This window comes from Physcomitrium patens, chromosome 13, assembly GCF_059467195.1.
Source record: "Physcomitrium patens ecotype Gransden chromosome 13, ASM5946719v1, whole genome shotgun sequence".
Lineage (NCBI taxonomy): Eukaryota > Viridiplantae > Streptophyta > Bryopsida > Funariales > Funariaceae > Physcomitrium > Physcomitrium patens.
Window position 1 is genome coordinate 8,212,151 of NC_143422.1, and position 72,089 is coordinate 8,284,239.

At 33.6% G+C, this 72,089-nt stretch overlaps 1 protein-coding gene across 2 annotated transcripts; it reads left to right on the forward strand.

Annotated features, from left to right (window-relative positions):
- Positions 1-9,197: 9,197 nt before the first annotated feature.
- Positions 9,198-14,076, forward strand: LOC112290154 (rab GTPase-activating protein 22). 2 transcript variants are annotated; one of them, XM_024536150.3, is made up of 12 exons: positions 9,198-9,646; positions 10,611-10,706; positions 10,840-10,943; positions 11,159-11,322; positions 11,446-11,541; positions 11,790-11,912; positions 12,138-12,226; positions 12,385-12,490; positions 12,852-12,949; positions 13,114-13,353; positions 13,503-13,586; positions 13,801-14,076. In XM_024536150.3, the coding sequence occupies exons 1-12, from the start codon at positions 9,560-9,562 to the stop codon at positions 13,819-13,821; spliced, it is 1,308 nt and encodes a 435-aa protein (XP_024391918.1). In that variant the 5' UTR covers positions 9,198-9,559; the 3' UTR covers positions 13,822-14,076. The 2 variants fall into 2 exon arrangements, 1 of the variants encoding a protein (XP_024391918.1); XR_002972068.3 differs by having other exon boundaries at positions 9,215-9,646; positions 13,114-13,190.
- The last annotated feature ends 58,013 nt before the right edge of the window (positions 14,077-72,089 follow it).

The following is a 72,089-nucleotide window of genomic DNA, read 5'->3' on the forward strand; positions in this document are numbered from 1 at the left end:
TGTTGCTTATCAATCATATCTATCAAAGTCAATGAAGATCCACTTCATATTTTACGTGTCTCTTCTTGAACTATATAAGACAATGAATATCTCGGGAAGAAGACAAATACCACCTCCTTCTATAGAAATAGAAAATAATCAAGAGTTGAAGATGGAAGAAGTCTTAAATTCAAGGCAACACCAACATAAGTTGGAATATCTTATTCATTGGCATAGATATAATATTAGTAAAAGCACATGAGAACCAACAAAGAATCTTGCAAATACAGAAAAGAAAGTTGAAGCTTTTCATTGATGACATCCATCAAAATCAAGACAAAGAATATCAAATCTTTGCTAAAAAAGAAACAAGATTAAATAAAAATAACATTCTATCTTCTATACTTCTTTGTAGCTTCTTTGTATTTGTGACACTAAGGAATTAGAGAATCTACAATCAATAGATTCAATTCAAGAACTTTCATATACAAACTTACTAAAAGAGACATTATAATTGTTACAACCTTCAAGATGACAAAATCAAGATAAAGAACCTTAAGGACAATACGTCTTTCCTTAAATAGATGGCAAAGTATAATGTATTTGATATCATGACCTTGGAAGAGACTCTCCATATTTGGTGATTTTATTAGAAGTAAGAATAACTTCTAACAGTGTTTCAAATGTTTTATTTGAAGGAAGCTACAAAGGCCTCAACAATGACAAAATAAGATGGTGGTCTTCTTATTCTAGTGTAGAACACTATTGAGGGCTAAGAGGGCCTATCAACCATCTTCAAAGATAACAAAGATCAAAGTATGTAGCAAATATAATTTGTCGCATCTTAGATTTCTTTAACATATGAAGATCGCTCTTCATGAAACTCATTACTTAAAAAGAAGGTAATATCATGGATATATATAAGTACTCTAATAAATACCTATATGAATAGATAAAAGTACATAAAAATAGATTAATTATATAATATTTTTAAAAAAAGCTTTTTAGAAGCTTCATAGATGTTGCTTTGATTTTACATGTGTTTGTAGTTGATTGGTAGGTTAGAAACTTCGTCAATAAGTTAACCATGTGTTATTAAGTTATAGAACAAGCTAACTATGTGGTGCTCATATAGAAAACTTACCATGCATGTTAAGATACATATCTTACAAAGTCAATACGTTTTGGAAGTCCTATAAGACATCACCATGTAGTTCCTAGTTAAGAATATATATAGAGGTAAGAATAAAGTCTTCTTCACTCTTGCTAACACCTTTCTAGTCATTAGTCTTGTTTCAAGTTTTTTTAGTCTTCTTGTTTTTAGTAATAGCCATTCTAGTTCAATATTATATCATCTTTGAGTAAATTTTTAGTTCTTTTCAGTGATATAAGAGTGTATTGAGGATTTTTTTTCTCCAAGATTCATATCCTTGACATCTTATGTTTAAAGAGATCATGTATTTTTAAGTTTCTTTCTTTAAAAACTTAAAAAAATTTAATTAAAGCTTAAATCAATATGTGGCACTTCATTGGATGAGAGAGGATTTATTGCCAATAAACTTATAAGTACTAATTTTTAAGTTTTGTATACTTTAAATCTTTTACTACTTGAAGCTGAGATTTAGAAAGTTGGTACATCTTCAAATTATGTTTTTAATAAGAATTATAAAACTTCATTTAAAGCTTAGACTTTCTTGAAGCCCTTTATTAGATAAAAAGAGGTCTATTTTTGTCACAAATATATACATTTATTCTAATAGTTACTTATATGATTAGGTAGAAGTAAGTAAATATAGATTAATTTCATAAAGTCTTCTAATAAAGCTTTCTAAAAACTTCATAGATGCGGTTTTGACTTTAGATGTATTTGTAGAATAGAAACTTGGCCAACAAGTTAATCACGTGTTTGTAGCTTATAGAATAAGTGAATTCTTTATAGTAGCTTGTGGAACAAGCTAACTATGTAGTGCATACATAGAAATCTTGCCTTGCAAGTTAAGACATGTGGCTAAAAAAGTCAATATATGTTAGAGGTCTTATAGAATATCAACACATAGCTCTTAATTAGAAAGTATATACGGAGACAAGAGTGAAGCCTTCTTCACTCTTGTCAATGCCTTTCTAATCCTTGGTCTTGTTTCAAGACTTTCTAGTCTTTTTGTTTTTGGCAATAGCCATTTTAGTTCAATGTTATATCATCTTTCAGTGACTTTTTAGTTCTTTTCAATGACATAAGAGTGTATTGAGGATATTCTTTTTGAGATTCATATCCTTGACAATTTGACAAGTTTTTTTATATAAATTTTTTTTCTTGTTTTAGAAATGAGTAGATTATGTCACTTCTATTGTAATATTTTTAAGATTGTAGACTATCTATTTTTAAATAAAAAATCTTATTCTTTAATATTGATTTTTTTTCTTAAAGAGAATAGATTATCTTTCTTTGTGGAAATTTTTATTAGAGGTTGTAGATTACCATCCACTAATTTAATTTTTTGAATTTATTTGAATTGTCTATGGAAGAAAAAATTATGGATGCTATTATCAATGGAAGTGAAAATAGATTTGCAACTATTGTAAATCTTCATGAGCTTATCAATATTCTAAGAGTAAAAATCTCATGTATTTCTAACATGAATCATAGATATCCTATATTGTGTCTAAGAAAGAAGTTCAAAGTGTACGACCAGAAGTGCTGCAGTTAAAGAAAGCAAGTTGATTGACCTCACCACCAAATTCAGGGAATTTTACTTCTTCAAGCATGATAAGAACAAGTATTAATGTGCGTGAGAAGTTTTATGGAAGAAGATCAAAATTTCAAGGATTTTTGTAATAAATCAAGCTCTATCTAAAATTATATCATTTCCAATATCTTTAAGGATTTAATCAAATTACATTAATAGGTACACTTCTATCAAGAAGTGCTCTCTCTTGGTTTGTATCTTAAATAGAAAAAAACTTGCAACTCCTTAATGATTTGAATTCATTTTCAAAAGTATTTATGACCACATTCACAAAAAGCGATCAAGAAAGAGTACTATACACCAAATTCTTATCTTTACAACAAGGATCACAATCCCTATTATAGCTGAGGCAACTTGTTTTCTGACATATTGTCTTTTTTGGCAATCGTTCTTTTCATTTTGTAATTGCATTTTTTCTTTGGACAATATTGAACAGTATGCTTAGCTTCTCTACAATATAAGTATAAGCCTTTTTGATGTCATGAATTCTTTTCTTGCTTTATAAGGGATTTAAAACGAATTGTATCAACTTGCATTGATTTTGGCTTTGATAAATAAGATTTTGAAAACTTAGGAGCTATTATCATTATTTGATTTGTTCCTCTCCAGCCATATCTTTGTTTTGACATCTTTCAAATAATCAATTGTCACATGCAATGGCTTTAAAGATGAAGACTTTGTCAAAAAACAAAATATATCTTTAGTTAAGAATATCAAACCTGTGCATGTAGAAGTAATAGAAAGACGTTTATTATCTTCTAGGGATATTACACATGAAATTATTCCTATAGAAGTAGCAACTAGTGGTCACAATAGTTTAGTAATATTTAATATGATTAAATCTCCTTTAATTATAATCATTTTAGGATCATCATGGTTAGAAAGATATAATTCTTAAATAGATTAGATTTTTTTCAATCTTGATTTCTCCCATAGTTTAATCAAAGATCCTACTAAGCAAGTTGAAATCTATAAGTCTAGTAAATCCTAATCCTTATTGGAAGGTGCGAGAGCTTTCATACATGCTACAAATCAAAGGCCATTTTTTGCTATATATGCCACACCTATTATTGATGGTGACAAGCTATCAAGTAGTATTCCTAGCTAATATTAAGATTTCTAAGATATTTTTTTTAAAAAAAATGCAATTAATCTTCTAGAGTATCGTCATTATGATTGTACCATCGATCTTCAAGAAGGAACTCAACCATCATTTGGACCAATCTGTAGCCTATCACAAAATAAATTGGCTATTTTCAAAGAATACATTGATGAAAACTTGGCTAAGAACTTTATATGCTAATCTAAATGTCTAGCCAGTCCTCGTATCTTATTTGTGAAGAAATATGATCGAACTTTGCAGATGTGTGTGGATTATGGAGGATTTAACAAAATTACCATTAAGAATAGGTATCCTCTACTTTTGATTTCAAAAATTCTTGAACAAAAAAATCAAACAAAGATCTATACAAAAATAGATCTACGAGGAGAATATAATCTTGTCTGCACGTAAGAAGGAGATGAATTGAAGACTACTTTCTAAACTAGATATGGAAATTTTGAATATAATGTCATGCCTTTTGGACTCATAAATGCACCAACTACTTTTTAACATCAATAAATAATATCTTTAATGAGTTTCTTGATGACTTTGTTGTTTGTTATTTGGACAATATTTGAATCTATTCTAAGAACACAAAAGAACATGAAGTTTATATTAGTTGTGTATTACAAAAACTAAGAGATGCATGATTATATGCAAAGATGAAAAAGTGCATATTCTACACTACTCAAGTTGACTTTTTGGGATATATCATTTCTAATGAAGGCCTTATGATGGATCCAAAGAAGGTCCAAACTATCATAGATTAAAAGATTCTAAGAACAATAAAAGATGTGCAATGCTTTTTGAGCTTTGCGAATTATTACCAAATCTTTATCAAGAAATTTTGACAAGTTACAACTCTACATACACATTTGACTTATAAAAATAAACTTGAGTGGAATAAAGAAGTCGAAGCATTATTAATTGCTTCAAAGAAAGAATTTACTTTTGCACCAACTTTGTATTGTGTCAACTTTTTTAAGGCGTTCTTTATGGATACAAATGCATCAAAATTTGACTTGGATACAATATTATTACAAATGGGAATAGATAACAAACTCCATTATATAGATTTTTATTCTAAAAAATTTTTAGTAGCCAAGTTTAATTATGAGATCCACCACAAAGAATTTCTTACAATTACGGATTCATTTTAAGAATGGTATTATTATCTAGAAGGTGCTTCAAGTCTAGTTACAATATATAAAAATCACAAGAACCTTTAATATTTCATGTTGGCACATGTTTTGAATCATTGTAAAGGCCGTTGGAATATTTTATTATCAAGATTTGATTTCAAGATCATATATCAACTTGGAAAACAGCAAGGTTTATCAGATGCTCTTTCTAAATACTCTTATCTTACACCAAAAGAAGGAGCCGTATCTTTTGATCAACAATAAAAAAATCTTCTTAAAGCTAGAGCATTTTTATCTTTGAGCAATGAAATCAACATTTATTGTTGATTTGACTTTTGTTAAACAATTTCAATCATGTATGTTCTTTGAACCTCTTATTCATAATATCAAGAATTGTATTCAAAATATTCATAATATCAAGAATTCTATTCAAGTGAAGAAACAGCTAAGCTTTTCATTGACAATATCTATTGCTATCATGGATTGTCAAAGGATATTATATTAGATATGAGAACTCAATTTGTATCAAAATTTTAGAAAATCCTATTTAAGATTCTAAAGGTGGATATAAAACTCTCTTTGGCTTTTTATCCTTAAAATGATGGATAAACAAAATGGGTGAATCAAGTTCTTGAGCAGTATTTGAGGTATATCATGAATTATCATTAAGATGATTGTACAAATTTTTTGCCATTACCAGAGTTTGTATACAATAATTCAATATATTCTTCTACTCAACATATATCTTTCTTTGCCAATCATGGTTGTGATCTATAACTTCATACTTTTGACTTTTCAAAAGTCAATAATCTTATGGCAAAAGATTTAGCAAATTATTTGTCAAAGCTACATGTAACAATGAAAACACAATTAAAAGAAGCTCAAGAACGACAAAAGACCTACACAGATGCCTATTGCAAGGAGAAACTCCAATTCAATGTAGGCAACAAGGTATGGTTACTTCATCACAATATCAAGACTACTTGTCCTTGTGATAAGTTGGACTATTGTAGGCTGGGAATTTTTTTTATTTGTGAAGAAATCAATCTTAATGCTTATTGATTATATCTATCAGAATCTATGAAGATCCACCTTATATTTTACATGTTCTATCTTGAGCTATATAAGTTAGTAAATATCTTGGAAAGAAGATAATTGTCATTTCTTCTTATAGAAGTGGATAATAATCAAGAGTTTTAGGTAGAAGAAGTCTTAGATTCAAGGCGGCACCAAAATAGATTAAAATATCTTGTTCATTAGTATAGATATGATATTAATAAATATACAAGGAAACCAACAGAGAATCTCGCAAATGCAACAAAGAAGGTTGAAGCCTTTTATCAACAACATCTATGAAAATCAAGATAAAAAATTGTAAAGATCTATAAAAGATAATAATCGCTCCTTGTAGAATTTGTCCCTAAAAAGGAAGTTAATATCATGAACATATACATTTACTCCAATAGTTACTTATATGATTAAGTAGAAATAGAGAAATATAGATTAATTTCATAAAGTCTTATAGAGAAGCTTCATAGAAGCTTTATAGATGTATTTTTGACTTAAAATGTATTTGTAGGATAGAAACTTGGCTAACAAGTTAATCACATGTTTGTAGCTTATGGAATAAGTTAACTCCAAGTAATAGCTTATAGAACCAGCTAACTATGTAGTGCATACATAGATAACTTGCCTTGCAAGTTAAGACATGTGGCTAGCAAAGTCAATATATGTTGGAGGTCTTATAGAATATTGCGACGTAGCTCTTAGTTAGAGAGTATATATGGAGGTAAGAGTGAAGCCTTCTTCTCTCTTATCAATACCTTTCATGTCCTTAGTCTTATTTCAAGACTTTCTAGTCTTCTTGATTTTGGCAATAGCTATTCTAGTTCAATGTTATATCATCTTTGAGTGACTTTCTAATTCTTTTTAGTGACACAAGAGTGTATTGAGGATTTTCATTCTTCGACATTCATATCCTTGATAATTTTATGATTGAAGGAATTAAATAGATCTATTTCTTTTATACTTTATTTGAATGAATTTAAATATTATTATTTAAATTTTAGATGAGAAACAAGAAATGATTTAAAAAATATAATAAATTATTTTATAACCATTTTCAGAATTTTATGGTTTTTTTAAAGTAATAAGGTGTTCAATTTTTTATATTTAAATAATTATTAACTATAATCACTTAAGTATAAAAAATATTGATAAAAATAAATATAATTATATTTTTATTATAATTTTTAATATTCTTTTCTTATAAATATTTTTTATGTATATTTATTTTTTATATTTACTTCAAAAATATTAATTTTTTTTAAATAATTAATAATATTTAATTACATAATTTATGTATTTTTAATTTATAATTTAATTTTTAATTTATAATTGATAATTTATGTATTTATAATTTATTTATTACAATTAAAGTATCATATATACATATAAATTTATATACAAAAGATATCTCAGTTAAAAATGATTACACTCACTGGAAGATTTTTAATAATAGTCAAGATACTTTTTGAGGTATTAATGTGATTATAATCTTCATTTAAAAAAAATTGTTATTTTTGTTATATTTATTAATATACATTAAATACAATTGAATTTTTTTCTATTAAAAGATATTATACATGTATTTGATTTTCATGTGTACTTTGTCAAGTAACATCTCTAATTCAAAGAAGACATACATAACTCTACAATGATATTTAAGACTTGTAAAAAAACAAAAATTTCAAAAAATATACTACCTAACTTGGTCCATAATGTAATCTTGTATTTATTCAAAGTGTACGAATGCAATAGACATTACTTAAGAAAATGATTGATCTTTAAATAAAAAAACCAGTGATGTTGCAATAATTCTAACACAATTATCTATTTTCTTAAATAAAATATTTATATTTATATATAGAATAAAAAATCCCATTTTAATATTTAAAAATATGTTCTATATTTTATGGTTAATATGTATTTTTTAAATTCATATTGGATTACGATCTTTAAATCATTTAAAATTTAAAATATCGTTGTAAAACTATAAATATAAAAGTAAATTACATGATAGAATTTGAAATTAAATTGGTTATTGGAATAAAGAAGAAAAAGAAGGAAAAAAAGTAAAAAGTAACATTTTCACATTGCAAAGAATGTATGAAAAATTTATTGGCTACTATGTAATCATAAAACGTATTTATGTATTTTATAGGAAAATAAAATCTTAAAAAACGATTATAACACGAAATTTTTCATTCAACAAGACCAACATAAAACTGACTTTCTGATATAAATATGTTATGGATTCTTTTGATTATTATCATTTTAAAATAATATTATAAAATCTATTGTATGATTGCAGAATTGAAGTACAAGCACAAAGTAATTTTTATTTGTTCTAGTTCATTACTCATTACAATATAAAAATAAAATCCAAGAAAAAATTATCAAAAAAATAATAATTTAAAGAAAAATATTTATTCATATTATCATCTAACTCATTTTTAAAAGTCAATAACCCTCACACAATCCCCCCTTGCCAAACAAATCTGTCAAAACGCTAACACACGTCGGCACCCGGCTAGAAACGCTAGCGCGTGGCGAAGGTTTACGAGGAGCAGGGCGGGGGGCGATGACATGAGAAGGGAGGAAGGAAGGGAAGGAAGGAAGGGAGGACGGAAGGAAGGAAGGAAGGGAGGACGGAAGGAAGGGAGGACGGAAGGAAGGAAGGGAGGACGGAAGGAAGGGAGGACGGAAGGAAGGGAGGACGGAAGGAAGGGAGGACGGAAGGAAGGGAGGACGGAAGGAAGGAAGGGAGGACGGAAGGAAGGGAGGACGGAAGGAAGGGAGGACGGAAGGAAGGAAGGAAGGAAGGAAGGAAGGAAGGGAGGACGGAAGGAAGGAAGGAAGGAAGGAAGGGAGGAAGGACGGAAGGAAGGAAGGAAGGAAGGGAGGAAGGAAGGAAGGGAGGAAGGAAGGAAGGGAGGAAGGAAGGGAGGACGGAAGGAAGGGAGGACGGAAGGAAGGGAGGACGGAAGGAAGGAAGGAAGGAAGGAAGGGAGGACGGAAGGAAGGAAGGGAGGACGGAAGGAAGGGAGGACGGAAGGAAGGAAGGAAGGGTGCCTAGAGAGAGAGAGAGCGCGCAGGGGCGTCGCGGGTGATGGTAGTGGTGCAGTGGTGAGAGGCAGGGAGGGAGGGAAGGAGGGAGCGGGGGGGTTGGGGTTGGGCTAGGGCGAGGGCGATGGTGCAGCTGTGCCGTGCCTTATTTGGGCGGAGTGGCCCCACAGGGCGTGAGCGAGGCCTGCGAAAGGAAATCATGGCGTTGGGCTCGTCCGGAGCCACTTGACGGATCCGAAACGGTCTTTTGGGGGCAGTGGAACTAACCCATCTCTGGTTCCGTGGTTGGGTCTCAGCAGATTATCTGGGTTGTCTACATGGGTTGATGCGTGCTCCCCACTCGGCTGTGAGTGCTGTTGCGTGAGCGAGAGAGAGAGAGAGAGAGAGCAGGTGGGTTCGTAAGGACTTCGGAAGAGGTGTTGCAGATTGATGCTGCTGCATCAAGGTTACGACGCATTTTTCCAATGGCAGCCCAGCTGACACAGGGCGAAGACCCGTATGCTCTGCGCCCGGATTGCACCGATTCAGCACCGCCTCGCTTTCGTATCAAGGTATGTGTGGACGTGTGTGATTGGCGTGGCTTGGACCTGCAGTCGCGCTGGCTGAATCAACTTTCATTTGTATCGAGGGGAGGGCGTGGATTGTCGTCGCAAGTTCGTCATTCATTTTTTTTTCCCTTCTGTTTTACAGCTTCATGTGTGCATTCTGTGTTGAGTTCGGAAAGTTGGCCGTCACATTTGATTCAGATTGAAGTTTTTGGATTTTTTTGTCTTGTTCTGTCCAATACTTGCTCAGAAGTCTCTGATTTTGATTTCTCCTAAGGCTCAAGCGCATTCTGGTCTCGATCGTGTTCTCTTGGGTTTTTCTTTTCAACACAACCTGTTGTTAAAGCGTTTGACAAGCTTTGAGAGGAATTCTATCCTCGTCGGTAAGTGCCTGCATCAAGTAGCACTGGAGGGATAAAATTCATCAAGTTGTCTACATTTTCGATTATTGGTTCTCTTGAGATCAGGGTGGTCAAACGATTGTATTCCTCTCCCGTTCTATATTATCTGCAATGATGAATACGTAGCTCTTCGCAATATATAATTCACGTCAGTGCAACACAATCTCCAGATCGGTTATTCTTGACTTCACGCTCTCGCACTTCACCAAATTCTGCTAGAAGGTGATATCTAGATGTTTTTAAAATGCTTTGGAGCTATTCAACTGGTGGTTCGTTTCGAAAGCCATAGTTTGTCAATCCATGGCTTCTTTCGCTTTTGTTCCCTCTATGTTTGTGAAAAAAATGAGTGGCCGAGATCGAAGTCTGTCACTTCCATATCTCTACCTCGCGTATGATTTGGAGCGTTTCTAGAAAGATTTTCCGTGTGCAACATCATCATGCTTTCTCCTTTCACTTTTACAGCAGAACGTGTTCAACTGTCTTAGATTGAACGTGAACTCCTTGAAACATGTCAGAGACTTCTCGGCATAGTGTTTATGTAATGTTTCATCTTCTGCATTTTGTGACAGCCGGGAAAGACGCTAAGTTCGAGGGCATGGTACGGAGCTTTTAACGAGCAGGGCCAGCTGAACCTGGACAAGGTTCTGAAACGCATACGCAGAGGGGTGAGAATATTCACCTCTTGAAAGGCTATGGTTTCGATTTAGCTGTGTTTACCTGTTCTGATTTTCCATCTTCAGCTTGAATGAGAATCCTTACGTGGTTTCAGGGTTGAATTTTATGTAATCTTGTTCCCAGGGTGTTGATCCAGCAATTAGGGCAGAAGTCTGGGAGTTTCTATTGGGGTGCTTTGGTCCCAGCAGCACAGCACCAGAACGAGATGCGCTTCGAGCATCTCGCAGGTATTGGACTGTTTATTCTCTTTAGTAAATAGACACAACGTTCTTTCAGGGAATAGACATGCTTTATTAACTGATTCCTTATTTTCGTTTTATTTCAACTTACAGGATGGATGTAACCTAATACCGTAATTCCTGTAGCTACATGCACTAATTATTGCGTGCTGTGTTCCATTTTAGCTTTTCCCATTGTTGATTGGAGTATAGTACTTGTGCAGAGAGCAATATGCAAAACTCAAAGCCGAATGTCAAGTAATGGACAATTTGGTTGGAAGTGGGCAAATTGCAACTTCACCACGTATAAATGAAGATGGTAGTCCAGTGGAGGAATATAATAGTGGAGAAATTTCTGTTGCAGATGAAATCAGTCACCATCAAATTGGTAACATCCGATTCTTCAGAATTCAACTTTTGGCATATTTTTCCTAGGTTTATGTTACCCTCTATCCATGGTCATTAACTCACAATGAAGGATACTCATAATTGAACTGTGATGCATCTACAGAAGACATGAACAGAGGTTATCAACAAACTTCAAAGGCCTCTTCCGAAAAGCAGGATGCGAAGACAATACAGTGGAGATTAAATCTTCACCAGATTGGTTTGTGCAATCTTTCTCCTTTATAAGTTCAATCGTTTGCGCTTGGTTTCTGCAGAAGTCACAATCTGAAGTGTACACTGCCTGTACTGTCCTTCAGCGGTCCTCTTCTTGAGTATACTGCTTTCTATATAATTCCCTCCTCATCAGACCACATTGGAACCCAATTACACTTAAGATTTGTGCTGAATTCTCCTGGTTGCCTTTCACTGGATAGCCTTCTGAGCTTTAGAAGTTCTGCATCTGTCTAGGGTTGGATGTGGTCCGCACCGACAGGATGCTGCAATTTTATGCAAGTCAAGAGCACATGTCAAAGCTTTGGGACATCTTGGCTGTATACTGTTGGTTGGATCCTGCTATTGGTTACTGCCAAGGTGAAGTATGATCTCTGTACATATTTACGGAAGATTGAATATCGAAGTTTGACTAATGGCACACCGCTTCGTGTTTTTCTCCTCGACGGAGGTCATGATGCAGTGGGTCGCAGCATGACTTTTTTAATGTGGAATCCGTCATCTTCTTTGTCTATGACACTCTAGATTATTGGGAATGTCTACAATGTCTGCTTTCATCACGAAGTGTTTTGTCGATGCATGCAGGCATGAGCGATTTCTGTTCTCCCCTTGCTTTGATGTTCCAAGACGAAGCTGATGCATTCTGGTGCTTTGAGCGCATTGTGAGCCGTGTGGTATATCACCTTCGCCAAGCCTTTCAAAGTTTTCTTCTTCAATTACTACAGATTTTATTGCTACCCTCTTATGCTGACATGTTCTAATTCTCGAAGTAGACCGTGTATGAACACATGCGATTCGAGTACAACTAACTTGTGTGATGTTGGGTACAAAGCGCGACAATTTCAGTTGTACAGATAAAGAAGTTGGTGTTCAGAAACAACTAGGAGTGTTGGCAACATTATTGAAGGTTTTAGATCCCAAGCTTCACGAGCACATAGGTACATCACACCTCGTTTTTTTTTCTTTTTCTTTAGATTGGAGTTCGAATATTTGGTCGGTTCTGAGCCTGCTTCATGAAAGGTTTATCTACTTGTGAAAATTCCTGAGGTAACTTCAGATCTGTTTTTGAAAATGCTTTTACTAATGTACTAGAGTATCTAATATCGAATTGAATTGTAGTAGTGTCCTCGGGATTCTAGTGAATGTCAAAATTTCTATGATACATTTACATTGGTTGATGTCCTGGAAAGGAGTTTTTCCCAGTGACTTTGTTGTAGTATGTACTAGGATAAGTTGAATTATCCAGTTATGAGCTTACGTAGCTTAATCCGGTATCCTGTACTGTGTTCTTTGTGGCAGACTCAATAGGAGGAGGAAATTATATTTTTGCGTTTCGCATGATCATGGTGCTTTTTAGGCGAGAATTTTCTTTTGTCGACACCCTTTACCTTTGGGAGGTTGCTACAATACTTTCTTATACTAGTATATTTGTCTATTAGTGTACTAGTTCTTCTGTGTAGTTATTAACATGATAAGGGGCGTTGTCCTGGTCCTTCCTTTCTTCTTGGTATGAAAGTTCCCATGCCCTATAGTTAATCACGATCTTTCTTCTTAATTGCAGATGATGTGGGCCTTGGAGTATTCCCCCTCATCTATACAGGATGTGAGCGTGACAAGAACCTGGAGTCTCAGGCGCAGGTACAAAGGTCGAGGGAAGTACGAAGCACAAAACGAGAAATATGGGGCGTCCAGGATGCCTGGGGGAAAAGCGCCCTTATCTCTGTTCTGTGCAATTGCTATATTTGAAATGCAACGTAATCGACTTCTGAATGAGGCCCAAGGGCTAGACGAAGTCTTGAAAGTAACGTAGCAGAACCAGTCTTTTGTCAGGGCAGTACTTCTTGATTTCATAAGTATATGTTTTCATCCGTAGTCTACACCCTAGTTGTCCACAAACAGTTCCCGAATACCACCTGAGATTGCTGCTTTTCTTTGTTTCTGCTTGTGCAGTTGCTGAATGACGTCACTGGAAAGATAGACCCCAAGGAGGCTTGCAGATTGGCCTTGGATCTTCACAGTAAATATTTACGCACGGTTAGTGTGATTTGTTTAGTTTTTTCCTTGAATTTATCAAAAGGTAGTGTTTTTTTTTTGGTCTTTGTATTTACGGTCGGTATGCCTTTTCCTTCAATTGTGCCGTACCATCTGCTAAATCATTACCCACTGCATTTCCTGCTCCGTTATTATTGAAGTAGCTGCTGAGGATTAATGCTTCTTATTGATTATAGTTTGTGGCATGTTGATTCAGGTGCGAAGACAGTCAACTTGATTGGTTCTTTACGATGTGATGTGATCACGTCTTCATTTTAACATCATTCTTTGGTAGTAGGATAATCCAGTTGTAAACCAGGTTGCTACACTCGTAATGGGTTGTCATGTTTTGGCTCACTGCTATTTTGATAGTTTACTTGCAAGTTTGGAAATTTTAGGCTGTTATGTTTTCTATTTAGATGATTAGAAACGACAATTTGATGTACATTAGAATTTGGAATTCAAGCTGTCAGAATGGTTTTGATAGGCTCAACTGCAAGGATTTCACGCTTCTGAAGTTGTTAAGAGTCTTTTACTTGACAGGATTTGTTTTTTTAAAACTTGTTTTGGTTTAAATTTATAAGTCGTTACAAGTTGAGGTCCATTTCTGAACCTTTTTTGTGCACCATATCCATTTTTATCCGCCTCTTTATACGTTGATTTGCAGATTTTGTTTCAATGATTGAATGGAAGGCTGTTTGGTGAGCATGTCAGTATTTGAATTTGAGTTCTTTAAGTATTGTAAATAACCTCGGATAAAAAATGAGCTCAACTAATGTTTGGTGTTATTTGCAAAATTGATTTGCATGATAATTTATATGTTCAGCAATTGTGAATGGTGTAAGCAGTAAAAATTCTTGGTCTTTAGAGTTAGGAATTGCTACCATCTTGTTAAGAATCAAGGTGTGTAATTGAGATATTTTTTCAAAAGGTAAAAAAGAAGACAAAGTTGTAATCTAAGTTGAGAATTTTATAACATGCATGGTGTCATCTGACCTCCATAGTTTATTTATCGTAGTAAATAATCAATTACAATATTCATAATTAGTACTTTGACAAAAACCCTTCGCAAACTTTGCCCTTGTTTGTTGCACTGTACTTAAGGAATTGTATAAACAAATAATATATTTTTTTAATCATCTAGTTTAAATTTTTAAGAGAGTATAAATGAGAAATGTTGTGCCAATCGTAAGTAATATTATTGTGGGAACAATTTTTAAAAATTTGATTCTTGCTATCTACAATAATTAATTTGCTTCGTTTTTTATTTAGAAACTGTGTCTAAACCATAGCTAATAAACGTAAGTTGTTACCATTATTAGTAGATTATAGATTAAATAAGAAATTAGCAAGTAGACAAACTTAAATTTGGATCTCTCTAAATTGTCAAGTTAGATCAATATCTAATAAATATTTAGAAAGCAATATAAAGTGATAATTACATATTAAAATAAAGGGAAAATATCATACAAATCCCTGAAATATGTTGAAATATCAAGAAGAATACCCCTGTATTCTCGATAATAGCAATTCTATCCCTTTTGTGAGAATATCAAATCTACCCTTCAATCTGATAAGCTTTCAAAAACATTTCTTTTTAAAGTGAAACTAGGCCCAACCTTCTTGCCACGGAGAACTAGGTGGGCCCTCTTCCACACTTTTTGGCACAAACACATTTTTGGCAACTGAATGAATTCACGTGGGGTTGAAATGTTTTGCGTTGGCTCAGTTGTTAGAGGTGAGTCGCGGCTGACACTGCCCTCGTGCGACTGGATCAAAGTTAAAAACGAGTTAGATATGTCATTATCTGTTCAAAAGTTAGCCGATTAATATTCTCAGGGTCGATTCTTATCCACATTTAATCAATGTCCATTACTGAATAGATTGACCTCGCAAGTGATGGAGGAATCGAAGGAAGAGCAATGTTGCGGGGATCTCCGTCTAGAAATCAGTATCAGGTGAGTGTTGTATCCTTTAATCGAGTGATCGCCGTAAGCAAAAAGAAAAAAACGAAAAAGACGAAAAAGAGGGGGACTCATGAGAATCTTCGATTGTGTAATTTGTGTTGGACGTTACTCTCTTCTCCCATTCCTCGAACTCCAACTAACGACAATTGTTCGGTAGATGATACCTTTGGGAACCCGTTTCCTGATTATAACGTAAGAGTATATAATTCTCTTCCGTGCACCTTAATGATCGAACAATATGTTCCATTTCATCTCCTCTTTTAGTATCGTACATGGTATCAAAGCACTTATCTTGTAGTACACGTTTGTAGAGCAGATTAACTATCAGCAATGCTCCATCTTGTAGTGGTCTGTCCTCATTAGTTTCAGAAACAACTAATAGAGAGACCAGAGAGCCAGCACTAAGAACAATGAGCCACCAAGCTACTCCATCGCTCACAACCAACACAGTAGGCAATGTCTCGGTCAACCACGTAACGAGCCAAACCACGATATTAGGGGACAAGTCAATTTTTTCATCATTAAAACCAAGTAAGGGTACCAGAGTCACCTCCGCTGGAGAACAAGGGCACAATGTGTTGGGCATGGCAATGTTCAATTAAACTCCCTACCGAAGAAATTCACTAGATTTGTCATGTTTTCTACTTCCCTCGCATACAAAAAAAATTTGTTGTCCGTTGGCTATCTCACAGATAGGGATTTTTTATTTGAGTTTCGCAACCTCCAATGTTGCATCAAGGACTCCTTAGGGAACACCGTTGCTACAGCAACACGAGAGAAGCGGAACGATTTATATAGGCTCATCGGAGAAACCATCTCATGATGAAGCACTTAGCTGCTTGGCTGATACGTCACCTCTAGCCACACTCTGGCATAAGCGGCCAGGTCACTGCAATTACCAAGGGATGCGCAGAATGATTGAATCCAAAGCAATAAAAGGATTACCAAGCTTCCATGTGCCGAACTTCCCTTGCATTAGCTGTCTCACAGGAAAGCAGACCAAAAAAAAGATTCCAAAAATCTGCACAACCGCATCTACCAGGCCTCTTCAACTCGTCCACACTGACGTCACAGGCCCGTTTAGAATCAGATCTCTCGGTGGGGCCCAATATTTCCTTACTTTTATTGATGATTATTTGCAAAAAACTTGGATCTACTTCCTCCTATCCAAAGACATGTGCTTTGAAAAGTTCAGATTCTTTCACAGATTGGTTGAAAACAATGCCCAAAACCGCCTGAAATCGCTCAGATCCGACAATGGTAGGAAATTCAATTTCCACCGTTTCACCATCTATTGCCTGAGTCATGGAATCCGGCGGCTGTTGACCCAACCACACACCTCCTATCATAATGGAGTGGCGAAAAGGCGCAACCACAGCATCCTTGATATCGTCCGATGTATACTACATCATGTTGACATGCCTTCCACACTTTGGGCAGAAGCAGCAAAGGCGGCCTGCCTTCTGCTCAACATTTTCTCAACAAAGTCATGACCGAACAAGATACCTGACATTTACAAACTTCGAATCTTCAGGTCAACCGCCTATGTGCACAATACGGTGCCAGGCAGCAGTAAACTCGGTGACCGCTCTTGGCCTTGCCTCCACTTAAGCTTTGATGCACATGTCAAAGGTTACCAGTGCTACGACCCGGCTACAAACACGGTTCTCATGTCGAAGGACGTCCAGTTTTTAGAAAACCACAGACTGCACATCCCCGATCTCGTCTCGCAAACTACTTCTGTAGATAATAATGATATTACAGTCCAGACCAGCGGACCTCAACTTCATCCGACTCACCAGCCCACACTGCCCTCGTCATCAACGCCAAGTCTACTGTCGCCCTCTATTTCCGCTCTTCGAGATCGTACCCAGTCACCACTACCGCCATCATATCTACCCGAGCTTTCTTCACCTCCAAAGCCATCGGTTTCGGTAACTACCCCTACCGCTCCATCCTTTGTACACAGTTCAAGCCGGATCCGCGTCCTTCCACACTCCCACGATAGCTACATTTGCATCGATCTAGTTGACTCATTTATTGGTGTAATAGAAGAAGCTGGCGAACAACTTACTTACGCTCAAGCTCGGACCGATCCACGATGGATCTCGACCATGCAATTCGAACTACACTCTATCCAAAAAAATCACACATGGGATCTCATTCCTCTACCTCCGGGCATTCATTCGTCTTGTAACTAGGTCAGCCGCACGAAATGCTTGGCCAAGTTTCATGTGGACGTGGCTATCGCATTCTTAAACGACACCCTACACGTCGATGTCTTCATGACCCAGCCTCCTGGACGCGCAACTCCTGCCACTAACCACCTCGTATGCAAGCTGAACCGCTCACTCTACGGGCAAAAACAGTCCCCCTAGAGCGTGGTACAGCCGCATAGACTCCTACCTCCGAACGCATGGCATGTCTAGAACCACGGCCGACCCGAACGTGTATTACACCCGCACGAACACCTCCGCTGTCCTCCTCATCATCTACGTTGACAACCTCCTTATCACAGGTTCGAATCTTGCAATTATTTCTTCACTCAAGAAATTGCTTCATTCTTAATTCGAAATGGTCGACTTAGGCCTAATGCACAAATTTTTGGCAGTGCAATTCCTTCAGACCACCACCGAGATCTTTCTCCATCAAGCCGAGTATGCACAGTCTATCATCGATGACTACTCTCTTCCTCATATAACGGCCCATGTTCCGACCCCCAAACTTACCCGCCTTCAGAAGGATACAGCCACCCCCCTTCAGAAGGATACAGCAACCCGCCTTCAGAAGGATACGGCAAATTACACTACTTGACCAAGGTCCCTCCTGATATTACTCCTGAAGGTGTATTACACTACTTGACCAAGGTCCCTCCTGATATTACTCCTGAAGGTGTATTACACTACTTGACCAAGATCCCTCCTGATATTACTCCTGAAGGTGTATTACACTACTTGACCAAGGTCCCTCCTGATATTACTCCTGAAGGTGTATTACACTACTTGACCAAGGTCCCTCCTGATATTACTCCTGAAGGTGTATTACACTACTTGACCAAGATCCCTCTTGATATTACTCCTGAAGGTGTATTACACTACTTGACCAAGGTCCCTCCTGATAAAACTAGCACCACTATATCCCTTCACTACTGGTTCACAAGCATCCCAAGAAGTGAAGATCCCCCGGAAGACACCACTTTGCACAACATAGAACTTTGAATCAGTAGTGCGACCTTCCACAGTTGGAACACTATCCTCAGCAAACCTCGTCATTTTTCCACCTAGTAAACCCTCCATATGCTCCTGTGACACTGCCTCGAAACATCGCTCCAAGCAAGATCAAAGCCAAGCAAGAACATACTGGAGTAAGAAAAGAAAAGACCAAAAAATCAACAGCAACACCTAAAACTGCACCAACCACAGAAACAGTCAAATCCAAATCATTCCGAAAAACACGAGATAGCAAAAGAGTCAAAAGCCCCACTCACCGGGCTCAACTCTTTAATTCTCTGAAGCAAAACCATCGCAGGAAAACTGTAGGTGACTGGTAGAATGGTAATGAGAGTAGAACGGAGTGTTGGACGTTACTCTCTTCTCCCATTCATCGAACTTTAACTAACGACAACTGTTCAGTAGATGATACCCTTGTGAACCCGTTCCCTGATTGTAATGTAAGTGTATACAATATTCTTCCGTGCACCTTCAAGATCAATCAGTATGTACCATTTCATCTCCCCATTGGTATCGTATAGTTTGCCCCATCGACTTCCTCGTGCAGAATTTCACCGCCGTGACTACAGTTTGCAAATCCATCAATCTTAACCTGACGCAATGCTGTGACGCATTCGCGACTTTCACAACAATGCTGTGGAGAGCACATTTGAAAAGAAAAATTTGGGTTGGATGAAGTTGTACAAGAACTCCAAAGCTTCCAGATTTAGCTTCAGAATTGTGAACACAACTTGAAAGCCGCCTAGGCTGACAATAATCAGTACGCAGGATGTCGATAATAAAACTGAGGTTCCAAAAGATCTGGACGCGTCTGCCGCGAAGGCGGAGAGCACCCTTGGAAACATGGATCTACATAAGTAAAAAACACGACTGTGTTTGAGCTCAAAGAGTTGGATTCTCAGCTTGTGGCAACGAGGGTTGAGAAGGCTCAAAATCCAACGTCCAATTGAAGAATCAGAAAACGTAATACTCCGCCAACGACAATGTCTCCGTCGTCCAAAACAACAGCTTCAGCGGCCGTTACACTGTTCAGCTATTGAGAGCCGAAATCTTTATCGACTGGGATAACGACCAGGAGGACTAATGAAAACGATAGAAGGCGCATTGATGTCTCAAAAGAGTGTTTGAAGGTAGCACCGTGCACAAGATTATGACGGCAGATGCCACTGCAACGTTGTCATTTTTTTTGTCCCGTCGCATTTTTTTTCATAGAGCAGAGACTTGAAGAAGGTCGAGGAGTTAATCTGCATATTGCTCGAATTGGGGGTGACGTGTGATTGTTCCTGACGAATTTTACAAGCTTCTGTCTTGCCAGCTTGCAGGAATCAAGAGGCACACGTAGCTTTCTTTCTACAACCAAAATCACAAGGTTTCGGTAGCACGAACTCGCGTGTTCCTTCAGACTCGGAAGACTCTTCCACTCACAAGAAAGCAACACGGTCGAGGAAAGTTTTACAGTTACAATCTTCACCTCTGTCCCACACAAGTTTCGAGAGCTCAGAGAAAGATCATGAAATCGTGGAGGACCCAACTTTCACCAAGCAACGAGCATGGCATCAGGGTGAAGGTGGACAATCTTCACTGGGAGATACTTCAGGGTGTTTTCATGACACAGTTGGCCCAATGCCTGTTCAGCTTGTGGTCGATATGTCACCGAGGACCCCACCACGTTTGAATGTGCTTAGAATTGCGAAACGATGGAAGGGCATATGGCACAGGGCTCCTTTCCGTGCTTGATACACACACCTGGACAATATGTAAATAAGGAGTACACTAATATATCATTTAGGAGAAATTGACAAGGGTTCTTCAACGTGACAGGGCCCGTTATCAATACCTCATTGCAACTCTGTCTGTCAAAAAGGAAACCAGAAAGTCAAATCTAGTCTTCACCAACTATGATTGCTATCGCACTGCATTCTCAAGGGCCAAGAGCCAGAAATTCGACCGATGTGAAGCCTTGCTCCGAAGTGCTTTACGTGTGTACATCGAATCTGCGAGGAGCTCAAGAAAACGAGAGCCATGGGGTGTGGCGAGCAGGGGTCGAGACTCACACACCCAGTGTATCGAATTGTGTCCTGCTGATCTGATTCAACCCCACGTGAATTCATTCATTTGCCAAAATGTGTCTGTGCCTAAAAGTGCGGAAAAGAGCCCGCCTAGTTCTTCTCCGCAGCAAAGAGGTTGGGCCCAGTTTCAATTAAAAACGAAATGTTTTTGATACTCTCACAAAAGTAGATTTGATATTCTCACAGAAGGAAAGGGTAGAACTGCTGTTATCAAGGAGTATTCTTGATATTTCAATATATTTCAGAGATATGTATGATATTTGCCCAAAAATAAACTACAAGGAGATCTTTTTTGTTTCATATAATTCAATTTTATTTATTTATTTATTTAAAGAAATTTAGTCTTTAAACCTTAAAGATGTACCTTTAAACTAATTCAATTATTGCTTTAATAGAAGCATATGTAATACCAGAAAACTATGTCAATAAATGTTTTGATAAAAAGACATGAGTTTTTGTAAAGAATAATAAAAAAACAATCTTTTGTACAATAGAGATATAACATTAAGAAAAGTATTGGGTTACATTAATAAAATTAAAATACATATAATACTTAAATATGTAAGTATGTATATATATATATATATATATATATATATTTTATAGTATAAAGATATATCATGCCTATAACAAAAGAAACCATTGGTTGTGGTTTCTATTTTAATTTTTAAAGATATTTCTTATATGTCTTAATATTCATATATATGTCTTAATATATAATATTCATATATATATGTCTTAATATTCATATATGTATGTATATATATATATAAAAAAAATTCTTTTTGATAGAATTATCACTTATAAACACTTTACATATATGTTTTGTATTTAGAAAATGACTTATCAACAATCTGATTACTTTTTTTTATTTTTTATTTTTTTATTACTATGTCATTTATAATTATACTTTAAAAAAAACTATTTCAGATTATCATATAAAATTGATATTTCAATCATAAATTAATTTAGAACATATCATACTATCAAAATAATATCAATTTAAAAAATAATTACATTTAGTCATTAAGCTATTTTTTATCTACTAAAATTTTCAAACAAATTTAACATGGTACAATCTCTTGCATTATATGCAATAAACCTCATCTGATTATTAGAAAGATTGCATTATTAAAATTAATTTGTGATTCAATTTTTAAAATACACTATATGGGATTTGTGACACCTGAAAATAAAATTTTCAACTTGATTTAACTCTTTGAATTAAATGATTTTGTTAATAATTAGGATTTTGTGTGATATGCTATATTTTAAATTTTGATATTTAACTAATTTTATTTTTATTTTTCATCTTTGAATCTGTTTTGAAGCTGTAAAGATAATCTGGTTTAGATTGTAATTCTGTTAATTATAATAAAGTATAAAAGATAATCATTACAAAACATAAATTTACATCTTTAAATTTTATAATTTCTTGACAATTAATGTTATATATATATTTTTAAAATTCCTTATTACTTTTTGTTCCAATAATCTATATCGGTAAATATCATATTTGATATAATAAATAGAAATAATTTTTTTTTTTATTTATTATAGAAAAAAATTACATAATTAATAGTCAATTATTTTTAGTCTTTATAGTATTTCCACATATTTAGGTATTGTACTATATATATATATATATATATATATATAAAATAAGTATTTTAAAATTTTATTTTAAATTAATAAATAGTATTATTACATTATTTATATTATTTTTATGCTTTTAAGCATACATTTTTATTAAATGTAATTGATTTAAACTTTTTGAATCATTTTGTGATGTATACATAATTAAATTAAGAATGTTATTTTAAGTTTATATTATGTATATTTAAATATAAAATTAAATCTATATTATTTTTTATTTTTTATAATACATATACAAATATTATATTTTTTGTAATATACATCAAGGGTAATTAAATCTTTATTTCATCTTATATACTTTCATATCAACCACTTTGAAATGACATCTTCTCACTTTACATTATATCATAAAATCAATGCTTCCAAAATATGGCTTTTCTTCACCAAGCAAAGAACCATCGGAACAATTTTATGGCCTTTCAAAGTAGACTTTTAGGTATAAATTGCTTCTTAATTTTGAAATTATTTTCAAATAGTATATATATAAGAGAATGCTAAATAGATCTATATTTTTACTAAATTTATTCACTTTATTATAACCATCATTAGAATCATGGCCTTGATCTCAATCTTTCTTATTTCTAATCTGTACTCCTTTTGTTCCTAGACTCCTCCTTCCCCTATATCCATGTAAGATCTCTTTATTTTCCATGTTTCCAACCCTCATCCCATCCCCCTCTATTTCCAACTTCTACTATGATTTTGAGAGTTCACCATGAATTTGAAGAAAAAATGATCAGAGAGGGAGAAAATGTATATTAAAGAAAAATATGTGCAATAAGCACAATTGGATTGGTGTGCATTTTTATCCATTTAAATCAAGAATAATGAGATTTTAAAAAGAACTAAAAAATATGTTTGCATTTTTCTTGCATAATAGAATAAAGAAGGTTAGTTTTGAGATATTGGGCACAATACTAGAACCAAATTTTACCATCAATGAGTGACAAATATTTTCCATTTTCCAGCATTAACATTCTAATTTGACCTCTATTGGCTCTATAACTATGCATGATAAGCATGAAGGAGATTATTTTTAAATTGTTGAAGCTACGAATAGTTTTAAAACTTATATTGATAATCTATACTTACTAACAAATATGCAATTGCATATGAAATTTTTATTATTGTGAAAAAAATTTAAAAAATTAAAACACCAAAGTTGAGTTTACATATGTTGCACATTTAGATAATATTTTAGTGAGTTGATATAGTTTGGAATTGAAGAAATTCAAATGAAGTTAAAAATAAAACAAAAACTCATATTGTAGTATAATTTATTATTTCTAATTGAAATTAGCAATTTCAAGAAGAATCCTATAAAGAAATTATGATTTAAACAAGAAAGGGAAATGATCACAATTGTAAAACCTACAAAATATACTCAATAGAAAAGTAAAGCTAAATATGAATAAATGATTTTCTTATTTGTTTAAATAATTATTAGTACAAATAAGATATATAACATCATAAGGGCATATATACATATTGTCATATGGTGTAATTTTCTATCTAGGAATACATTGAATACATAGTTTTAGAGAGTTAAACTTTAACTTATTGAACAAGTTCTAATAAGTGATATATTTTTATTATAAAAGCCAAATAAATACAATAGTATCAAAAGATATTCTACTATATATATATATATATATATATATATATATATATTTAAGAAGCTTTATACATAAGGCTTTTTAAAGCATCTAAAAATGCTCTAACATCCTTTGTTATACCAAGTCATAACTAATTAACTGCTAATGAGTTTGATTTTTCATAAGCTCAAAGAAAATCCATAATCCTCTTACAAAAATTCATCTTTATATCATGAATTTTTCATAGCTCTACATCTCCATTATATATATATATATATATATATATATATATATAAACAAATATTTGCTTCAAAAAATTCCTTTACTTAGTATAAAATTTCCAAATTGAAGCAAAATCCTTTCAAAATATTTTTCTCCCACAAAGGATTTTTTTCCCTTGAATTTTAAAAATTCATATCTCTTGATCCAATAGTTCAATTTTTTTCAAATTTCTAGATAATTTAGACTTTACTCTTAAGCTTTACTACAAAAAAAATGAACCACAAATCTACTACAAATCATATGACATCTTAGAAATCTTAGCATGTACTTTAAATCCTAATTTACAAGCACATGAGTACTATTTTCTCTATACTTCAAAAACTCAAGATCCAAATGCCACAAAATTTGTGTATAAAGTTTATTAACATGATAATACACATCTTTGGAAATATTTAGCCAAAATCTTGTCAAATTATTCAAGATACAGGTTGAAACACAACTACTAATAAATTGGGTCACTTATTGTCCTTAGATTGCAAGTTAACTAAATAAGATTCTAATCTTAAGATTAATAGGAAGTTGAAGGAAGTTGTAGTCAGTAAAAAAACAAAATAAGATTTCAAGAATCACCAATGTCTAATAAAGGTGGCTTTAAATATATAAAACTATTATCAATATAAAATCAACTTGAATAATAGCCCTTTTAAACTAATTACTTCAAAGTAGTAATCTAACCATATTTTGTAATTAATTAAAATCTAATAACATGGCTCTCACCATATTGTATAGTAAATTTTATATTAAATATATATGTATATTATTTTTACATGGTAGCCAAATCATAAGACGACAATATAAGACACTAATCTTAATAAATGAAAAAACTAACATGCAAGCACATAGATGAAGTTTAGTTATTTGTAAAAATTGCAATAGTATAAATCATTTGCTTAAGATTGGCAAGTAAAGCATTTAGAAATTATTTGTACCTCATTAGCTATAAATTGAGTAAAATAGGCCTAGTTACTACTAATTTAATCATCTTCATTTTCTATTCTAGCACATCTATCTCTCTTCTTTAATCTCTTTTTCTTTGAACTCATGGAAAAGTTTCAAAACCATAACAAGGATTGATATGAGGGCTGGGAATGATGATGGAGATTGAGAGTATGAATTGAGAACAAAGAGAGTTGAGATGAGGGTTAGAAATAGAAAGAATTTTGATGAAGGTTGGAAACAAAAAGCATTGAAAACATAGAAAATGAAGGATCTAGAGGAAGATTGAAATAAAGACTGGAAACAAAAGGAGCAAGATTGCAAATAAGGAAGTTTAAGATAAGTGCCATGATATTAATGATGGTTTCTAGAGATGATCAATTTTTATAATAATAATTATGATCTAATGGATTGTTTAGTAAAAAGATGGATCTATTTAATACTTATATAAATATATATATATATATATATATACACATATATATATATATATATATATATATATATACTTGAAATGAATATTTTTTAGCTATGTGTAATATAATTTATTATTATTATTATTATTATTATTTCTTCATATAAAATATTTATTTTTTAAGAGAATTATATATAAATTTTTAGAAACAAGAATATTGATGCCACATAAAAAAAAAAACACATTAGAATTCATTATTTCTTTTCATGACCTTTACTTTCTTGATCTTTTTAAATATAAATCTAACAAACCAATCAAAAAATGCTTCTTGATTTCAAATAATCACAAGATTTGAAAATCATAGTTTCTTACCTTGAATCTCCTTCTTATCTTGAAAAAAGTAATAAAACACCATCTCTACTATTGACAAAATTAAATATAGCTAATGCTCTTTCTAATATTTATTATAATTTATAATAAATATCATAGCTATAATTTTTGGAATATAGTAGAATATATATATATATATATATATATATATATATATTATTTTCTTTGTAATAAGATAATTACATCAATACATAAATAAGAAGTTTTTTTTTTTTTTTTTTTTTTTTATACACTCTCTTGTGGGTTTATGCTTATGTGTGTATGTACACATTACTTCCAACTATTTGTCTATCCCTCCAAACATTCTCAATATATTATCACTATGATTGTTCTTATGTAATAATCTTAATTCTTCAAAACTTGTGTATATCTTACTCTTTGCCTTCTCATCATTTTTTATTTTTTATTTTTTATTTTTTTATTATTATATTACATTGCTCTATATTTTGTGTCCTACTTGATGCACCCTACATTTTTCCTATCTTAATGATCCTGCTACTGAGCTACTGTATCCTACTGCCAAATTGTTGCACCTTATTGTAGACTACCATACCATGTCGGCTGCCGTTATTGTCCACAACTATTGTTGTTGCTTGTTGCAGTCCATCGCAGATCCTTATTTTTAAGAAAAAAAAATCTCCTAAATTTTTTAACATTTTTTATTTCAACTTTATCATTTTATTTGGCTTTATATTTCAAGGTATATTTTATTCAATCTTTTTTACTTGATCTTATGTTTTCTTTACAGATTTATTTATAATGAGTGCTTCAATATCCTCAACTATTTTTACTATAGTTCCAACTATCATTACTATATTCCAATATTTTTAAGCTCTTTTATTTCTACTATTGGCTACTAATAAAAATAATTATTTATTATAGACAAAAATAGCAAAATTTTTTTTATTTATAGAACAACTCTCAAATGTAATTCTATTTGAAGAATCTTTTACTTTAAGTACTTCTATTCTTCTTATTATTCATTGAAAAATACTTCTTTTTTTTTGTCATCATCTTATACTTGTATTGCAACATTAATATTTAAAAATGGAAGATTTAGCCAAGCTTTGGAAGAATCTTAAATCTAAGTTTGATCATCAAAAGACTATTTTTTCTTCTATGTGTATATTATGATTGGATAAATTTATATATCTTGGATTTTCTAAATTTAAATGCTTTCAATAGTGAAATATATTACATTGTCTTACAATTATGATTATATGGACAAATCATCTTTAAAGAAGAAATGATTGAAAAAACTCTCTTAATATTTTGTCCCCCATCTATTGTCCTTGTATAACAATATAGAAACATGAAATTTTATAGTCATCTTGATTTCATGTCCAATCTACTTCTTGTGAAGAAATAAAATGAATTATTCTTACATAATATAGAAGTTCATCTTGTTGGAACCATAGTTCCAAAATCTCATGCACTTCATATTTCAAAGTCTTTGAAATATGAACAAAAATATTATACATACTTAAAAAAATTTCAAAGACTTTGAAATATGCTTATACATACTTAAAAAAAATGCTCCTAAACACCATAGTAGTCACAATCATAGTCATTTCTATCTATATAAAAAGAATAAATATTCTATTATTAATTATAATAAAAAATAAAAATCAAAGATGTATTTTTGCTATAAATATAAAATGATTGGATATTTAGTACATGCATGCTGTACTTCAAAATACTTTGTTAAAATATTTGAAAAAAATAAGAAACTTCAAATTGAGGCTTGTGAAGTTTGTATCATAGATGTGTCTATGAACTCAATTGGTGTTGATGATTTAGACGCTTATATGAATAATAAAACCTCTAATGATGAGTCAAGTGATGCTTTTATTGATTTTGCAATAATATATACTATCTTGTAAAATAGATAGTTTTTTATTAAAAAATATTTAACTTAGCAAACTAAAAATTTGATGACTATAGCTGAAGAAAATGAATTTTGTTTTTAAGAAGGAACAATGATAGTAAAATTGCCTACAAGCTCTATCATAAAATATAAACATACAATGTTTGCATCTTCAATACCTCAGAATTTGATCAACTATCAAGATATGCATGCCAATGGTTATCACGTTTCAACTGCCAATATAGATAAGTAAGAGGTTTTGGTTCTTGGACAAAACCATATAATTATTAAAAACATCTTTACTTTGATAAATAATTTATATTGAATTGCAATCCGGTCTTCTATTATATTTAATTTTTAATCATCTATCATAGAGAGTTGCATTTTTTTCTAACATAGATAATTGAGACATCCAAAATCTACATTATTTTGGAATATAATTTCATGTATAATTGGGCATAATTTAAGACATATAAATTCAGATTCTATGGAATTATGTCATACATATAAGCAAGACAAGATGATTACTTGGCCTTTAATTTAGAAATTCTTATAAGAATTACCACTAATGCTTGAAAAGTTATATGGTGATATTTGTGGTCCTATAAATCCAATATCTGGATCATTTCATTATTTTTTAGTCCTTATTGATACATCAAGCAAACAATCACATGCTTTATTATTATAAATCCAAAACATAATATTTTCCAATCTTATATCTTTGCTTATTTTTTTTTAACACATTTTTTTTGATTATCCTATCAAAAGATTGCATATGGATAATGAAAAATAATTTGTATTATAGTCTTTTAAAGACTATTGTATTACAATAAGGATTGAGTTAATATATTGTATCCTATATAAAATGCTCAAATTAGACTTGCAAAATCATTTATAAAGTATATACAACTTATTACTTGGCCATTCCTTCTTTATATTAAATTTACTTGTATTTAAGTTAAATCATGCAATTTTGCATGATGCAGCATTAATTCATCTCCATCCTTCTATGCTTGAAATTATTACACCACAAGAACTTGATTTAGGTCATGTTTTAAATGTATCTCACTTAAAGGTGTTTGGTTGGTATACTTGGATTCTAGTACTATAACTTCAATGAGATATCATTGAAGCTCATCAATAAAATTGCATATATGTTGGTTTTTATGCACTTAGTATTATTTGTATTGTTGATCCATCAACTAACATATTATTATATGTACATTTTTTAAATTTCTGTTTTGAAGAGAATATATTTTTATTTCTTTAAAAAATAGTATCTAATCAACAATGAAACTCAGTACTTGTATTTGAAGTAGTAGAATCATTTACAATGAATCTTAATCCTAGAACATCTTTGGCCGAAACTAAAGTTGCAAAGATTTTATATCTAAAACAAATCACAAATGAAACACCTAATGGCTTTAATGATGCACTTTGGATTACAAGTATTTCTATTAATAAATCTTAGAATGCACTTACTCAAATTATAATACCACTAACTAATATACCTTAAGTTATAACATCTAAAATTAAAATGACTAGTAAACTAAATAAATAACCATATAAAAAGAAAGCTATAAGATGTGTTGATTCTAGTATTGTTTCTATAGAAGTTCCTACTAAACATATAAAACCATCAATTAATGATGATATATCTATACAAATTATAACTTGACCTCATGCAATAAGAAATCTTAAAATTATAAAGAACAAAATCAAATTAAATATCTAATTATCTATTCTATATTATACTATAAATTAGATTTAGGATAGACCATCTATTATAATAGATAAATCATTTACTTGCATGATTGCAAAAGCTCTATCTTGTAAGAAAGAAGATCTTGAACCTCAAACCATTGAAGAAGTGATGCATTGCTTTGATTGGTTAAAATAAAAAATTTTCTTTGTAGAAGAGTATGTTTCTTTGTATAAAATAAAAGTTATCATGGATATAAATACTTACTCTCATAAGTATCTATATGATTAGATAAAAATAGGTAAAAGTAGATTAATTTCATAATAACTTCTAGAATAGCCTCTTATAAGCTTTGTAGACACGATTTTGACTTTATACATATTTATAGTTGATTTTTAGATTAAAAACTTGGTCAACAAATTAGCTACATGTTGCATGTATAGGTAGCTTATGGAATAAGCTTATTATGTGGTACATACATAGAAAACTTGCCTTGCAAGTTAAGACATGGACTTGCAAAGGTAACACATATTGAAGGTCTTATAGAATGTCGCCACGTAGCTTCTAAGTGGATAGTATATATAGATGCAAAAATATAGCCTTCTTCATTCTTATCAATTCTTTTCTTCCTCTTAGTCTAATTTCAAGAGTTTTTAGTCTGTTGGCAATAGCCATTTTAGTTTCTTTTTAATATATATTTTTCTATTTTATCATACTTCTTTGAAAAAGTCTCATTTATTTATTTACTTTCATCGGATTCTTGTTCTTGATAGATTGATAAGAGTACACTTACAATATCAGAGCTTTGTCCTTTTTTTTTTTTTTTTTTTTTTTTTTTTTTGTAAGAATAGATTATTCTTTTTTCTTAATAAAGTATAAGTATATTAGAAGTTACTAATTACCCTCTTTGAAACTGTTATTGCTATTAGTATTTTATTTATTCTCAAGTCCATTCTTTTATTTACCTTGAGCAATATTAGACATCTTTTCTTCTCTTAGTATTATCATAGTAGAGCTTGAAATGAACAGTGTAATGGCACAAATGTAAGAGCAATTAAGGAAGTTAATGCTTATAATGCATCAACTCAATTTACCACCATAAGGAACAACAAGAATTATATAGGAGAAAAGATATAGAGATGATTATAATTGCTTCAACATTTGCACGAAATCATGTCTCTTTTTCTATGGCAAAACATCCTTTTAGTATTAAAAAATCAAATCTTGCATTATTTGAAAAGTTTGATTGTACAAGATCCAAAGTTCAAGAATTTATCAATGAAGTACAACTTATGGTTGGACTTTAATTCTAAAGCTATTTAACTCTAGGATCATAAGTTAGATTCATTGATATGCTTCTTTTAGGTTCAGTATTATCATAGTTTTTATCTTTTTTTGAATGATGAGATCTAATATTGGATAATCTATAGGCTTTTTTGGTAGAGTTTCAATCCATATAAAGAAAATGTGATGTAATTTATATTGCAACCAACAAAATCAATATGTTACAATAAGATAATCAATCACTATTTTTATATGCTTAATAATTTTCACAAATTACAACTGATATCAAGTAGGATGATATTGCATTTGTTACCTAATATTTTTATGGATTACAATATGAGGTAAAGAAATTGATGCTCAACTTACTTGATTCTCAAATATTAAGTCAAACAATTGACTTTGTTGTGAAGTATGACAATCAATTTTTTAAATTTTGATTTGAGAGTTGTACAAGTATGTCTTAATATTATTATAATTTAATCGCAATACCAATATCTCTTAAATACATATATTCAGAAGTAAAGAATATATAATTTGATATGATATGTTTTAAACTTCTTATTGAGCAAGAAAAGACTCATTATTGTTAAAAAGGATTATACTTATATTGTAAAGAACCTAAGCATACTGCTCAATATTATCTAAAAAAATGACACAATTACAAAATAAAAAGTACAACTGTCAAAAAAGATAGTATGTCAAAAAACAAGTTTATTCAATTACAATAGGAACTAAGCAACTGGAACCTTATACAACATCTAATAAAGGTCTTATTTTCTCCTTAGAATTCTTTTTTTATTTTATAATAAATATTATTTTAGGATCTAAATAACATAAAGCTTCTACCTTGCTATTTCAAGAACATCAATGTATTTTTTAGATGAAGAATTTGCTAAAAGATATAGCATATTTTTTATGAAGAAAACTAAATCTCTTCATATAGAAGTCATAGATGGTCGTCTATTATCTTTAAAAAGTTTTATTCATGAATTCTTCCTATAGAATTAAAAATTTATAGTCATAGTAATTTTGTAATATTTAATATCATTATATCTCTCTTTAATCCAATAATTTTAGATTTATCATGGTTAAAAAAATATAATCTAAAAATAGATTGAATTTCTTATAGTCTTAATTTTTTTGAAAGTATAACAAGGAGTGTACTTAATCGAGTAGATAGTTGTAAGTCTAATGTAACTAAATTAATATTTTTAGGTATAAGAGCTTTCTTGCATGCTACAAAAGAAAGATTATCTTGTATCATTTATGTTGCACTTATTTCTAATGGTGGAAAGATTTCAAGTGGTATTCCAAGCCAATATTAAGATTTTTAAGATGTATTTGAGAAAAAAAATATAAATATTCTTTTGAAACATCATCCCTATGATTACTTAATTGACCTTCAAAAAAGAGCTCAACTGTCATTTGGACTAATTTATAGTTTATCACAAAATAAATTGGCTAAATTCAAGGAATACATTGAAGAAAATTAGGCCAAGAATTTTATACACCATTCCAAATCTCTACCAAAAGCTCAAATTTTATTTGTAAAGAAAAAAGATGGATCATTGTGGATATGCATCAATTATCAATGATTCAAAAACTTTATCATTAGGAATAAGTACTTACTATCTTTAATATCTAAACTTTTTAATCAATTGAATCAAGTTATGATTTATATAAAAATAGATCTATAAAGAGCATACAATCTAATATGCATCAAAAAAAGAGATAAATAAAAGATTATAGTTTGAACTAGGTATGGATATTTTGAATATAATATTATGCCTTTTAGACTTACAAATGCATTAATAGCTTTCCAACATATAATGATGAATGATATTTTTTGAAAGTTTTTAGAAGACTTTGTTGTTTGTTATCTAGATGACATCTTAAACTATTTTAAGAATACAAATAAATATGTACTTCATGTTTGTTGTATGTTACAAAAACTAAAAAATGCAAGAATGTATGCTAAGATAGAAAAAAATATATTTTATACTACTTTAGTTAATTTCTTAAGATACATTATTTTAAATGATAAACTTATGATGGATCTCAAGAAAGTTTGAATAATTATGGATTAAAAGATCCAAAAAATGATAAAAGATGTCCAATATTTTTGAGATTTGCCACCTATTATCAAATCATTATTGAAGACTTCTCTCAAGTTATAATTCTAGTTATAAATTTGACTTGTAAAGACAAGCTTTGATGGAATCAAGAAGCAAAAACAGCATTTGAAGCTTTGAAGAAAGCCTTTATTTTTGCACCAATCTTATATTGTGTTGATTTTTTTAAGCTATTTTTTATCAAAATAAATACATCAAACTTTGCTTTGAGTGTTATATTGTCATAAATGAAAATAGATATTAAACCTCACCTTATAGCTTTTCATTTAAAAAAATTTTAATAGCCAAAAAAAAACTAAAAGATTTATGACAAAGAACTTCTTACAATTATGGATTTGTTTCAAAAATGGCACCATGTCACGGCCATAATCATGTAAGCTAATAATTACATATAGAAATAAGTAGAAGTAAGTAAAAGTAGATAAAAGTAAGTTAATTCTATAATATTTAATATAGAAGCTTCCTAGAAACTTCCTAGACGCTGCTTTGACTTCAAAGGTGTCTTTAATTATCTTTTTGGATTAGAAACGTGGTCAACAAGTTGGCCATGTGCCACACATGTTGTTAGCTTGAAGATCAAGCTAACTATGTGGCCCACACGTAGAAAAACTTGCCTTGTAAGTCAAGGCATGTGTCTTACAAAGTCAATACATATTGGAGGTCTTATAGAACGTCGCCACGTAGCCCCTAGTTAGATAGTATATATAGAGACAAGAGTGAAGGCTTCTTCACTCTTGTCAACTCCTTTCTTGCTTCTAGTCTAGTTTCAAGGGTCTCTAATTTTCTTGTCTTTTGGCAATAGCCATTCTAGTTTCTCTTTTCAATATACATACTTATTATTCATATTTTGTTAATTTTCTTTGAGTGAAGGCTTACTTGTCTGAACTATTTTTTCATCGAGTTCTTGTCCTTGACAGATTGACAAGAGTGTACTTACAATATCAGAGCTTTGTTTTTCTTGAGTAAGAGTGGATTACCCCTTTCTCTTGATAAGGCATAAGCGTATTAGAAGTTTGCAGATTACCCACTTCTAAACTGATATTGTTCTTAGTATCTTCTTTGTTATCAAGTCTTTCTTTTCTTTTGTCTTCAGCAATATCAAACAAATTTTTCTTCTTAGTGTCATTATGGTAGAGCTTGTTGAAATGAAGAGTGCAATGGCACAAATGCAAGAACAATTGAGGGAGTTAATGCTTGCGATGCATCAACTCAATTCACCAATACAGGAAAGAACAAGAATAGCAGAAAGTAGGGATATAGAGATGATCGGAGCTGCTTCAACATCTACAACAAATCACGTTCCTTCTCCAATTGTACAATACCCTATAAGCACTAGAGAACCAAGAATTACCTTACCCGAGAAATTTGATGGTACGAGATCAAAGTTTCGAGGGTTCATCAATCAAGTACAATTGGTAATTGAACTTCAACCGCAAAGCTATCCAACTCCAGGATCATAAGTCAGGTTTATTGGCACTCTACTTTCTAGTTCTGCATTATCGTGGTTTTCGTCTTTTCTTGAACAACGAAATCCAATATTGGACAATTTGGAAGCTTTTTTGGTAGAGTTTCGATCTATGTATGGTGAACAGGATGCAACTCGTGTTGCAACAAATAAGATCCAAATTTTGCGACAAGGAAATCGCTCAGTAACAGTGTATGCTTCACAATTTTGACAACTTGCAATTGACATCAAGTGGGATGATGCTGCACTCATCAGTCAATTTCTTTATGGATTGCAATACGAAGTAAAGAAATTGATGCTCAACTTACCTGATCCTCAAACTTTGAGTCAAGTAATCGATTTTGCGGTAAAATGTGATAATCGACTTTTCGAATTTCGATCCGAGAATCATTCACGGGAACCTCAACGTTATTACTCAATGGCAACATCAATATCTTTGCCAAACGTACATTCGGAAGTAGAAGACATGCAAATTGATGCGGTACATTTTAAACCCCTAACTGAGCAAGAAAAGATTCGTCGTCGTCAAGAAGGATTATGTTTATATTGCGGAGAACCTAAGCACACTGCTCAACATTGTCCAAAGAAACGATGCAACTATAAAATGAGGGGTACGACGGTCAAAGAAGACAATATGTCAGAAAACGGATTCGTCCAGCTATAATAGGGACCGTTGTCGTGTTGTAACACGAGTATACAGTGAAAATAAAAAGAAAGGGGAATTTTATTAATATTCAGTTACCTCAAATATTGGGAGCATCGACCAACTCCAGTACAAATACTGAGTGGTCAGGTTCAGTCACTCCGTTACAGTCAGCCGGGGCATACTGAAATGCTCCATTCAATTCTAATAACGGGAGTCAGCAGGAAGAGAAGGACCAATTCACACGACGGGTTCGAGGAGCCAATTGGATCCAATTTCGATAATCCAATCCGGGTCCTCTTATCCAATATGAGACATGAATTGGCCGGTCAATCCAATGCAGTCTAATTATGGGAAATCCAGGTCTTACTACAGGTCTTAGCCAATCTGATGCGAGGACCAATTTGACCCAATTACGGGAACATCCAGGTTACTACGGGCATCTTTCCCAATATAGGACCTGAATTGGTCGGTCGACTCAATGTGGTCTTGATTACGGGATTCGATTCTGTTTCAGGCTGTCCTGTTCTCTGTGCCGTTTCAAGGAACATTATTTTCGGTAAATGGATTTCTTAAAGGTAAAAACAGAGGAGAAAGCTTGACGGCGAGAGCCAATTTCGGATCCAAGCTTGAGGTGGGAGCCAATTCCGGATCTAAGACGGAAGATTGAAGAAATTCAGAGGATAAGGTTAGGAGGGATATAGTTTTGAGGGGAGAGGTTTTTTTTTTCGGGGGGAGGGCGGGTTTTTTGGATCAAGGAGCTAGCTTCAAGCTCTTTTCAAGGTTACTAGTTCGGTTTTCATTGGAGGGTTTTGGAGATCAAGGGAATTAGAGAGAGGAGCTTCATGCTTCGGGTCGAGGAAGGAAAGACATAGAATTTGGATTTTTCTTCTTCGTAGAGTTTTGGGAAGACTGAGGCAATCGCTGCTGAAGTCAGTGTTGTAATGGTGAATCGGAATTTTTAAATGAAGTGGGTTTGAATACTCTTGACTGTTTTGTAAAATCGAGTTACGTCTGTGATTGAAGGATTGAAGGGGTGTCTATAGGATTGAGTATGCGGAGTGAATGAAATTTATTGGGTTAATCTAACAGGACAGTCAGTGGATACAAGATCGTAAGTACAAAGGGGTATTGAAGATTAACAGTTTGGGTTGTTCGGGGTTCTCTATAACGTCTAGAGACCTATCGGCTGGGGCAAAAAAAAAAGACTTCGACAAGCAGTCAAAGAGCATCCATATAGATTTACGGTACATTATTGCAGTCGTTTATATTCCAGCAGTCAAAAACTGATAGACTGCTTGACTATCGGCGAATCTCCATACTACCTTCTACAGCCAGACGCCCAGCACGTTCTCGAGTAGGAAAGCACGTAATACGACATAAGTGGTGAACCCGACGTGAAAGCTTAAGGTAGAAGGCATTGGATTTCGGTTGATTTTATCTTTATTTTTATGGAAAACGAAAATAAAAATTTTGAAGGATTTTTGGGAGAAGTTTCTGGTGGGGAGTCTTCTAAAGGACAAGGTATGCACATGGATCCGTCTATTGCTAGTTTGTTTCAAGCCTTCTCATTGTCAATGTAGCAACAGCAAAGCAATGATCGAAAGGAAGCTTTGGCAACCAAAGCATTGCAAGCAGTGGTCAATAAAATTGATCAATTTGATGGGAGGAATATTTCAAGGTATTTAAGATGTTATGTTCGTGAAATGGAATTAAATCGGGTTTCAGAGAAGAAAATGGTTGCACTATTTGGACTTGCTACGATACCGGAGATAAGGGACCACATTACATCGATTAAGGATCGTTGTGGGAATTCATGGGAGGATTTTTCACATACATTGAAAGACGAATATTTCTTGGAAGATGCTGATCGCTTTACTAAGAAGCTGTTTCTGGGATGGATTGAACGGCCTAATAAGCATATACAAGCAACAGAGCTACTAAGGGAATTTGAGAGGCAGTACTCTCAATTATCAAAGGTAGAAAAATTGACATTGGAGCCAAACAAAGTTGATCTATTTCTTCAAGCTGCTGATGGAGAATTGCAAGAGAAATTAGAACCCCTTCTTGAAGACAAAGAAGAAGATGAAGGATTGACAACGAAGTGGAAGAACGTTGAAGATGCAGTGGGGTTGCTTACAAAAAAAGAAAGGAGGAAGGATAGGAGCAATATTCCGAAAACAGTACAAGCACCCAAAGCTCCAGTACATACAACACCACCAACAATGCCTACAGTTCAACCTTCGACATCCTTGTCAAAGAAAGCAGATATGGAGATGGAAGAAATTATACGAGGAATGCGAGATCTTCAAATCAAATTGGCAAGACTTGAAGAGAATACTTCTATAAACAATTCGAAGAATGTTTCAAAACAAGGATATGTACAAAGATGCATTTGGTGTGATGATGCTTCACACACTAGAAAAGATTGCAATGAATTTAATAATATGATACGGCAAAGAATTATTTGCTGGAAAGATGGGAAGATAGCATTGAAAGATAGGGAGGATCTTCTTCAAACCAATTTTGGCAAGGGAGGAATGAGAGCATTGGTTCAAGATTACTTAAAAGAGCATGAAACAGTAGTACGAGAAAGTACAAGTTATGGTGCTAGAGTAGATGATGTAATTGGTGGAAGTACGGAAACTAGTGAGTTTTGGGCTTCTGCCGTTTCTACAATGCAAGAAGGGAAATTACCTCGAGAAGCGTTATTGAGAACTGCTGCTACAATACGAGGAAGAACAGGTTGGGAGGATCCTGTTGAGTCTCTTTCAGTTCATGCATATATTGCTAAGAGCCAACATGAAGCTTTGATGGAAGAAAAAAGACGAGGAAATTTTGATGATACTAGAGAAGGAAATTCTTTTAAGAGACAAACTCGAGGAGACAAGGCTCGGGAGGCAGCTTCACAAGAATTGCCTGTAAAGGATACCTCAGCATCATTGGGAGAAAAAACAACGGAGACAAAAGATAAGGGCAAATCAATTGCTTATAAGCTACTTTCTGACATTAAAGCGACAACAAATTTGAAAGGGGTATTGGAAGAACGTATATTAAACGCTAAGGTGGAATTCACATTGAAAGAAGTCTTGGGAATTGCAAAGAAGGAGTTTCATGATGTTATCATTGACAGCATTAAGCAAAAGAGGCAATTAATGAGCGAAACTGGAATGAGTCATGCTATTGATGCAAGAATATGTAGAGATGAAGAAGAGGTTGATATTGGTTACAAGCAACCAACAAATGAAAAGAATGGGTATAATCAGCGAGTATGTTTCGAAGATTCTAGTGACAAGGGAATGGAAACTTTGAGCCATTATACTCGAAAGCATTGGGCAAGGACAACTATTGAGGTATTGGTGAAGGTAGGAGATATAGAAGAATCAATAGTTGCTTTAGTCGACCATGGTTCTGAAATAAATCTCATGTCTAAAGATCTTTATAAGAAGCAAAAATGGCCAATTGATATGGAATATGGATGGGCAATACGAGCAGCTAATAACACACGAGGCGAATTATATGGAGCTTGTCCAGATGTCAAAATTCGGATTGGGGATGTTGCGACGGAGCAACATTTCTTCGTTCAAGATACAACGTCTTATCCGTTGATTTTAGGACAACCTTATATCACGGCAAAATGGATGGAAACAAAGGTACTTGATGATGGTTCTGCTTATGCAAGGGTACGGAGCGAAGATGGGAGGAAAGCTGTACAATTTCTAACAATACCTCCTAACCATGAACGGAATCGAGATAGGTTGAGGGAGAAACCATTGCCAAAGATTGTTGAAGGATTTAAGGATTTTGGGGAGGTACCACTGTAAAGCGAGATTATGGAGGTACAAAAGAAGAGGTATTCTCGCGAGATGAAGGTACCTTTGATGCGAGTTTTATTGGTATATTAGAGAATGGAAATATTATGTATAAGAAAGTTGATGATTTTAAAAGAAAAGAAAGAAAAAAATTATATGATATTGAAGGACAGTTACGCAAGATATGTACATTGCAAGATAATGAGAGGATTTTGGGTGTTTATGAAGAAAATGGACTAGAAGATTCATTGGAATTGATTACATCTATTGGGTTAGGAGATAATGATAAGATTGTTGAGATTCATTCGAAAGAGGTTTATACCATGCTTGAATCTTTTCAAGCACCAGAAGTCACAGTAGAAATGAGATATAAAACGGCACATAAGAAGGTAAAGCCTGTTGCTGGAGCATTACCAGAAGATTCTAAGGAACAAATGGGAGAAGCATCAAAAGAAGCAAGTTTAAGAGATCCAATGAGTATTGGACATCAGTTTACTGAAGAGACTTTTGAAGAATTGAAGATTGGTTCTGATGGTTCTTTATTGCCGGAGGAAATTACTTGCTTCAAAAAGATGTTGGCTAAACAAGGTAGATCGTTTGCCTTCGAATCTCATGAAATTGGGTGTGTGGATCCAAATATTATAACACCTATGGTTATCTTCACTGTACCGCATGTACCTTGGAATCTAAGACCGATTCCAGTATCGAGGGCACATTTACCTAAATTGGTGGAACTATTGAAAGAAAAGATAAAGATGAAAATATTAGAACCTTTATTTGTGCCGTATTCTAGTCGATGGTTTACGGTACCTAAGAAGAATGGGTTACTACGGTTTATTCAAGATATGCAGCCGGTGAATGCTGTAACTGACAGGAATGCAGGAATTGGACCTATTGTGGATGAATTTGCTGAGGCGTTTGCTGGAAGGGCGATCTATTCAATGGGTGATTTGTATTCAGGTTATGATCAATTGCAACTTGCCGAAGGAAGTAGAGATATGACAACGATGAGGACACCACTTGGATTGGTTAGAATGTGCACTCTTCCTCAAAGCGCGACCAACTCAGTTGCGCATATGATGAATGGGATGAATAAGGTATTGAGAGATTTTATTCCGGAAAAGACTATGCCTTTTCTAGATGATGTTTCTATAAAAGGGTGCAGAGAAGGAGACAAGGATGAAACTTTAGATACGAGGGGGTGTCGCAGATATGTTGTTGATCATATACAAGATTGTGAAAAGATTTTAACTCGGCTTGGAGAAGTTCATCTTACATTATCGAGTATGAAGTCCGTATTTGGAGTGCGAGAGGTTGTAATTGTTGGACATTTATGTGGATCTTACGGAAGAAAACCAGATCCGACTAAAGTTGATGCAATTGGAAGGATGAAAGAGGATTGTGGTTCTTTAACAGAGGTTTGCAGGTTTTTGGGTGCATGTGTATTTTATCGAATCTGGATCCCTCATTTTGCTCACATAGCGGATCCATTATATGAACTGTTACGCAAGGGTTACCGATTTGAATGGAAAGAAAGGCATATTCAGGCAATGCAAAGATTGAAGAAATTATTGATGTTACCTCGAATATTGAGGAAGGTTGATTATAAGTACAATAGACCAGTGATTCTTACTGTAGATGCTAGTCTAATTACCGTTGGATGGGCGGTGGGTCAAGATGATTCGAATGGGAGTAGATTTGCAGTTCGATTTGGGGCTAAAGTTTTAAGTATTTGTCAGCGTGCATATTCGCAAGTCAAAAGAGAACTTTGGGGAGTTGTTTCGGCTATGAAAGCTGAAAAGGACTATTTGATTGGGGCAGTAGTAGTAATTGAAACAGATTGCTTGCCATTGCTTGGAATGATTATTAACTGTTCAACACCAGATATTGCAATGTTGAGATAGATTGCTTATATTAAGTCACTAAATCCAGAATTTAAGCATATCACTGGAAAGGACAATTTAGTAGCAGACATGCTATCTCGAGCAAGATACGAGAGGGAGGATGAAATGGTTGAAGACATTGATGATGTCGGATTGAAATTCTATTTAATATCAAATCTCAACAGAGAAGACAAGCTATTTCTTGAAGAATCTTATGAAGGAGAATTATTGGATATTGGTCATTATTTGAATACCTTGTCTAAGCAGGGGAATTGGTCTACAGAAAAATTCAAACAAATAAAAAAAAAAGCATATGGATTTTTACTTCGAGATGGATTCTTATGGAAGAAACTGAAAAAAGGAATTGGGATGCCACAATGAGTGATAGGCAAAAGGGAAGAAAAACTAAAATTATTAAAGGAGTTTCATGATAGTTTATGGGCAGGGCATAGAGGAATCTGGGCTATTTTTGCTAAACTCAAGGAACGATATTGGTGGAAAAATATGTATCGAGATGTGCTCTCATTTGTAGAGTCATGTGAAATCTGTCAATCGTATTCTAATATCCGACATCGAGATGGTCTTCATCCTACGTATCCTTTGGCTATTCATTTTAAATGGGTTGTTGATTTGGTTATTATGCCAGTTGGGTTATGGCAGATGAGATATTTGGTTTTAGCTTGTGAAGATTTATCAAATCAAGTAGAAGGAAGAGCATTGAGGACAAAATCTACAGAGGGGATTTGTAAGTTTTTGCTTGAAGATGTCATTTGCCGTTACGGGTGCATAGGAAAAATCACTGCAGATCGTGGAGAATTAAATGCACAAGAAGCTCGTAAGTTCTTTGAAAAATGTGGAGTTAAACTATCACTGACTACTGCTTATAATCCGGAAGTGAATGCAAAAAGCGAATGTAGTCACCCACCGATTGTGAAAGCATTATTTAAAGCTTGTAATGGGAAGGTTAAAGAGTGGCCACGGCTTTTGTCATTTGCATTATGGGCTGATCGAACAACACATAGTTCGGTGACAGGATATATGCCAGTAGAACTTATGACAGGTCAAAAACCAATTATGCCGATTGAAGAAAAGGTACTTACTTGGAGTATGCTACCATGGGAAGATGGATTGACAAGAGAAGAACTTTTGGCTATTAGGATTCGACAATTGGAGCAAAGAACGGAAGATGTCCAAATAGCATTGGAAAGGTTAAAAAGAGCAAGGTTACAAAACAAGGCGCGATTCGATCAGCAACATCGATTGAGACCAAAAGCAATCGAGGAAGGTGACTGGGTACTTGTTTATGACAATAGTCTGGATAATCAACATAGGACTTTGCGGAAATTTTCAAAACGTTGGTTTGGACCATATGTTGTAACAACTGTTCATAATAATGCGACTTACTCATTACGGGAGTTAGATGGTACAAAATTGAAAATACCAATTGCAGGGAAGCGAGTAAAAATAATTAAATGAAGACACGCAGAGATGAATATGGAAGACCTTAATGAAGGTACAGAGATTCCGCAGCAAGAAGATGAAAGTGATTTGGATAATGAAGGTGACGAAGACGAACTGGACAAAGACGTAGGGGACATATTCTGAATCAAACCGCAATTGGGTAAATTGGTGCATACCGAAGGATGCACAGGTTCAGAGGGAGTGGATGTCGTGTTGTAACACGAGTATACAGTGAAAATAAAAAAAAAGGGGAATTTTATTAATATTCAGTTACCTCAAATATTGGGAGCATCGACCAACTCCAGTACAAATACTGAGTGGTCAGGTTCAGTCACTCCGTTACAGTCAGCCGGGGCATACTGAAATGCTCCATTCAATTCTAATAACGGGAGTCAGCAGGAAGAGAAGGACCAATTCACACGACGGGTTCGAGGAGCCAATTGGATCCAATTTCGATAATCCAATCCGGGTCCTCTTATCCAATATGAGACATGAATTGGCCGGTCAATCCAATGCAGTCTAATTACGGGAAATCCAGGTCTTACTACGGATCTTAGCCAATCTGACGCGAGGACCAATTTGACCCAATTACGGGAACATCCAGGTTACTACGGGCATCTTTCCCAATATAGGACCTGAATTGGTCGGTCGACTCAATGTGGTCTCGATTACGGGATTCTATTCTGTTTCAGGCTGTCTTGTTCTCTGTGCCGTTTCAGGGAACGTTGTTTTCGGTAAATGGATTTCTTAAAGGTAAAAACAGAGGAGAAAGCTTGACGGCGAGAGCCAATTTTGGATCCAAGCTTAAGGGTGGGAGCCAATTCCGGATCTAAGACGGAAGATTGAAGAAATTCAGAGGATAAGGTTAGGAGGGATATAGTTTTGAGGGGGGAGGTTTTTTTTTTCGGGGGGGGAGGGGGGGGGTTATGGATCAAAGACCTAGCTTCAAGCTCTTTTCAAGGTTACCAGTTTGGTTTTCATTGGAGGATTTTGGAGATCAAGGGAATTAGAGAGAGGAGCTTCATGCTTCGGGTCGAGGAAGGAAAGACATAGAATTTGGATTTTTCTTCTTCGTAGAGTTTTGGGAAGACTGAGGCAATCGCTGCTGAAGTCAGTGTTGTAATGGTGAATCGGGATTTTTAAATGAAGTGGGTTTGAATACTCTTGACTGTTTTGTAAAATCGAGTTACGTCTGTGATTGAAGGATTGAAGGGGTGTCTATAGGATTGAGTATGCGGAGTGAATGAAATTTATTGGGTTAATCTAACAGGACAGTCAGTGGATACAAGATCGTAAGTACAAAGGGATATTGAAGATTAACAGTTTGGGTTGTTCGGGGTTCTCTGTAACGTCTAGAGACCTATCGGCTGGGGCAAAAAAAAAAGACTTCGACAAGCAGTCGAAGAGCATCTGTATAGATTTACGGTACATTGTTGCAGTCGTTTATATTCCAGCAGTCAAAATCTGATAGACTGCTTGACTATCGGTGAATCTCCATACTACCTTCTACAGCCAGACGTCCGGCGCATTCTCGAGCAGGAAAGCACGTAATACGACACCGTGTAGCTGGAACCTTGTACAATTTCTAATGAAGGTCCTATCTTTTCCTCAAAACGCTCTCTTTGTTTTATAATAGACTTATATTTAGGACCTAAGAATTACAAAGCCTCTGCTTTATTAGATTCGGGAGCCTCAGCATGTTTTTTAGATGAACAATTTGTTAAAAGTCGTAAAATACCCTTTGTACAAAAACCTAAACCAGTATATGTAGAAGTCATAGATGGTCGTCCCTTGTCTTCAGGAGATGTCACTCATAAAACTCATCCTATAAAAGTAACAATAGACGGTCATGATAGCTACATAGCTTTTAACATAATTAAATCCCCGTCCAATCCAGTTATTTTAGGTTTATTCTGGCTAGAAAAATATAACCCTCGAATAGATTGGAATTCGCATAAACTTGACTTTTCCCAGAGCGTTATTAATAGTTCAACTAACCAAGTAAAAAATTATAAGTCTAGTATAGTAAAACCCGTACTGATAGGTGCAAAAGCATTTATACACGCAACAAAAGAAGGATCAACTTTTGCTATTTATGCTGCACCTATTTTTGAAAACGTAAAGACTTCAAGTGGCATTCCAAGTCAATATTAGGAGTATCAAGACGTTTTTGAGAAAAAGAATGCAGATATTCTTCCTGAGCATCGTCCATATGATTGTTCAATCGGCCTCAAGGAAGGAACTCAGCCACCATTTGGACCAATTTACAGTTTATCACAAGATGAGATGGCTGAACTCAAGACATATATTGACGAGAATTTAGCGAAGAATTTCATATGCCATTCAAAACCTCCAGCAGGAGCTCCAATTCTATTCGTAAAGAAAAAAGATGGATCTTTACAAATGTGTGTTGATTATCGAGGACTCAACAAGATCACAATCAAGAACAGGTATCCATTATCTTTGATATCAGGACTCCTTGACCAGTTGAATCAAGCTAAGATCTATACAAAAATAGATCTAAGAGGAGCATATAATCTAGTACGGATCAAAGAAGGAGATGAATGGAAGACTGCGTTTTGAACCAGGTATGGACATTTCGAATATAATGTCAGGTTCTTTGGACTCACGAATGCACCAGCTGCTTTTCAACATCTCATGAATGATGTATTTCGTGAATTCTTAGACAATTTTGTCGTCTGCTATCTAGACGATATTCTGATCTATTCTAAGAACAGCGAAGAACATAAAATACATGTTCGTCAAGTATTACAAAAATTTAGAGATGCAGGATTGTACGCCAAGATGGAAAAGTGTGTATTTCACACTACTCAAGTTGACTTTTTAGGATACATCATTTCAAATGATGGTCTCATGATGGATTCTAAGAAAGTCCAAACAATCATGGATTGGAAGATTCCAAGGACAGTAAGAGATGTCCAATGTTTCTTGGGATTTGCCAATTACTATCGGATCTTCATCAAAGATTTCTCACGAGTTGCAGCTCCACTTACACGCTTGACTAGTAAAGATAAATTCCAATGGAATCAAGAAGCGGAAGCAGCATTTGAAGCCTTGAAGACATCGTTTGTTTCTGCACCAGTCTTATATCGTGTTGACTTTTCCAAGGCATTTTTTATGAAAACAGATGCATCAGATTTTGCCTTCGGTGCAGTTTTATCACAAATGGGAACAGATGACAAACTTCATCCGATAGCTTTTCATTCAAGAAAATTCTCAGCAGCCGAGATCAATTATGAGATCCACGATAAAGAACTTCTTGCGATCGTGGATTCCTTTCAAGAATGGCGTCATTATCTAGAAGGCGCTTCTAGTCCAGTCACTGTGTATACATATCACAAGAACCTCGAGTATTTCATGTCAGCATGCGTGTTGAATCGTCGTCAAGCTCGTTGGAGTATGTCTTTGTCAAGATTCGAGTTCATTATCACTTATCGGCCAGGAAAACAACAAGGTTTGTCTGATGCCCTATCTAGACGTTCTTATTTTGTACCAAAAGAAGGAGATGCAGCTTTTGAGCAACAAAGAACGGTCCTCTTGAAACCGGAGCAATTTCATCTCCGAGCAATGAAATCAACATTGACTGTTGATTCAACTTTCTTCAAGCAAATCCAGTCCAGTATGTCCTCAGACCCTCTTATTTATGATATCGAGAATAATTCTTCCAAGTCTCATGATCCTTCTAAGTTTGAGTTCAAGAATAATCTATTATATTTTGAAGGACGCCTATATGTTCCAGAAGGAGAAGCACGTTTACGTGTTCTTCAAGTACGTCATGACTTTCCAGCAGTAGGGCACTTTGGATATAATAAGACTTTGAAACTCATATCAAGAGATTTTTGGTGGCCACAAATGTGGAAGTCAGTCAAAGACTTTGTACAATCATGTGATATTTGTTCAAGATCAAAAATTCCTCGTCATTGACCTTACAGACTTCTTCAGCCATTACCTATACCAGAACAACCATGGTCTTCTGTTTCTATGGATTTCATCACAAATCTTCCAAGCTCAAGATTTTATGATTCTATATTTGTGATAGTAGATCGTTTCACCAAGATGGCACATTTTGTGCCATGTACAAAATCTATCACAGGTGAAAAAATAGCTAAGCTTTTCATTGATAATATCTATCGCTATCATGGATTACCTAAAGATATCATATTAGATAGGGGAACTCAATTTGTGTCAAGATTTTGGAGGACCCTTTTCAAGATTTTAAAAGTGGACATAAAACTATCTTCGGCTTTCCATCCTCAAACCGATGGACAAACAGAGCGCGTAAACCAAGTCTTGGAGCAATATTTAAGGTGTACTATCAACTACCAACAAGATGATTGGACAATCCTTCTGCCATTGGCAGAGTTTGCTTATAATAATACGGTACATTCTTCCACGCAACAAACACCTTTCTTTACCAATTATGGCTATCATCCACGACTTGATACTTTTGATTTTTCAAAAGTTGATAATCCTACAGCAGAAGATATGGCAAATCGGTTGTCAGAGTTACATGCAATAATGAAGACGCAATTGAAGGAAGCTCAAGAACAACAAAAGATAAACGCAGATCTATATCGTAAGGAGCAACCACAACTCAACGTAGGTGATAAGGTATGGCTACTTCGTCGCAATATCAACACTACTCGACCTTGTGACAAGTTGGACTATCGTAGGCTTGGCCCCTTTTCTCTCTCTGAACAGATAAACCTAGTTGCATATCGGTTACATCTACCGGAGTCAATGAAGATCCATCCTGTATTTCACGTGTCTCTTCTTGAACCATATAAGACAGTGGATATACAAGGAAGAAGACAAATGCCACCGCCTCCTATAGAAGTAGATAATAATGAAGAATTTGAGGTGGAAGAGATATTAGACTCAAGGCGGCGCCGAAATAAGCTAGAATATCTTATTCATTGGCACGGATATGATATTAGTGAACGCACATGGGAGCCATCTAGGAATCTAGCAAATGCATCAGCTAAAGTCAAAGTTTTTCATCAACGACATCCATCAAAACCAAGATGAAAATCTCTCTTATAAAAGAGACAAGATTGAGGCAAGATAACATTCAATTTTCTATCCTTGTTTGTAACTTCTTTGTATTTTTGACGCTAATTAGATGGAGAGCCAATAACCAGCGGATTCAACTCAAGAACCTTCGTTTGCTGACCTGCCGGACGAGACATTACGATTGTCACAACCTTCAAAACGACGCAATCGAGATGAAGATCTTCAAGAACGACATGTTCTTCCTCGAATAGATGGTGAGATACAACGCGTTTGGTATCACGATTTGGGAAGGGACTCTCGATGTTTGGTGATTTTGCTAGAGGTAGGAACAACTCCTGATGGTGTTCCGAATATTCTATTCGAAGGAAGTTACGAAGGCCTCAACAATGATCAAATAATTGGGTGGTCTTCCCGCCCTGGTATAGGACACTACCGATGGTTGAGAGGCCCTATCAATCATCTTCAAAGAGAACAGAGATCAGAGTATGTGGCAAATACAATTCGTCGCATCATAGATTTTCTCAACATATGATGACCGCTCCTCGTGGAACTCGTCTCTAGAAGGGGGGGTAATGTCATGGCCATAATCATGTAAGCTAATAATTACATATAGAAATAGATAGAAGTAAGTAAAAGTAGATAAAAGTAAGTTAATTCTATAATATTTAATATAGAAGCTTCCTAGAAACTTCCTAGATGCTGCTTTGACTTCAAAGGTGTCTTTAATTGACTTTTTGGATTAGAAACGTGGTCAACAAGTTGGCCATGTACCACACATGTTGTTAGCTTGAAGATTAAGCTAACTATGTGGCCCACACGTAGAAAAACTTGCCTTGTAAGTCAAGGCATGTGTCTTACAAAGTCAACACATATTGGAGGTCCTATAGAACGTCGCCACGTAGTCCCTAGTTAGATAGTATATATAGAGACAAGAGTGAAGGCTTCTTCACTCTTGTCAACTCCTTTCTTGCTTCTAGTCTAGTTTCAAGGGTCTCTAGTTTTCTTGTCTTTTGGCAATAGCCATTCTAGTTTCTCTTTTCAATATACATACTTATTATTCATATTTTGTTACTTTTCTTTGAGTGAAGGCTTACTTGTCTGAACTGTTTTTTCATCGAGTTCTTGTCCTTGACACACCATTATCTATAAGGTACTTTTAATTTAGGCACTGTTTATATGGACTATAAGAATCTTAAGTACTTTATATTAGTATGTGTTTTGAATTATTGCCAATTCTATTAGAGCATTTCTTTGTCAAATTTTAATTTTAAGATCACTTATCAATCTGAAAAATAATAAGGTTTGTCAGATGCCCGTTCTAGACATTCTTATCTTATACCAAAAGAAAAAAAATAAATCTTTTAATCAATAAAGAATAATTTTTTTGAACTCATAGCATTTTCATCTTGAAGTAATAAAATCAATATTGACTATTAATTCAATCTTTATCAAACAAATTCAACTAAGTATATCATCTAACCCTCTTATTTATGATATTAAGAAACTTTATTCTAAATCTCATGATGCTTCAAAGTTTGAGTTTAAGAATATTCTATTTTATTTCAAAAGATGCCTATATATTTTAAAAAGAAAAATATGTTTATGTATTCTTTAAGTACATTATGATTTTTTAGCAGCCAAATATTTTAGATACAACAAGACTTTTGAACTTATGTATAAAGATTTTTGGTACTGCAAATGTGGAAGGTAATCAAAGACTTTTTTTTAGTCATGTGACATTTCTTCAAGGTCAAAAATTCCTTGTCATCAATCTTGTAGACTTTGCTAACTATTACCCATATTCAAACAAGTATGGTCTTATATTTCTATAGATTTTATTACAAATCTTCTAGACTCAAGTTCCTATGATTTTATATTTGTGATAGTAGATTGTTTTATCAAGATGGCATATTTTATACTATGTATAAAATCTATCACATATAAAAAAAATAATAAAAATTTATATTAAAAATATCTATTACTATTATAGATTATCTAAAATTATTATATCAAATAGAAGGACTCAATTTCTATTAAGATTTTAAAGAATCTTTTTTAAGATTTTAAAAGTAGATATAAATTTAACTTCAACCTTTCATTATCAAATTTATGAAAAAATAGAGTGTATTAATCAAGATTTAGAGTAATATTTGAGGTGTACTATCAATTACTAGGAATATGATTGAACGACTATTTTGCTATTGGCACAGTTTGGATGTAATAACATGGTACACTCTTCTATTCATCAAATATCTTTCTTTGATAATTATAGTTATCATCTACGACTTGATATTTTTGACTTTTAAGAATTGATATACTTGCAGTAGAAGATTTAGCAAGTAGTTTGTTAGAGCTATATGCAACAATAAAGGTCCAATTAAAAGAAGCTCAAGAACAACAAAGTTCAATGCGAATGCCTATTACAAGGAAAAATCATAATTCAATGTAAGTGATAGGGTATGGTTACTTTGTTGTAAAATAAAGACTATTTGTTTTTGTGACAAATTGGACTATCATAAGTTTAAACCTTTTTCTATTTAAGAAGAAATCAATCCAGTTGCTTATTGATTATATCTATTGGAGTCAATGGAGATCCATCCTATATTCCATGTATTTCTTTTTGAATCATAAAAGACAATGAACATATCAAGAAAAAAATAAGTGCTACTTCTTCTTATAGAAATAGATAATAATAAAGAATTTAAGATGGAAGAAGTCTTAGACTCAAAGTGACATCAAAATAGATTCAAATATCTTATTCATTGGCACAGATATGATATTAGTAAATGTACATGGAAGCCAACAAAGAATCTTATAAATACAGCAAAGAAAGTAGAAGCTTTTCATCAATGACATCTATCAAAATTTAGATGAAAAATAACAAAGCTTTGCTATAAAAGAAACAAGATCAAAAGAAGGTAATATTTTACATTCTTTCCTTGTTTGTAACTCTTGTGTATATTATGGCAATGTCATATTATGTGAAGTTTGGCTTGAAAATACATTGCACATCCGGCTATGGAAGATAAAAAAAAAAATTATAACAACAAGTCTTAATAATTCTAATAGATTCTTAAATAAATTATGATTAATGATTAGCAAATACAATCAAATATCAATAAAATTCAATTAAAATTTCAAAGGAATTATACAAGAAATACAAAGAATTTCTAGACACCTTTTAAAGAAATCATAAAAAAATAACATAAAAATTCAAAAAAATATACTAAAATAAAAATCTTAATAAAAAATTAAAATAAAAATCTTAATTAAATCTTAGTCAAAATCTAGTAAAATCTTAGTCAAATATTAGTCAAATCTTGGCCAAATCCTTGTCAAATCCTAATGAAATCCTATATAAGCCTCAACCAAACCTTAGACAAATCCTAGTCAAATCCTAGTCAAATCCTCATTGAATCCTAATCAAACCTTAAACAAATCCTAATCAAATTATAAAAAATCTTAAATAAATCCTAATCAAATCCTAAGAAAATCCTAATCAAATCCTAAATGAATCCTAATCAAATCTTAAATAAATCCTAATCAAATCCTAGACAAATCCTAATCAAATCCTAATCAAATCTTTAACAAATTCTAACCAAATCCTAATCAAATCCTAAATAAATCCTAATCAAATCCTAGACAAATCCTTATAAAATTCTAATCAAATCCTAAATAAATCTTAATCAAATCCTAATCAAATCCTAAATAAATCCTAATCAAATCTTAAATAAAATCTAACCAAATCTTAGACAAATCCTAGTCAAATCTTAATTGAATCCTAATCAAATATTAAACAAATCCTAATCAAATCCTAATTAAATCCTAATCAAATCCTAAAAAATTCCAAGTAATTCTTATAGCAGATTTAAACCTCAATAACTAATGAATGAACCATTGATTTTAACTCAAATTTTTGCACTTCTTAAAAATTAAGTTGAAAACAAGGAAAAAAAAAGTTTGAAGAAGATTGAACTCACCATAAAGAAGATTGATCCTAAAATCTGCCTAAGTCTTAGCTATCTTCCTAGTCAAATTTGAATGATGAAATTCCAGCATCAAAATCTCCCTTTCAAACTATTTGATTATTTTCAAATTTCAAATACTTGTAGCAAATTAATTCTATTACCTTTACAAATAAATTTCACTCCAATCCAATTAGTAGATTGCTAAAAATCTTAGAAATTCTAATTACCTTTCAAAGTTTAATTTTTGAGACCTCAATCTACTTGAAATTCAATAATTGTCAATTCAACAGTTTGATCTAGCTCAAACTTATAATATATATTGAATACATATGTATCCAAAAAATCTTTAAACTTTATCTGTAGATCTATTGCCAAACTTACAAAATTCTCTAAAAAGTATCACCCATTTTATTTCACAAATCCAGCGTCATCTAAAATAAACTCTAACTTTGTAAAGCTCTTACAAAGTCAATACACACTCAAATTATTCAAAATTAATGCTCAAAGAAATTCCATCAATTTTTCTCCCAAAATCTATTGTCCGATCTCCAAAAGAATCCCAAAATTATTATCAAGGCTTGATTTTGTACTGTGGGATCTTATTTCAACCCTGGTTGATAACCATTCTTCTTTGGGTATCAATTTTTGTTCCATTTGAGGTAAATTCTACTAAAACCAATTCCTAACTCCTTTCTTTATATGCCTATATCTTTTATTTTTCTAATCTATCTTATTTTGCCTCATTTATGGTCTTATAAAATAGATAGAAGTTACTTTTTTAAAAAGGTAGTATTACTACTAAAAAATTTACTACCTTCTTATCCTTTATTCATATTTTTCTACTTTAACTTTTAACTTGGATCTTCTATAATAAGATCCATATTATTATCTTTCATCATATAGTTGTATTACAACATGACAATGGTAGGAGATAAAGAACCAAAAACCAACGAATTCAACTTAAGAGCTATCATTTATTGACTTGTTAGATGAGACATTATGATTTTTTTATACTTTAAGACATTAAATTCAAGTTCAAGATCCTCAAGAATGATATGTTATTTTTTGAATAGATATCAAGATACAACAAGTTTGATATGATGACCTTGAAAGAGACTCTTAATGTTTAGTGATTTTGATAGAAGTAAGAATAATTTTTGACAGTATTCCAAATATCTTATTTAGAAGAAGTTATGAAGGCCTCTACAACAATCAAATAACAGGGTGGTCTTTTTGCCCTAGTATGAGACATTATTGATGGCTAAGAGGACCTATCAATCATTTTCAAAGAGAATAAAGATTAAAATATGTGACAAATAGAATTTGTCGCATCTTAAATTTATTCAACATATGATGACTCCGCCTTATGGAACTTATCTTTAATAAAGATGTAATATCATGGATATACATATTTATTCTAATAAGTACCTATATGATTAGATAGAAGTAAATAAAAGTAGATTAATTTCATAATATCTTCTAGAATAGCTTCTTAGAAGCTTTATAGACATGGTTTTGATTTTACATATGTTTATAATTGATATTTAGATTAAAAAATTGGTTAAGAAATTAGCTACATATCACACATTTAAGTAGTTTATAGAACAAGCTTATTGAGTGGTACATATATACAAAACTTACCTTGTAAGTTAAGAAATGTAGCTTATAAAATAAACACATATTAGAGGTCATATAGAACGTCACCATGTAGCTCCTAGGTAGGTAGTATATATAGAGGCAAGAATTATTTGTGTCTATGATGTATATATAAGCAAATTTTGGACAATATGTTGATGTTTTAGTTGTTAGTATGTAAGGAAATTTTAAAGTCAATCAAACTATTAGATCAAAGTGTGAAAAGGTTTTTTTGGGTTAAGATCTTCGAAATTGGAATTCAAAGGTTGGTAAGTATTTTTAAGATCTTTAGTAATCTATTGATTGGATTGAAGTGATTTTTTTTTATGTAGAGATTAGACTTGATTTCAAATAGTTAAGATATATTTTGGAAGTAATTCAATATGTCAAGAAGATGATATTGGTATTAGAAGTTCAACATTTAGATTGGAGTAGAAGATTGACCAACACTCAAGTAGAATTTAGATCAATCTTCTATTTGGAAGTTTGATCTTCTTCAAATTTGGTATACTTGTTGCCAACTTAATTTTTGAGAGGTGTTTAAAATCTTAAGTAAGATCAATTGTCAAGGATATGAATCCTGAAGAAAGATAATCCTTAATAGACTCTTATATCATTGAAAAGAACTAAAAAGTCACTTAAATATGATATAATATTGAATTAGAATGGCTTTTACTAAAAACAAGAAAATTAAAAAATCTCAAAATAAGACTAAAAAGTAGAAAGGCATTGATAAGAGTGAAGAAGGCTTCACTCTTGCCTCCATATATACTTTTAACTAGGAACTATATGGTGATGTCCTATGGGACCTCCAAAACGTGTTAACTTTGCAAGACATGTATTCTAACTTCCAAGGCAAGTTTTCTGTATGTGTACTATATGATTAACTTATTTTGCAAGCTACGAACATGGGATTAACTTCTTGACTAAGTTTCTAACCTATAAATCAACTATAAATACATGTAAAATCAAGAAGCTTCTAGAAAGTTTTTCTAAAAGGTCTTCTGAAATTAATCTACTTTTATTTATTTTTATCTATTCCTATCTAATTATATAAGTATTTACTAAAATATCTATATATGTTCATGATATTATCTCTTATTCCATGAAAAATGATCTTCATATATTGAAAAAATCCAAGATGTAGCAAATTATATTTGCCACATACTCCGATCTTTGTTCTCTTTGAAAATGGTTGATAGGCCTTTTCAGCCAACAATAATATTTCATACTAGGGCAAGAAGACCACCTTGTTATTTAGACATTGTTGAGGCCTTCATAACTTCTTTCAAGTATAACATTTGGAACACCATCAAGAATTATTCCTACTTTTAATAAAATCACTAAACATCACGAGTCTCTTCTAAAGATATAATATCAAATATATTATATCTCGCCATCTTTTCAAAGAAAGATATGTTATTCTTAAGGATCTTCATCTTGGTTTTGTCGCCTTTATAGTTGTAATAATTGCAATGTTTCATCTAGTAAGTCTAAAAATGAAAGCTCTAAAGTTGAATTTGTTGGTTGTTGATTCTTTATCTCCTTTACTATATCAAAGCTATAAAGAAGGTTAAAAAATACAGTGTTATCTCTTTTAGTCTTATTTCTTTTATAAAAAAGTTTTGCTATTTTTCATCTTGATTTTGATAGATGTTATTTATGAAAGGCTTCAACTCTATTTGTTGCATTTACAAGATTTTTTGATGGCTTCTATGTACATTCTTTAATATCATATCCACACCAATGAATAAGATATTCTAACCTATTTTGGCATTGCCTTGAGTCTAAGACTTCTTCTACCTCAAACTCTTGATTATTATCTACTTTTATAAGAAGAGGTGGTATTTGTCTTGTTTCTAAGATATTTACTATCGTATATGGCTCAAGAAGAGATATGTAAAATTATAGAATAGATATTAGTTCGTTTTTGTAAGATATTGATAAAATAGATTAATAGTCCATAGAATAGTCAGTTTAGGAGGACAGATGATTGATTCAGTTATTAAAAGTAATTATTATAGGATTATGGTTAGAATCTGGAAATCAGTAGCAATTATATAGGAGTTGTAGAAGTTTGTTGGGGGCCTAGACTGTAATAGTCATGAGTCGGGGTTAAGCTTAGTGCTTCTTCTTTTTTTCTTTTGTTTTTTTTGTTGTTGAAGAATAATGGATAGTTTTTGAATATTGAGAAGTGAGTCTGTGGAATAAATCACAAATTGATTTATAAATTATTGATTATGTAATTGGAGTACTGAGTGATTGAATTATATGAGAAGTTATTGGAAGATTGATTATGGATGGAAGATTATGATTGTTGTTTATTGAGAGTTGTGTGTGTAAGTTTCGACAGAGGAAGTCTATAATTACAAGAATTCTGTGAATTCAGATTGGTTGGAGTGAAGTCTATTATTTCTAGTATTGGATGGAATTTATTGAGTTTTGAGTAGTCTTTTGAGAGTACAAGGTTGCACATTGTGGTTATCAGTTGATGAAGGAGTATTGTTACTAGGAGGAAGCATTGTAGTGTTTCTTAGTATTTTAGTGGTTCGGAATATAGTTAATTGTATGACCTTAACAAGTGAAATTCATGCACTTAGTCTTTTTTGTATTCGAATTCTCCTATATAAGTTTATTCTAGAAAGAATTGTAGAATAAGTAAAATGAAAATCACATTTTTGGCACCGCTACCGAGGATTGACAATAGCATTGAGTGTTAGGAATTAACTGCCAGATGAGTAGATGGAAAATAGGAAGAAAATTTAGTAGTATATGATGAAAGATTATGGTTATTAAGAATGAAAACATTGTAGTAAAGAAAATACACCAGTCAAAAGAAAGACAAGAGAGAGCACAAGCAAGAAAATCATTGCAAAATGAGCAAGAATGCAAGTTAAAAAGGAAGTATCAAAAAAATTGAATTAAGCCATGGTTGCATGCCTGTCCACATATCCGAGCATACCCAAAAGTTGACCGTTCTCTAATATTTTAGACATATATACTGTTAAAAAAATTACCAAGAACACTCGCAAGAAATTTTGTCAACAGTCCAGTATATTTCTTGAGCTCGTTAAGTATAAGTGGAGGAAATATAGAAGAATTGGGTACTCCATTGGATACCTTCCCAATAACAAAAACTGCCGATTCTATAAAAACTGGTTCCATAGAATAGCATAAATTGCTTGCCAAAAAAAGTCAATTCAATGTATTTCAAAATTCATTGTTTTTACCTCCAATTCAACCAATAAACTTATTTAGAGATAATAATAGTAAATTGAGGAGGTTAGAAAGTCTAGAAAAGATAATTGAGAAAGGCAGTGGTAATTTTAATAAGAGATTAAGCAGCACATTGTGCTCTTCAATGGCGACAAGTAGTCCAGCGGTTCCAATAGCAGTACAAATGGATGACGTGAGTGATCGCACAATGAGTATGGCTCCATTACCTAATTTTAGGGGCTTTTCGGGTGTCAATTCCGATCAATATTTGTCTCAGTTTCTGACAGCATATATAGCCAATAATGGAAAAACTGAAGATATTTGGTTACGATGGTTGCCAACAACTTTAAAGGACACGGCATTTTAATGGTACAACTGCCAACCAGTGGATCAATTTCCGAATTGGGAAGTATTGAAGAATACATTTTTAATCCATTTTTGGTCAATAGGATTTGAGGATCGTCTTCGAGAGAGGTTAATGAATAGTAAAATAATCCTAAAGGAGGCGGTAGAATCGTATTATGGTCAGGTGGTTGATATACTGAATAAGTGGCCGAATCACCAAATATTAGAGGTATTTATCTTATCCATATTAATCAATGGTTTGCACCACTAGAGTTAAAAATGTTTCTGAAGGAAGCTCAAAAAAATCGTCAAGCAAAGATACAACAAGTGTCTTTGTTGATAGTGTGTATTGATATTATGGTTTATGAGATGATATCGTATCAGATCGAGGAACCCAATTCGTATCAAAGTTTTGGAGATCTCTCTTTGAGATATTAAAGGTGGATATCAAGCTTTCTTTGGCTTTACATTGTCAAACTGATGGCCAAACAAAATAGGGGAATCAAACTTTGGAGCAGTATTTACGATGCAGAATCAACTATCAACAAGATGATTGGACTACATATCTATCATTAGTCGAGTTTGCATATAACAACACCCTTCATGCGTCGATTCAATAAACACCATTCTTTTCCAACTATGGATATCATCCGAAGCTTGATTTATTGAGTCCGTCAATGAATAATAATCCAGCAACTGAAGGATTTGTGAAACAACTATCAGAGCTTCAAACTACATTGAAGCTTTAATTGCAAACTGCCTAAGAAGCTTACAAGGTGTCCATAAATAAATTTTGAAATCAGACACCTACTTTTAAAATTGGAGATAAAGTATGGATACTTCGACAAAATATCAAAATCAAGCAGCCATGTGATAAATTGGACTACCGGAGATTGAGACCATTTTTCATCCAGAAATAAATCAATCCAATGGCATACCATCTAGGATTATCGGCTGCTATGAAGGTACATCTAGTCTTTCATATTTCTTTGTTGGAGCCTTATCGAGAGTCATCTTTTCTTAAAAGAGTGCAATGTCTGCCACCTAGTATTAAAATTGAGAACCGCAAGAAATACGAGATAGAAAAGATACTAGATTCATGGCATAAGTGGGAGAAATTGGAGTACTTAGTACATAAGCATGGCTATGATATCAATGAGCGCACATAAAAACCAGCAGAAAATCTTATCAATACGTCGTAAAAAATATAGGAGTTTCATCTATGCTATCGTCAAAAATCTAAGCCCTTTCAATGAAATTTTTTCAGTGAAGTTCCTTCTCCTTGAAGCCTCTTAATCCTTGGCCTTACAAAGAAGGGGGAGAAGGAACCTCTTAAAGACATAGTTAGAAATTATAAATTTGTAACCTGAGCCCATTCTTCCATGTTTAGTCCTTGTTTTTTTTTGGTCTGATATGGATAGCTAAGAGATAGATACCATACCAATCATGTCTTTTCAATCGAGTATCTTACAAAGACGACCCCGAGATGAAGAACTGCCTGTACCACAAAGACGACAGAGGATACCTAGTAACAAGTCACTAATGATTGTATTTGAGGTAGAACTTGCCTATGGTAATCTTCTCAAAGGAGTGTTTGCTGGGCATTTTCACAATGAAGACATGGAAGTTCCTGCGTGGTCGAAAATCAAAGGCATAGGATACTATCGTTGGTTACGAGAACCAAAGAATTCATTGCTATGGAAACAACAATTGGAGTATATTGTAGATACTATGTGTCAAATTTTCAACTTCTTACATTGGTACTGACTCGCAATAGGAGTGCTTTTTGGAGACCTCGAAGCTAAAGGAGGGAAGGGGTGATATCAAGGACATACACTAGGAAGTTATAGAAGATGCTAGAAGGTTCTAGAGAAGCACTATAGTTTGTAGAAGCTACTTGAGAAGTTTTCAAGCTCGTAGAAGTTGCTTGAAAAGCTTCTTAGCTCGTAGAAGCTGCTTGAAAAGCTTCCTAACTTGTGGAAGCTACTTGAAAAGCTTCCTAGTTTGTAGAAGCTACTTGACAAGCTTCCTAGCTTATAGTATATATAGGAGCCGAAATTGAGGGGATCCTTAGTCTTGACAATACACCTCTTGGAGCTCTAGCTCACCTCTCTAGTGTTGTTCTTGTACTCATTTAAATAATCTAGTTTTTGTTAATTCTTCTTGAGCTTCTTGTTTAGATTTCCAATTAGTATTCTAAATCTTTAACAATATATCAGATGTAACCCATTTCAATGTCATATATTTGAATACATCTAATAAGTTATACAATACTCTACAAAAAAAGTTACATCTCGATACATATTCTTCTACCAATATTGTTCCTTTATTTTAGCAAAAGTAGCTCAAATTCCTCTATGTCCCGCCCAAAGACTCTCATGAAACTCCTTGAGTAGTCTTTGTTGATCTTCTTTGGTACCTACTACTCGTCTCGGTATTCCAATTTCTTTCTTTGGTCTCTTCCATAAAAACCCTTCTTGAAGCAAAAATCCATAAGCCTTCTTTTTTATTTGATTAAATTTTTTTATTGAATAATTTTCTTGTTTAGTCAAGGTATTCAAATAAAGACCAATTTCTAATAATTCTCTTACATATAGCTCTTCAAAAAATATCTTGTCTTCCTTATTCAGATTTGATACTGAATAGAATTTTGTTCCAACATCATCAATATCTTCAACTATCTTCTCTTCTCTTTCATATACTACTCGAGATAACATATCTACTATTGGATTGTTTTTTTCTACAACATGCTTAAATTTTGGATTTAGTGATTTGATATAAGCAATCCATCTCAACATCGCAATATCTATTGTTATACAATTAGTAACCATTCCAAGTAAAGACAAACAATCTATTTCAATTACCACCATACTTCCAATCAAATAATCCTTTTCAGCTTTCATAGCTGAAACAACTCCTTATACTTCCCTTTTTACTTATGAATATGCACGTTGGTGAATACTTAAAACTTTAGCTCCAAATCGTATTGCAAATGTATATCCATTCAAGTCATCTTGACCTATAGCCCATCCAATGGCAATCAGACTAGTATCTACAGTAAAAATAACTAGTCTATTGTAATTATAATCAACCTTTCTCAACACTGGAGGTGATATCAATAATTTCTTCAATCTTTGCACTGCTTTAATATACTTTTCTTTCCATTTAAATTGATAGCCCTTGCATAATAGTTCATACAATGAATCCGCTATGTGAGTATAATGAGGAATCTAAATATAATAAAATATACATGCACCTAAAAACTTGCGAACCTTTGTTAAAGAATTATAATCCTCTTTTATTCTTCCAATCACATCAATCTTAGTCGGATCTTGTTTTCTTCCATAAAATCTAAAAAAATATCCAACAATCACAACCTCTTATGCTCCAGATGTAGATTTTGTTTCCGATAATATAAGATAAATTTCTCCAAGTTGAGTCAATACTTTTTTACAATCTTGTATATGATCAATAACATACTTGTGACACCCCTTCTTATCTAAAGTTTCATCCTTGTCTTCTTCTTTGTACCCCTTTATAAGAACATCATCTAGTAAAGGTACAGTTTTCTCTGGAATAAAATCTCTCAATACCTTATTCATCTCATTCATCATATGTGCAATTGAGTTAGTTGTATCTTGAGGAAGAGTACACATTCTAACTAATCCAAGTCATGTCGTCATCATTCTCATATCTCTACTTCCTTCTGCAAGTTGAAATTGGTCATAGCCCAAATACAAATCACCCATTGAATAGATTACCCTTCCTATAAATGCCTCAACAAATTCATTTACTATAGGCCCAATTCCTGTATTTTTGATAGTTATCGCATTTTCTAGTTGCATTTCTTGAATAAAACATAATGATCTATTTTTCTTAGGCATTGTAAACCATCGACTAGAATATGGTGCAAATAAGGGCTCCAAAATCTTCATCTTCATCTTTTCTTTTAATAATTCCACCAAGCTTGGTAAATGTGCCTTAGGTATTGGAATTGGCCTTAGATTTCAAGGTACATGTGGTATAGTAAAAATAACCATATGTGTTATTGTAATTATAATTTTATTTATTCTACAAATTTCTTTCAGAATAAACTTGTATAAAGAAATTTGAACACAAGAAAAGACTAAGCGCATGAGCTTTATTTGTTAGGATCACAAAATTAAAACTATATTCCAAACCACTAAAATACTAAGAAATACTACAATGCTTCATTCCAGTAACAATACTCCTTCATCAATTGATAACAACAATATAAAACCTTGCACTCTTAAAAGACTATTCGAAACTCATAAATTCCATCTAACACCATGAATAACAAACATCACACCAACCAATCTGGATTCACAAAATTTCTGTAATCACAAACTTCTTCTGTCCAAAACATACATAACTCTTAATAAATAACAATCATAATCTTCTAATCATAATCAATCTTCTAATAACTTCTCATATAATTCAATCACATAATACTTCAATTACATAATCAATAACTCATAAATCAATCTCTCATTTATTCCACAGACTCACTTCTCAATATTCAAAAACTATCCATTACTCTTCAACAACAAAGAAAACAAAGAAAACAAAGAGGTAGCACCAAGCCTAATCTCGGCTTATGACTATCACAGTCTGGCACCCCAACAAACTTCTACAACTCCTATATAATTACTATTGGTTTCCTGATCCTAACCGTAATCCTATAATAACCACTTTTAATAACTAAATCAACTATCCATCCTTGTGAACTGACTATTCTATATACTATTAATCTATTTTACCAATATCTTACAAAAACGAACTAATATCTATTCTACATAGCTCCACTTCTATCTATGCAGCGTCCTTATAAACATACAATTGATTCCTATCTAAAAACTACTTAAAAAAATTCTACAAAGTTATTAGTTCCTCTGGCCCACCCAATTGATCATTTGCTGCATTATCGAATGTAGGTTCTACCAATTTTGGTTCTAAATTCAAATCTTCTTCCTCCTCCAATCCATCCATCGGCTCCTTCCTCAATTTTTTTGATGGATCTTCATTATACTCACGCAATATATGGACTTGAGACTCCAGTTTTAAGATCTAGGCATATCAAAGTTCCAATTGATGCTACTACTGACTCATCCATTCTAAAACATCTTCAATTGACGCTTGTGACTGGCTCCTCACTGTTATCTCTTCCGTCAATTTTTCCACCTCAGCTTGTAAAACTTCGATTTCAAAACTCAACTTCTATGTTTCACATCTGGATTGATCACTCAATGCCTCTTTTTCTTTCATCAATAACTTTGCCTTATCTCTTTCTGCCTGCAATTGGCATTTGAGTTTTTCTCATTCCAAATCTCATGTCTTGCGATTCTAGATTATTTCGTCGCATTGTTCTTCCACAATCTGTAAGATTTGTTCTTTTTCTTTTGACCAAGACTCATATTGGTGAACCCATTTCTGCTCCAATACGAACTTGGATTCCCCAATTTCTTTTATCGTCCGTTCTTGCTCTTCAATTCTTCGGTTTTGCTCTGATATCATCTTCTTACTATCTTCTAAATTTCGTTTGCTACTGCCCTCTACATCCAATGCTCGTACCATACAATGTATTTGTGAAATGTGCTTCATTAAAGCATTCTTAAAGCATTCTTATCTTTGGCCACATTGACGACCATTCCCTCAATTTTCTTCATCAAGTTCAACACCAAGGCTTCATTGGAATCTTTTGGGGCTGATATTATTGATAACTCTGCCGTAATTAACGCTTGTTGTTGATACAAAAAATGGGGAGCATATGTTGTTGTCACGTTTGGTGGCATAGTTTGCAATGGGGTGACATTAACTGGCCCCTAAATATTGGCACCAGTATTGGTCCTTGTATCTAACATCCGTGGATAAGCACCCACTAATCCGTTCTAAGTCGGATTTTGATAACTACCTTGAACTGGAATCATTGTAGCTCCCGTAGTTAAAAATTGATCATAATGACATTCCTCCCAAACCTTAGCTCTATTAAGGGATATAGACACCATAACGGGTTGAGCTTCCTTCAAAAACATTTTTAACTCTGGTGGTGCAAACCATTCATTAATATGGATAAGATAAATACCTCCAACATTTGGTGATTCGACCACTTACTAAGTATATCAACCATCCGGCCATAATACGATTCTACCGCCTCCCCTAGGATCATTTTGCTGTTCATTAACCTCTCTCAAAGATGATCTTCAAAACCTATTGGTCAAAAATGGGTTAAAAATACATTCTTCAATGCTTCCCAATTCAGAAATTGACCCACTGGTTGGCAGTTGTACCATTAAAATGCCATGTCCTTTAAGGTTGCTGGCAACCATTGTAATCAAATATCTTCAATTTTTCTATTATTGGCTATACATGCTGTCAGAAATTGAGACAAATATTCATCGGGATCTGTACTCGGAAAGCTCCTAAAACTAGGTAATAGAGCCATGCTCGTTATGTGATCGCTCTTGTCACCCATTTGTACTACTATTGGAACCGTTGGACCACTTGTTGCCATTGAAGAAGACAATGTGCCACTTAATCTCTTATTAAAATTACCACTGTCTTTTCCAATTATCTTTTTCAGACTTTCCAACCTCTTCAATTTATTATTATTATCCCTTAATAAGTTTATTGGTTGAATTGGAGGTGAAAATGATGGATTTTGAAATACATTGAATTGGCCTTTTTTGGCAAGCAATTTATGCCATTTTATGGAATCAATTTTTACAAAATCTACAGTTTCCGCTATTGAGAAGGTATCCAATGGAGTATCCAATTCTTCTGTGTTTCTTCCACTTACAGTTAACGAGCTTAAGAGATATGATGGATTGTTGACAAAATTTCTTGTGAGTGCTCTTGGCAATTTTCTTAACGGTATATATGTCTGAAATATTAAAGATCGATCAGCTTCTGAGTATGCTCAGATATGTTGACAGGCATGCAACCATGGCTTAATCCAACTTTGTCGATGATTCCTTTCTAACTTACATTCTTGCTCATTTTGCAATGATTCTCTTGCTTGCGCTCTTTCTTGTCTTTCTTTCAACTGGCGTGTTTTTTTTACTGCAATGTTTTCATTCTTAATAACTATAATCTTTCATTATATACCGCTGAATTTGCTTCTTATTTCCTAGCTACTCATCTAGCAGTTAATTTCCAACACTCAATGCTATTATCAATCCCCAGTAGTGGCGCCAAAATGTAATTGTCGTTTTACTTATTCTCCAAATTCCTTTCAGAATAAACTTGTATAGGGTAATTCGAATACATGGAAAGACTAAGTACATGAGTTTCACTTGTTAGGGTCACACAATTAACTGTATTTCGGACCACTAAAATACTAAAAAATACTACAATGCTTCCTTCTAGTAACAATACTCCTTCATCAATTGATAACAATAATGTGCAACCTTGCACTCTTAAAAGACTGCTCAAAACTCATAAATTCCATCCAACACCAGCAATAACAAATTTCACACCAACCAATCTGGATTCACAGAATTTCTGTAATCATAGATGTCACGGACACAGAAATATAGAGTCGAGATCTAACAAGAAGTTCAAGAAGAACTGGCAAGAACTAGATTAATCAGATGAATACAAGAACAATACCAGAGAGATGAGCTAGAGCTCCAAGAGATGTGTTGTCGAGACTGAAGAACTCTTCAGCCTCGATTCCAATATATACTCCTATTTAGGAAGCTTCTCAAGCAACTTCTACCAACTAAGAAGCTTTTAGAAGGTTCTAGAGATTTGCTTCTAGAAGATTCTAGAAACTTGTCTCTAGAAGGTTCTAAGGACTATGTCCCTAATATCACCCCCTCTTTTAGCTTCGAGGTCTCTGAGAAGCAATATTATTATTAATCAGTACCAATGCAAGAAAATGAAGATCTATCGCATAATGTCTCCTATGAACTCTAACTGTTGTTCACGAGGCAAGTGGTTCATCGGCCCTTGAAGCCAATAGTAGTGGTCCACTCCTTCAACTTCTGACTAAGCATGAACTTCTGTGTCCTCATTGTGAAATTGTCTTGCAATCACGCCTTCTGGTTGACCATCGTAAGCAGGCTCGGACTCAAATACAATCACCAGTGATCGATTACTCAGTATCTTCCATCATCGTCATAGTGTAGGCGGTTCTTCATCTCGAGGTCGCCTTCGTGAGCTAGTCGATTGAAATAATCTGACTGGCATAGTATCTATCTCTTGGCTATCTATATCAGAAGACCAAACTATGCCTACTGAAAAAATTCTATTTTATCTTGGAGAAAATAATTACATCAACTACGAATTTTGGGGGAGCTCTCCCCCTTTCTTATATTCTTCGGTTAGCAAGCTTCAGAAGGAAGCTATTGTTGAACCGGCTTAGGTTTATGAGGATGTTGTTCATGAAACTCTTGTACCTTTTGCGGCACATTGGCGAGATTTTCAGTTGGCTCCCACGTTTGCTCATTGATGTCGTAGCCGCACCAATGAACAAGATACTCCAACTTGCCCCACCTTTGCCGTAAATCCAACACCTTTTCAACCTTGTATTCCTCGAGGTTCTCGATCTCAATACTAGGTGGCGGACATTGTACTCTTCTACGAAAAGATGACTCTTGATAAGACTCTAACAGAGAAACATGAAAGACTGGATGTACCTTCATAGAAGCCAGTAATTCCAGATGGTATGCCACTAGATTGATTTGCTTCTGAATGATAAATGGTCCCAATCTTTGATAGTCCAACTTATCACATGGTCGCTTGGTCTTGATATTCCATCAAAGAAGCCATGCTTTATCTCCAATTTTGAAAGTAGGTGCTTGATTCCAAAATCTATCTGCAGACGCCTTGTAGGATTCTTGAGCGGATTGTAATTGGAGCTTCAATGTATTTAGAAGCTCTAATAGTTGTTTCACAAATCCTTCAGCTGTAGGATTGTTATTTGTTGACGGACTCAATAAATCAAGCTTCGGATGATACCCATAGTTGGAAAAGAATGATGTGTATTGAGTCGACGCATGGAGGGTGTTGTTATATGCAAACTCGGCTAGCGACAGATATGTGGTCCAATCGTCTTGTTGATAGTTGATGCTGCATCGTAAGTATTGTTTGAAGACTTGGTTCATCCATTCCGTTTGGCCGTCAGTTTGAGGATGAAAAGCCGAAGAAAGCTTGATATCCACCTTCAGTATCTCAAAGAGAGATCTCCAAAACTTTGATACAAACTGGGTTCCTCAATCTGATACGATATCATCTAATAGTCCATGATATCGATACACATTATCGAGAAAGAGCCTTGTTATGACTTCATTGGACGATGTCTTCTTGCAAGAAACAAAGTGCGCTATCTTTGTAAGCCGATCTACCACGATAAAGTTGCTATCAAATGAGTTCGATGATGGCAAGTCCATGATGAAGTCCATGGAAATTGAAGACCATAGTTGACGTAGAATCGGCAATGGCTGTAGGAGTCCATAAGGGCGATGTCGAGGATTCTTATTTCTTGAACATATGTGACAAGAGAGGACAAAACCTTTCACATCCTTCCACATTTGGGACCACTAAAAATCTCGAGAAATAAGCTCCAAGGTCTTGTTGAATCCAAAATATCTCGTAGCTAGAAAATCATGGCGAGATTGAAGAACTCGAAGTCGTGCTGGTTCTTTTGGGATATTTAACTACTCCTCAAAGTATAAAAGAACTCCATCCACCTTAAACTTGTCGTCATTGGCATGCTGCTTAATATCAATGGCTACTAAATCTTTAATAATCACAGCACGTACTTGATTCAGGAAGCTAACATCAATTGACTCAATAGTAGCGCAAAGCTAAAATTGCTGTGGCATCAACAATGTCATACATTGTTGATCAAACGCTGCTTCTCCAGCCTTTGGTACAAGATACGATCTCATCGATAAGGCATCAGATAGTCTTTGATGCTTTCCAAGTCAATAAGTAATAACAAAATCGAACCTAGATAGTAACATATTCCACCGACCTTGACGTCGATTTAGAACTTGAGCCGACATGAAATACTCCAAATTCTTGTGATCTGTGTATACGGTCACTGGATGTGCAGCTCCTTCAAGAAAGTGACGCCATTCTTGGAAAGAATCCACTATAGCAAGAAGTTCCTTATCGTAGATCTCATAATTGATTTCAGCAGCAAAGAACTTTCGAGAATAGAATGCAACGAGATGGAGCTTCTTGTCTTCTCCCATTTGTGAAAGTACAGCTTCCAAAGCAAAATTTGAAGCATCAGTTTTTAAATAAAAGGCCTTTGTAAAGTCTGGATGTACCAAAATTGGAGCCGTAGTAAATGCGGTCTTCAAGTCTTGAAATGCCTTCTCCGCTAGAGGTCCCCATTCTAGCTTATCCTTGCATGTCAACCGAGTGAGAGGAGCAGCAACTTGAGAGTATTTCTTGATGAAGATTCGATAGAAGTTGGCAAAATCAAGAAAGCATTGTACGTCTCTAATCGTCTTCAGGACCTCCTAGGACACGATTGCTTCCACCTTCTTGGGGTCCATCTTCAAGCCTTCCGTAGTCACAACGAACACCAAAAAACTCCATCTCTATTTAGTGAAATAAACACTTCTCTAACTTGGCATATAGTCCTCGCTCGCATAGTTTCTCTAAGACCAAACGAACGTACTTTTTATGCACTTCCTCATTTTTGGAGAATATCAAAATATCATCCAAATAGATGACAATAAAATCATCAAATTGCTCTCAAAAAATGTCATTCATTATATGTTGAAAGACCGCTAGAGCATTGAAAGACCAAAGGGCATGACATTATACTCAAAATGGCCATACCTTGTACAGAAAGTTGTCTTCCACTCGTCTCTTTTTTTGATTTGTACGAGGTTGTAAGCTCCCCTTAGATCAATTTTTATAAAGATCCTTGCATGTCCAAGTTGTTCTAAGAGACTAGAAATCAAGGGTAACGGATAACGATTCTTCTTTGTTACCTTGTTGAGGCCTCGATAGTCCATGCACATCCGCAACAAGCCATCTTTTTTCTTCACAAATAAGATGGGTGCTCCAGTTGACGATTTTGAATGACGGATGAAGTTCTTGGCTAGATTCTCATTGACGTACTTCCGCAACTTTGCCAACTTTGTCTACGAGAAGTTGTAGATTGGACCAAAAGGCGGTTGTGCTCCTTCTTGTAAGTCTATGGCGCAATCATGTGGTCGGTGTTCTGGTAGCATGTCGGCATTCTTCTTTTGAAACACGTCTTTAAAATCCTTATATTGCTCAAGTATACTTGTTGTCGAGATCTTCTCTCTGGTAGTTGGAGCCGCATAAATGACAAACGGTGTGCCTTCTATGGACGATCTTATAAACGCTCTTGCTCCAATGAATAAGGATTTCTCTATTCGAGGTTTACTACTAGGCTTGCTCTTGGGTGGTTTTGTGAGAAAGGTCATCTTCCGCAACCTCCAATCTATGGATGGGTTATACTTTTCCAACTAAGAAAGACCAAGAATAACAGGATTTGATGGGATTCTAATAATATTAAAAATAATATGACTACTATGGTCTTTAAATGTCACTTCTATAGGTTCTGATTCATGGGTGACACTACCAGACAATAAAGATCGCCCATCTATGACCTCAACGTGAACAGGTTTGGATTTTTGTACTAAAGGGATCTTATGACACTTCACAAATTCTTTGTCTAAGAAACAAGCAGGTGTTCTTGAATCTAATAATGCTAAGGTTCTCAGTTTCTGAGGGCCAATAAGCAAAGGGATTGTAAAACAAAAGTCAGGTTGAGCGGAAAGAAACGAACCTGGTTGTTGTTGTTGCGATATTTCACTGTCGAGTCGCACGGTTCCTATTGTGGCTGGGCATCCTTGTTTTCCTAAACAAACATGCCCCTAGTCTTGATAATACATCGATTTTGCTTCTTGGGGCAGTTTCCAACTTTGTGGCCTTCTTCACCGCAATACAAGCATAGACCTTCCTCCATACATTGCTTTTTTTTTCTACGGTAAGGGATTTGATACGTATCACATCAATTTGCATGTCTTCTACCTCTGAATGTGAATTCACGCTGCTTTTCGACATAGTTGGGGCGTGACAAACCATATGTTGTCTTGAACGTTGATCTTGGTAACATTGAAATAGGTGATTATGGCACTTCATAGCTTGGCTAATAGCTTCGTTGAGCATTTGTGGATCACGAAGAGTTAACAGCAAATCCTTCACATCGTTCCTTAAATCCCAATAGAATTGACTCATCAACACTTCTTCATCCCAATTGATGTCGCATGCTAATTGCGTAAAGTGTGATGCATAGACTGATGTAGAGCGCATCCCTTGTCGTAGTGACCGGATCTTTGTTGTAGCCCATCAAATCTTATCGTATTCACCAAATGCTTCTGCAAATGCATCCAAAAAGGTTTCAAAGTTGTTTAGTAAAGACAATCGTTTTTCAAACAAAGGAGCAAACCATGATAGAGCTTGCCTTGTAAGTAAGGTTCCAACAAGCCCAACACGTGACTCCTCCATTGGATAGCGTTCGGGCTGTAAAACTATTATCAACCTGATTTGATTGACTAATCCTCAAAACTTGGAATGTGTACCATCGAACTTGTCCGAAAGGCTAACTCGGGGCTCCTTATGTTGTAGAACTAGCGGTGCTTGTCAAACATGAGGCAAAGTTGCTTCTCCAAGTACAGAAGTTTGAGGCTGGTACAACCTAGATTATACTATTCCAGATACTCCATCATTATGAAGCCTTGCCACGACTCCTTCAATCTCTGTAGTTCTTTGCGATAACGTAGCGAGCGCATTCATGATAGTATCTAACTTGGACTCTGAACTTTCCATCATACTAATGTCATACTAATGATACCATTCTAAGAGAAGGACAGAAATGACTCTATAAGAAGACAATATTGGTTTAGAGGAGGGTACTCCGCAACCTCTAAAATGCCTTAAGAGCTTCAAGAAAAGGGGTAATCCACTCTCTCCAAGAAGAATAAGACTCCAATATTGTAACAAAAGAAGTATCAATTTTGAGGAGGGTAATCTGCAACCTCTAAAATGCTAGTACACTTCTAAGCAGAGGGATAATCTACACTCTAACGAGGAAGAAATTAACTCTGATATCTGAGGTGAGTGAAGTCTCGATAAACTATCACGGACACAGAAATACAAACTCGAGATCTAACAAGAAGTTAAAGAAGAACTGACAAGAACTAGATTAATCAGATGAGTACAAGAACAACACCAAAGAGGTGAGTTAGAGCTCCAAGAAATGTGTTGTCGAGACTGAAAAACTTTTCAGCCTCGATTCCAATATATACTCCTATTTAGGAAGCTTCTCAAGCAACTTCTAGCAACTAGGAAGCTTCTAAAAGGTTCTAGAGACTTGCTTCTAGAAGGTTCTAGAAACTTGTTTCTAGAAGGTTCTAAGGACTATGTCCGTAGTAATAGACTTCTTTTGTCCAAAACACACTCAACTCTCAATAAATAACAATCATAATCTTCCAATCATAATCAATCGTCCTATAACTTCTCATATAATTCAATCACATAATACTCCAATTACATAATCAATAATCCATAAATCAATCTTTCATTTATTCTATAGACTCACTTCTCAATATTCAAAAACTATTCATTACTCTTCAACAACAAAGAAAACAAAGAAAACAAAGAGGTAGCACCAAGCTTAATTCCAGCTCATGACTATCACAGTCTGGCACCCCAACAAACTTCTACAACTCCTATATAATTACTACTGGTTTCCAGATCCTAACCATAATCCTATAATAACCACTTTTAATAACTAAATTAACCATCCATCCTTCTGAACTGACTATTCTATGGACTATTAATCTATTTTACCAATATCTTACAAAAACGAACTAATATTTATTCTACAATTACAATATTTGGATCTACACACCCAATTTCAAAAGATTCAAAGGCAAATGATCCATCTTATTTTGCCAACATTTCTTTGAAGCATGTAATTCTCTCTGGCAATAAAGAACCATCAAAACCAATCTTCAGTTCTTCAAAAGTCTCTTAAGTAAACTTGTGACCAATATTCTTTGGATCTCTCAAGCTCCTTTCTCTTGATGCTTCTCCCATTTATTCTTTAAAATCTTTTGGCAAAGGTCCAGCAACCAGTTTACCTTTCTTATCTACTATCTTATATTTTGTCTCAACTATAACCTCCGGTGCTTGAAAAGATTCAATCATATCATAAACTTCTCTTGAATGAATTGTTATAACTTTATCATCATTACCTAATCCAACAGATGCAATGAATTCTAAAAGATCCTTCAATCTATTTTCTTCATAAATACTAATAATCTTTTTATTATCTTCTAATGTTCCAAACCTATACAATTCTTTTTTAATAGTACTTAATTCCTTCTTTTTTTTTCTTTTTAAATTATCAATCTTCTTATACATAATGCTTCCATTTTAAAAAATACTAATAAATCTTTTATTAAACGCACCTATATCTTGCGAGAGTATCTCTCTTTTTGTACCTCTATAATCTCACTTTATAGTAGTACCCCCAAAAAATCCTTGAATTCTTCAACAACCCTTGGCAATAGATTTTCTCTCAATTTGTCTCGATTCCGCTCATGATTTGGAGGCACAGTCAAAAATTGTAATAATCTCCTCTAATCTTTACTACGAATTTGTACATAAGTTGAACCATCATTAATTATCTTTGTTTCCATCCGAGTTGTAATAATATATGATTGTCTCAAAATAAAAGGATAAGATATTGCATCTTGAACAAAAAAATTCTGCTCCATTGCAACATTACCAATCTGAATTTTCACATCCGAGCAAACACCATATAACTACCCTTGTGTATTATTAATTGCCTGTTGTCGTGTTGTGGTTCGGCTACTATATGAAAATAATGTAATTATGTACTTAATATATAATTTATTAAGTAACATGATAAGAGCCATGTTAGTAGATTTTAGTTGGTTGAAGAATATAATTTGATTATTACCTTGAAAAGAGGTTGTTTAAAAAGATTACTATAGAATTTGTATAACTTTAATTTATCTTTAATAGTGGCTTTTAAGATTGATTTTGGTTGATAGTAACTTCTAAATATTTAGAGTCACCTTTCTTAGATATTTATTAGACATTCAAAACTTATTTTGGTTCTTTTATTTGGTGTTTAGAGCATAAATTATGTAAATCTTATAAGAAAAAAGATTGAAGAAGGCTTTTGGTAGCAAAAGGAGTAATTAGGGCACCAATATAGATGAATGGAGATGGATGATGAAAATCTCCATTCCTATTGGACAAAAATCATAACCAATGGGCTTTGAGGAGGCTGCCTGATGCCATATTAGAGATTAGGATTAGTTTTTCAAGGCCATTTGAGCATTGAAGGCTAGGATCAGCAAGTTTAGGTTTTTTTTTATGGTTTTGGTACAAATCTTGTATGATTTGGGATTTATTTGAAGGAGATATAGGCATTCAAAGTTAAGGTGTCATTTGGGAGCTACTGTC

Excerpts from the sequence above, each read along its gene's own strand:
- LOC112290154 (XM_024536150.3), top strand. The coding sequence starts at position 9,560 with ATGGCAGCCCAGCTGACACAGGGCGAAGACCCGTATGCTCTGCGCCCG. Across the intron at positions 11,323-11,445 it reads AATCAGTCACCATCAAATTG|AAGACATGAACAGAGGTTAT; the intron begins GTAACATCCGAT and ends ATGCATCTACAG. Across the intron at positions 13,354-13,502 it reads GGCTAGACGAAGTCTTGAAA|TTGCTGAATGACGTCACTGG; the intron begins GTAACGTAGCAG and ends CTGCTTGTGCAG.